The following is a 70,506-nucleotide window of genomic DNA, read 5'->3' on the forward strand; positions in this document are numbered from 1 at the left end:
CTCCTGCGCGCCTCCTACTAGGGCCGGCCGCACCCCCCCCCCTCTTGGATCCTTTATATACGGAGGCAAGGGGCACCCCTAGACACATAAGTCGATCCACGTGATCATATTCTTAGCCGTGTGCGGTGCCCCCTTCCACCATAGTCCTCGATAATATTGTAGCGGTGCTTAGGCGAAGCCCTGCGACAGTATTACATCAAGATCGTCACCACGCCGTCGTGCTGACGGAACTCTTCCCCGACACTTTGCTGGATCGGAGTCCGGGGATCGTCATCGAGCTGAACGTGTGCTAGAACTCGGAGGTGCCGTAGTTTCGGTGCTTGATCGGTCGGGTCGTGAAGACGTACGACTACATCAACCAAGTTAACGCTTCCATTGTCGATCTACAAGGGTACGTAGATCACACTCTCCCCCTCTCATTGCAATGTATCACCATGATCTTGCGTGTGCGTAGGAAATTTTTTGAAATTACTACGAAACCCAACAGTGGCATCCGAGCCTAGGTTATATATGTTGATGTTATATGCACGAGTAGAACACAAGTGAGTTGTGGGCGATATAAGTCATACTGCTTACCAGCATGTCATACTTTGGTTCGGCGGTATTGTTGGACGAAGCGGCCCGGACCGACATTACGCGTACGCTTACGCGAGACCGGTTCTCCCGACGTGCTTTGCACATAGGTGGCTTGCGGGTGACAGTTTCTCCAACTTTAGTTGAACCGAGTGTGGCTACGCCTGGTCCTTGCGAAGGTTAAAACAGCACCAACTTGACAAACTATCGTTGTGGTTTTGATGCGTAGGTAAGATTGGTTCTTGCTTAAGCCCGTAGCAGCCACGTAAAACTTACAACAACAAAGTAGAGGACGTCTAACTTGTTTTTGCAGGGCATGTTGTGATGTGATATGGTCAAGACATGATGCTAAATTTTATTGTATGAGATGATCATGTTTTGTAACCGAGTTATCGGCAACTGGCAGGAGCCATATGGTTGTCGCTTTATTGTATGCAATGCAATCGCGCTGTAATGCTTTACTTTATCACTAAGCGGTAGCGATAGTCGTGGAAGCATAAGATTGGCGAGACGACAACGATGCTACGATGGAGATCAAGGTGTCGCGCCGGTGACGATGGTGATCACGACGGTGCTTCGAAGATGGAGATCACAAGCACAAGATGATGATGGCCATATCATATCACTTATATTGATTGCATGTGATGTTTATCTTTTATGCATCTTATCTTGCTTTGATTGACAGTAGCATTATAAGATGATCTCTCAATAATTATCAAGAAGTGTTCTCCCTGAGTATGCACCGTTGCGAAAGTTCTTCGTGCTGAGGCACCACGTGATGATCGGGTGTGATAGGCTCTACGTTCAAATACAACGGGTGCAAAATAGTTGCACACGCGGAATGCTCAGGTTATACTTGACGAGCCAAGCATATACAGATATGGCCTCGAAACACGGAGACCGAAAGGTCGAGCGTGAATCATATAGTAGATATGATCAACATAGTGATGTTCACCAATGAAACTACTCCATCTCACGTGATGATCGGACATGGTTTAGTTGATTTGGATCACGTAATCACTTAGAGGATTAGAGGGATGTCTATCTAAGTGGGAGTTCTTTAAGTAAATTAATTGAACCTAAATTTATCATGAAACTTAGTACTTGATAGTATCTTGCTTGTTTTTGCTTGATTGTAGATAGATGGCTCGTGTTGTTGTTCCGTTGAATTTTAATGCGTTCCTTGAGAAAGCAAAGTTGAAAGATGATGGTAGCAATTACACGGACTGGGTCCGTAACTTAAGGATTATCCTCATTGCTGCACAGAAGAATTACGTCCTGGAAGCACCGCTAGGTGCCAGGCCTGCTGCTGGAGCAACACCAGATGTTATGAACATCTGGCAGAGCAAAGCTGATGACTACTCGATAGTTCAGTGTGCCATGCTTTACGGCTTAGAATCGGGACTTCAACGACGTTTTGAACGTCATGGAGCATATGAGATGTTCCAGGAGTTGAAGTTAATATTTCAAGCAAATGCCCGGATTGAGAGATATGAAGTCTCCAATAAGTTCTATAGCTGCAAGATGGAGGAGAACAGTTCTGTCAGTGAGCATATACTCAAAATGTCAGAGTATAATAATCACTTGATTCAATTGGGAGTTAATCTTCCAGATGATTGCGTCATTGACAGAATTCTCCAATCACTGTCACCAAGCTACAAGAGCTTCGTGATGAACTATAATATGCGAGGGATGAATAAGACTATTCCCGAGCTCTTCGGAATGCTGAAAGCTGCGGAGGTAGAAATCAAGAAGGAGCATCAAGTGTTGATGGTCAACAAGACCACTAGTTTCAAGAAAAAGGGCAAAGGGAAGAAGAAGAGGAACTTCAAAAAGAACAGCAAGCAAGTTGCTACTCAAGGGAAGAAACCCAAACTTGGACCTAAGCCTGAAACTGAGTGCTTCTACTACAAGCAGACTGGTCACTGGAAGTGGAACTACCCCAAGTATTTGGCGGATAAGAAGGATGGCAAGGTGAACAAAGGTATATGTGATATACATGTTATTGATGTGTACCTTACTAATGCTCGCAGTAGCACCTGGGTATTTGATACTGGTTCTGTTGCTAATATTTGCAACTCGAAACAGGGACTACAGATTAAGCGAAGATTGGCTAAGGACGAGGTGACGATGCGCGTGGGAAACGGTTCCAAAGTCGATGTGATCGCAGTCGGCACGCTACCTCTACATCTACCTTCGGGATTAATATTAGACCTAAATAATTGTTATTTGGTGCCAGCGTTAAGCATGAACATTATATCTGAATCTTGTTTGATGCGAGACGGTTATTCATTTAAATCTGAGAATAATGGTTGTTGTATTTATATGAGTAATATCTTTTATGGTCATGCACCCTTAAAGAGTGGTCTATTTTTATTGAATCTCGATAGTAGTGACACACATATTCATAGTGTTGAAGCCAAAAGATGCAGAGTTGATAATGATAGTGCAACTTATTTGTGGCACTGCCGTTTAGGTCATATCAGTGTAAAGCGCATGAAGAAACTCCATACTGATGGACTTTTGGAACCACTTGATTATGAATCACTGGGTACTTGCGAACCGTGCCTCATGGGCAAGATGACCAAAACACCGTTCTCCGGTACTATGGAGAGAGCAACAGATTTGTTGGAAATCATACATACAGATGTATGTGGTCCAATGAATATTGAGGCTCGTGGCAGATATCATTATTTTCTCACCTTCACAGATGACTTAAGCAGATATGGGTATATCTACTTAATGAAACACAAGTCTGAAACATTTGAAAAGTTCAAAGAATTTAAGAGTGAAGTAGAAAATCATCGTAACAAGAAAATAAAATTCCTACAATCTGATCGTGGAGGAGAATATTTGAGTTACGAGTTTGGTGTACATTTGAAAAATTGTGGAATAGTTTCGCAACTCACGCCACACGGAACACCACAGCGTAATGGTGTGTCCGAACGTCGTAATCGTACTTTACTAGATATGGTGCGATCTATGATGTCTCTTACTGATTTACCGCTATCGTTTTGGGGATACGCTCTAGAGACGGCCGCATTCACGTTAAATAGGGCACCATCAAAATCCGTTGAGACGACGCCTTATGAACTGTGGTTTGGCAAGAAACCAAAGTTGTCGTTTCTGAAAGTTTGGGGCTGCGATGCTTATGTGAAAAAGCTTCAACCTGATAAGCTCGAACCCAAATCGGAGAAATGTGTCTTCATAAGATATCCAAAGGAAACTATTGGATACACCTTCTATCACAGATCCGAAGGCAAGACTTTTGTTGCTAAATTCGGAAACTTTCTGGAGAAGGAGTTTCTCTCGAAAGAAGTGAGTGGGAGGAAAGTAGAACTTGACGAGGTAACTGTACCTGCTCCCTTATTGGAAAGTAGTGCATCACAGAAAACTGTTTCAGTGACACCTACACCAGTTAGTGAGGAAGCTAATGATGATGATCATGAAACTTCAGAACAAGATACTACTGAACCTCGTAGATCAACCAGAGTGAGATCCGCACCAGAGTGGTACGGTAATGCTGTTCTGGAAGTCATGCTACTAGATCATGATGAACCTACGAACTATGAAGAAGCGATGGTGAGCCCAGATTCCGCAAAATGGCTTGAAGCCATGAAATCTGAGATGGGATCCATGTATAAGAACAAAGTATGGACTTTGGTTGACTTACCCGATGATCGGCAAGCAATTGAGAATAAATGGATCTTCAAGAAGAAGACTGGCGCTGACGGTAATATTACTGTCTACAAAGCTCGACTTGTCGCAAAAGGTTTTCGGCAAGTTCAAGGGATTGACTACGATGAGACCTTCTCACCCGTAGCGATGCTTAAGTCTGTCCGAATCATGTTAGCAATTGCCGCATTTTATGATTATGAAATTTGGCAGATGGATGTCAAAACTGCATTCCTGAATGGATTTCTGGAAGAAGAGTTGTATATGATGCAACCAGAAGGTTTTGTCGATCCAAAGGGAGCTAACAAAGTGTGCAAGCTCCAGCGATCCATTTATGGACTGGTGCAAGCCTCTCGGAGTTGGAATAAACGCTTTGATAGTGTGATCAAAGCATTTGGTTTTATACAGACTTTTGGAGAAGCCTGTATTTACAAGAAAGTGAGTGGGAGCTCTGTAGCATTTCTGATATTATATGTGGATGACATATTACTAATTGGAAATGATATAGAATTTCTGGATAGCATAAAGGGATACTTGAATAAGAGTTTTTTAATGAAAGACCTCGGTGAAGCTGCTTACATATTAGGCATTAAGATCTATAGAGATAGATCAAGACGCTTAATTGGACTTTCACAAAGCACATACCTTGACAAAGTTTTGAAGAAGTTCAAATGGATCAAGCAAAGAAAGGGTTCTTGCCTGTGTTACAAGGTGTGAATTTGAGTAAGACTCAATGCCCGACCACTGCAGAAGATAGAGAGAAAATGAAAGATGTTCCCTATGCTTCAGCCATAGGCTCTATCATGTATGCAATGTTGTGTACCAGACCTGATGTGTGCCTTGCTATAAGTCTAGCAGGGAGGTACCAAAGTGATCCAGGAGTGGATCACTGGACAGCGGTCAAGAACATCCTGAAATACCTAAAAAGGACTAAGGATATGTTTCTCATATATGGAGGTGACAAAGAGCTCATCGTAAAAGGTTACGTTGATGCAAGCTTTGACACTGATCCGGACGATTCTAAATCGCAAACCGGATACGTGTTTACATTAAACGGTGGAGCTGTCAGTTGATGCAGTTCTAAACAAAGCGTTGTAGCGGGATCTACATGTGAAGCGGAGTACATAGCTGCTTCAGAAGCAGCAAATGAAGGAGTCTGGATGAAGGAGTTCATATCCGATCTAGGTGTCATACCTAGTGCATCGGGTCCAATGAAAATCTTTTTGTGACAATACTGGTGCAATTGCCTTGGCAAAGGAATCCAGATTTCACAAGAGAACCAAGCACATCAAAAGACGCTTCAATTCCATCCGGGATCTAGTCCAGGTGGGAGACATAGAGATTTGCAAGATACATACGGATCTGAATGTTGCAGACCCGTTGACTAAGCCTCTTCCACGAGCAAAACATGATCAGCACCAACGCTCCATGGGTGTTAGAATCATTACTGTATAATCTAGATTATTGACTCTAGTGCAAGTGGGAGACTGAAGGAAATATGCCCTAGAGGCAATAATAAAGTTATTATTTATTTTCTTATATCATGATAAATGTTTATTATTCATGCTAGAATTGTATTAACCGGAAACATAATACATGTGTGAATACATAGACAAATAGAGTGTCACTAGTATGCCTCTACTTGACTAGCTCGTTGATCAAAGATGGTTATGTTTCCTAACCATAGACATAAGTTGTCATTTCATTAAGGGGATCACATCATTAGGAGAATGATGTGATTGACTTGACCCATTTCGTTAGCTTAGCACTTGATCGTTTAGTTTGTTGCTATTGCTTTCTTCATGACTTATACATGTTCCTATGACTATGAGATTATGAAACTCCCGTTTACCGGAGGAACACTTTGTGTGCTACCAAACGTCACAACGTAACTGGGTGATTATAAAGGTGCTCTACAGGCGTCTCCGAAGGTACTTGTTGGGTTGGCGTATTTCGATATTAGGATTTGTCACTCCGATTGTCGGAGAGGTATCTCTGGGCCCACTCAGTAATGCACATCACTATAAGCCATGCAAGCATTGCAACTAATGAGTTAGTTGCGAGATGATGTATTATGGAATGAGTAAAGAGACTTGCCGGTAACAAGATTGAACTAGGTATTGAGATACCGACGATCGAATCTCAGGCAAGTAACATACCGATGACAAAGGGAACAACATATGTTGTTATGCGGTCTGATCGATAAAAGATCTTCGTAGAATATGTAGGAGCCAATATGAGCATCCAGGTTCCGCTATTGGTTATTGACCGGAGACGTGTCTCGGTCATGTCTACATTGTTCTCGAACCCGTAGGGTCCGCACGCTTAACGTTACGATGACAGTTTCATTATGAGTTTATATATTTTGATGTACCGAAGGTTGTTTGGAGTCCCGGATATGATCACGGACATGACGAGGAGTCTCGAAATGGTCGAGACATAAAGATTGATATATTGGACGGCTATATTCGAACACCGGAAGTGTTTCGGATGATTTCGGAGAAAACCGGAGTGCCGGAAGGGTTACCGGAACCCCCCGGGGGGTTAATGGGCCTCATGGGCCTAAAGTGGAGAAGAGGAGGGGCTGCCAGGGCAGGCCGCGCGCCCCCTCTACCCCTAGTCCGAATTGGACAAGGAGGGAGGGGCGGCGCCCCCCCCCCTTTTTCCTTCTCTCCTTCCCCCTCTCCTACTTGGACAAGGAAAGGGAGGGGAGTCCTACTCCCGGTAGGAGTAGGACAGTAGGACTCCTCCTGCGCGCCTCCTACTAGGGCCGGCCGCACCCCCCCCCCCCTTGGATCCTTTATATACGGAGGCAAGGGGCACCCCTAGACACACAAGTTGATCCACGTGATCATATTCTTAGCCGTGTGCGGTGCCCCCTTCCACCATAGTCCTCGATAATATTGTAGCGGTACTTAGGCGAAGCCCTGTGACAGTAGTACATCAAGATCGTCACCACGCCGTCGTGCTGACGGAACTCTTCCCCGACACTTTGCTGGATCGGAGTCCGGGGATCGTCATCGAGCTGAACATGTGCTAGAACTCGGAGGTGCCGTAGTTTCGGTGCTTGATCGGTCGGGCCGTGAAGACGTACGACTACATCAACTAAGTTAACGCTTCCGTTGTCGATCTACAAGGGTACGTAGATCACACTCTCCCCCTCTCGTTGCTATGCATCACCATGATCTTGCGTGTGCGTAGGAATTTTTTTGAAATTACTACGAAACTCAACACTGATTCTAAACCGTTAAGCATGGTGCACTAAACTATCAAGTAGTCATCATATTGAGCTAGCCAAACGTTCAGAACGTCTGCATCTGCTTCTGGAATAGGTCTGTCACCTACTAAGTATATAACCATGTAAGTATCATATCGGAATTACTAAAGTCCAAATCATATCAGCTACTAATTAGTTAATTATTAGTTCAACATATTGTCATACGATGTGTAGATGCTAGGGTCTCCGTACCATGGCAGCGAATTCCCTAGGTGGAGTCTTCCACCCTGAACCTGTTCCTGATAAGCCAGGTAAATCCGTGTCCTTCAGCCAGCTGCTGGATAGCATACTTGCCGCGCCATGAAAACCGGCTAGTCCGAGCTCTCAATCCAGGTAAAACCAATAGATCTGATAGCCATCGATGATATGTTAGTTAGTGTGCCAATGAATGAGTGTTCACTGATGTCGGGGCTCATCATAAAATGAAATGAACTGCAGTGCACTGCGCCTTTGTCCATTTCCAATTTGTTTTCTTTGTATCGAATTTTGTTGGAATTACCATTGCTACTTAATCATTTATATTTGTGTTGTAGGCGCAAGTGTGATGTGTGTGTGTACTTGTGTTCGTGTGAGTACTCTTTGGGCAAATCTACTGAACACTAGCTAGTTCCCGGCCCTCATGTTTTCCCCTCAAAAAAAGAAGTTCCCTCATGTTTTTGTTTTGAGAGAGCGTACTCGTGCTGTTTCAAGGTGTACATTCAGGCTACGGTCAACTTCGTTTTGTCAAATCATTTGGCACGTGGTAACGAACATATCTGAATACACAGAGTTTCCTTGGAATATGTCAAACAAAAGCCATGCGCACTTGGAATTTGTTGTCCAATTATTGCCGAAATCATAAAGGATTTTTCTGACATTTCATAGACGAAAATCATTGATGGCCATCTTGGGACCCAATCCGATAGAGTAATAGTGCGCGACGTAATCCCTAGCGAGTGTCTCCCTGTACAACGACGGGTTCTTCTCCGACAGCAGCTCCTTGATGGGGCCATATACCTTCTCCGAACTTGGATTGCTTGGGAAACATGCGATCGAGACCCTCGGTGCATCGTTCTTCGCAATGACTCTGTGCTCCACGCTCCTAAACCTGTCATTCGAGACCATCTAGCCAAGAGGAGAGACACGGGTATGCCTTTAGCATTTTTCGGTTGCGATTTTTAGCATGATTCAATTGTGAGGGTGTATATGTACCTGTAAGAGATCGCCCACATTGATGATGAACGCCGCCGGTGTTGGCGTGACGTCGACCCACCGGTTCTCGTGGAGGACCTGGAGCCCCCCGACGGCGTCCTGGAGCAGAACCGTGAGGAAGCCGGAGTCGGAGTGGCGGGTGGTGCCGATGGCTAGTGAGGGCTCGGGGCATGGAGGGTAGTAGTGGCAGAGTATCATCTGGCCATGGTTGCAACCCATGTCGGCTAGGTGGTTGGGGTGGAGGCCAAGTGCTTCGGACAGCAGGGCAAAGAGTGTGTCCCGTAGGTTCCTCACGTGCTCGGCGTAGTCAAACAACACGTCACTGCATGCATGTAAGTCAAAGTTGACTACTACGTGGACAATAGCCAGAGTACATCTGGGCATTGTCGAGCTAGCTAAAATTATTGGAGTGCAGGCTCAGTGGAACACGTACCGGCGGCAGGACTCCGGCATGTCGCCGGCGCCGGGAGGGTGGGGCTCGACGCGGAGGTACAGGGTGTCGCGCCAGTTGGCCACCTTGGACTCGTGCAGGTCGAAGTTGCAGTTGTACTTGACGGCCCTGGCCGGGTCGCGGGTGTAGAGCCGCGCCTTGTCGGTGCCCTCGCCGCCGGCGGACTCGTGGAACGCCCGGGCCGCATCCAACGCCGAGGAGCCGACCTCAGGAGGCACGCCGTGGCCCGTCACCTGGAAGAACCCCCACTCCGCCGCGGCTCGGCCCACGGCCGCCACCACGGCCGCGTGGTCGCCGCAGCCGAGGTCGATCACCGGGATGGCTGCAGGTTCTTGCCGGCCGCCGGTGGGCTCCTGCAGCGCTTCATGGACGTCGACGTCGTCAGGGACGCGAAAGATGCGGGGGACGCGGGTGACGCCGTTGGCAACGAGGCCGCGCACGCCGGCGAGGGTCTCGTCCAGCGCGCGGAGCTCGGCCGCGCGGTCGTAGGCGGCCGACATGGTTGGTGGCGACGGCCGCGGGTGCTCAGATGGTTGGTGGCGCGAGTGCGATCGGCTTGGCTGTCGGATTGTTCTTATCTGCCAGCTTAGCGGTGACCGGTGAGCGCGCTTCAGCCGCTAGTGCTGAAATTTTGCCGCGACAGCGACGGGGAGGAGAAGAAAGGCCCGCAGCCGGCGACGGATGGATGCCACGTACGTTGCCTCCGGCGGCTCCCGCGTCCAGTGTTTGGACGGTGTCTGCGACGGAAACCTCAGCGCGCACGTATGCATTCGGTTTGGTCTTCTACTAGGACTCGAATCATGCTCAGACAAATTAAGGTTTTTGTACATCAAAATAACAAATCAAGATTTATATATACTCAAATCAATTGTAAAAAGGAGAGTAGGCATGCAAAGGAAAGGACAGATCCACAAATAGATGTGGAATTTTGTGGAAAAAAAATACTACCCCATCCATTTTGTAATGTAGTGTGTATAGTTTTTTTTAAAAGTCAACTGGTGGTGTGCGTTTTTCATGAATCATTGATGGTCCACATTTTTCTGAATTTATTTCAGGCCTTCTCGTGGTGTGCGTTCAGTGGGAGGAGACGTTTCCGTCGACTACGAAGGCGTATGTGGTGATTTCGTCAATCTCAAGATGTTGTGTCGGCCAGTCTCTTGAAGATGCTCATAGGAGTAGTCTGGATGTGTGTATCCTCATAAAGGTGGGTGTACGTGTGTACCTTCATAGAGATGGGTGTAAGTGTGTATGTATGAGTCAATGAGTGTCTATGTTCATTTTCTTTTACATATATGTGTTTATACTTGTCCAATATATGGACGCCTTTTTTCATAATCCTTTAAACTATATGATATGATATTTCGGTAATGATTATATAGGACGCATCTCTGATCCCAGGATCAGATTTGCACCTCTAGGAAATGTGACACACCAGATTTGTATTTAAGTAACACTAAACAAGAATGGCATGCGAACAAAAACGTATTAGCACGACTTGTAGATATTTTTTCATGCTTTGCAATGGGTATAAATATTTTATTATATTAGCCATGATTTATCTATTTTTATTAATGTGATTGTTATAAATGTTTTTTATTAAATCCTTTTAGGATTTATTTGGTAATCATTTGTTTTCTATCAACTTATTTACTTTACCAAAGAAAACATAATTTTATTTGGTAAGTCAAAACGAAGAGAGACAAAGTGTTGTGATTGGTAGGAAAGAGAACTGTACGTATTTTTTTAAGTAGTAGAGATAAAGCTATTGCTTACAACCGCACTTCGTTGTGGGTAATCGAGAAACCCGACTCTACGAGCTCGGAGAAAGGCTGCATAGATGGCAACATCTACATTCCTTTTTGTCCGGCTTGGACCCTAGTTCAAGGACAATTGCTTCAATGGAGAGGGTTTAGAAGAGTAAAAAAATTGGGTGATGGTCGTCTTAGGGGCTGCACATTGGGATGGTCGCCAGCGAGATCCTTCATTGATCCGGCATCAAGCTCTCCTCTCCGCCGACACAGCTAGTTCGTAACCTCAATGACTTCCTAACCATTAAGCAAAAGTCAGGCCGGCTACGGTAATAGGGAGACAAGAGAGTCGCACCATCGCCTCGTTATGGGCGGCAGAAGAACATCTGACTCCCTCCACATATCTACACGTAATTTCCCGTTTCCTCATATAGGTGTGGTAAAAAATGTTGGATTTCGGGTAATGAACCCGATGGCCCCTTTTCAAGAGAAAAGAAAAGGGACACGGCGAACGCTCGCCGAGAGGGGACCGCCAGCGAAAGCCTAGCGTCTGTTACGAGCTCGCCACGCAGGAAAGGGAGAATTGCCAGCGAATGCAGTGTGATTCTTTTTACATGCCATCCATTTGATGTTCGCCGGGAGCCGCTTCCCCGTGAACGAACGTTCGCCCATTACCATTTCGAAGAGAGAGAAAAAAAAATCCCCCGTCTCCATCCATGCCGGGCTCGTCGACCACCTAGTACATTTCTTTCAAAAAAAAAAAAAGAACTCGTACTCCACTAGTGTACTGCGATCTTCGCGGAACCCGTCCGGAAGGGCAGCCGCAGCGAGGCGTCGGCAAACGCGACGTGGCACGCGCGCATCGCCGTCGCACCCCACACGGAATCGACCACCCACCCATCCATCCGTCCGTCCGTCCGTCGACGCAAAACAAGACAAAGACAAAACAAATCCATCCCGATCGGTCGACCGATCCACTCCTCTCCCCTCGGGCAGCCCAGTCGTCGTCGCGACCGAGGACCAGACACCAGAGGCGGGCGGGGAGCTCGAGGCGGAGGCACAGCAGCAGCGGCGGCGGCGGCGAGGAAGGGCAGGGCCAGCAGAGATGGGGTTCGTCTCCTTCGTCGGGAGGGTGCTCTTCGCCTCCGTCTTCCTCCTCTCCGCCTACCAAGAGTACGCACGCGCACACCATCCCCCTTCCTTCCCCTCCCCCTCCTCTCGCCCCGCCAGATCTCGCCCGTGTCCCCGTCCTGCCGCCTCCCGGGGACGGATTCGTCGGTGCCTGTGCTTGGGAGAATCGAGGGTTGGTTTGCGCGGACGCGGTGCCGCTGTGAGATCCGGCCGGGCGCCGCGTCGGTGGATCCGCCCGTCGCGGCAGATCTGGCCGGTGCAGGGTAGATGTCGACCCGCCGTGGTAAATCGTAGAGGCAGAGGCGCACGGGGAGCGCGCATGTTGCCTGCTTGCTGACCAGCGTTTCGGATCAGGCAGGCGGTCCATTCCATGCGGATAGCGTAGCGGTTGAAGCACCATGCTCCTGCGAGCGACGACCCCGTCTGCTCCAGATAATTCCAAGGCCAGCGCCTCGCCGTGAACCTCTTCCAGAATGCGCACTTCACCCGCGGCTCGCTCGTTATTACTAGCTTGCTAGCTTCACTCTGCTGGCGTTTTTGGTTCGATGCCGGATTTTCCATGCTGCTAGTACATCAAGTGTTGTGTCGCTCCTTGTGTTACCCGTGCTATGCTTCAGAGCTGGCCGTACAGACACCAATGGCGCATAGCTAGCAAGCTATAGCTTCACCCTGCTGGCCTTTTTTGGGGCTGTTGGTTCTCCTTCAACCTCATTTTATTGGTATATACCTGCAGAATTATTTCCATGTCAAGGGCCATGTTATTGTTTGAATTTCTGTTTTTATCTGGTAGTACATAAAGTGCTGTATTGGTTCTTATGCTAGTCCTGTTATGCTTCCGAGCTGGCTGTACAGCTCAAGTGTCACTCTCTAATTGCCGAATTTCTCCGTGCTTCCAATGTACATGCAGGTTCAGTGAGTTTGGAACGGATGGAGGACCAGCAGCAAAGTCTCTGAAGCCCAAGTTCAACCTGTTTGTCAAGCAGGTGTCCGCCGGCATTGGGATGGCGGTGCCACACATTGACGTATGGATATTTTCTGGTTGCTTGCCCCATTGTACATCATTGTTTCCTTTTTAAGGATCCATTCACCTAGTTCCTGTTTTTTTATGGCTTTTGTTCTGTTTGTTTGCAGATCAAGTCTGTCATTGCCTTCACCATGTTTCTTAAAGCCTTTGGTGGTCTCCTTTTCATCATCAGCAGCTCGTTCGGAGCGCTCGTACTGGTGTGTACCCTTCTTCTGCGTGCACTGTATCAAGAATTATCTTATGTTAAGGGATTATCAAGATGCATACTATTGTGGCTGACATTAAATGCATGTCTTCTCAAACTAATAAAAAGCAAGTACTGTTGCCATGCCATTTAGGTAGTTTTAAAAGTTTTAGTGTGTCCATTTCACTGGCTGTAAAATGCCAAATCTGGCATTGTTGCTGCTTCGATGTCTGATCTTCATACATGTTGCTTCTGCAATATCCTGTTGTAGCATCTGACAGTGGAATGCTTTAACACTAACCTTCCTGAAAGATTCCAGATATGGTGTCAGGTTATTCTTATTGTTTAACCACTTGATAGGCTCATGTCTGTTGAGTTTGTGCAACTGATTTGCTGTAGTCCAAAGTTATGTGTTTATGTTTATATTTATTGTTTGAATTTGTTATCTATATGTGACAATGCAACAGTTCTTTGAAACATCAGTCCATGATAACTGGGCATATCTGTTTATGCTTATATATATAAAGAAACCAAATATATATTCTGTCTTATTATACGGGACCAATTATATTTAATCCATGTTAAAATGATTGTGCATTTATTATGTTAGTTTTGCAGTTGCTCTTTCTCCCCTGATACTTTTCTTAACTTCTTTTTTGGAACATGGAAACACTGATGCGGCTCACTTGTGCAGCTTGTTTACTTGGCATTCATAACCCCTGTCGTGTACGACTTCTACAACTACGAGATGGAGTCCCAGCAATTTGTCAAGCTCTTCACCATGTTTTCACAGGTTTGTTACACAAAATCTCGCTCAGCGAAAAGCTTCACCTTCTTTGATCAGTTCCATCAGTAGCTGTCATCAGGTGTTCTAACTCAGATTCCTCTCTCTCTCTCTGCTCAGAACCTGGCCCTCTTTGGCGCGCTGCTCTTCTTCCTGGGAATGAAGAACTCCATCCCAAGGAGGCACTCCAAGAGAAGGGCCGCAAAGACTAAGACAACCTGAAGCCAGCAAGGGGATTGTGGTAGGAGGGGAAGCTATCAATATGGAAACTCGTCGTGTTTTACGCATACTTTTGGAGCAGTACATGTCCCGCTTTTTGCCCATAGGATTCGTGAGCTGGGGACCTGCAGAATTCGATATGTAGGAGTTTTAAGCCGTCTTGCCCAGTTCTGTTTTTCGCTTTTATCGTGGTCGGTTTTATGCCTTGGCACGGTAGTCCTGTGTTTTGCTACAGAAAACTGCTTGTCTCCATTCAGGATCAAAGGATACATTCTTGACTGCCGTTGATTTTTCGAGCGTGTCCTCTTCGATCCAGCAATGCAGACATGTTTTTGTTTTTGCCTGGAAAATGCAGATATGTTTTGTGTTCTAATAATTTCTTATTAGTCCTATAGATGCATTCATCAAGTCAAATTTAGTGTTTTTTGTACGTGGTTGATCCATTCCACAGGATTTTGGTTTGTGTTTGGAGTTTGGACCCAAAATTTTCGTGTGAATGTTGAGGGAATTCCATGGGAATACGGGATATACCTCGTAGTATTATCTTTAGTACTACTCCTACCCACACTACAACACCAAGTCGAAAATATGACTTGAACTCGTACATAATATTCGACACAAACTCAACAGGAGCGTGCCACCGTCAATGTTCTGGCGAAGGTGAAATTAGCAACACATCTTTTCAGCTTGGTCAATCCATATAATTATGGGTGATGTTTAGACCCCCATTTTTCATGTGAACGTTGATGGAATAACAAAACAAGATTTGCATTCTAAAACCTAGTTTTGCAGTTGGATGGACATTTTGTGCTCAAACTTATTTTATGAAACTAGATGTTGAATTAGAGATAAGGGTTAAACAAATGGTAAAATAAATACTAGTCGATCAAATAAGCTGGGTTATCATAACCTACCACAATACCAAACGCAACTCAGGCAAGGCCTACGCATGCCGTTATTCTTCATACAAACATACTTCTATGCCTGTGGCATGACAAAACCACTTGTAGATTGTAGAGCAATTTTTTCGGCCCATAAGCAAACAAAGCATCCCACGCGAAGAGAGCAACACACCAAGCACCTAACACATTTGCCGTGGCGACTCCAAGATGGCGACGCTATACTTACAAACTACTCATATTTTACAAGGCCTCCTATGATTCCAAACAAATTCAAATAGCCGAGAAAATCGGGTCGAAATTGGATTCAAACCGAGTGTCCACCCCCAAAGCAAGTAGGAGAGCGAAGGGAAATCACGCTCGATAACGTGGTCCGTTCGATGTCGATCGGACGGCCGACGCTGCCTCCTCCCGCCCCCTAACCCGCGGGGAGCACAACCAACCCCCCCTGCCCCGCTCCGCCCTGCTCCGCCGCGAAGAGCCGCCGCCGCCTTCAACTCCGGCGCCACCTTCCGCCGCGGCCGCCGTTTCGGCCTCCAGACTCCGCCGAAGACCAGATGGTGAGCTCCGCCACCCCTCCCCCCTCCTCTCCGGGTCGCGCGAATCCGGCGAGCCCGATTCGCGCCGCGAGCTAAACCCCTCCGGAGAAACCCTAGCGAGCTCTCACGCTTTTGTTCGCAGGATTACCTCAAGACGGTGGTGCCGTCGCAGCTCCTGGCCGAGCGCGGCTCCAACCTCGTCGTCATCAACCCAGGTGCGCCCGCCCCGCTGGAGGGAAATCCCTCAATCCCCCGGCTTAATCGCTCGCTCGTCTTCTAGATGCGCATTTTCCTTCGCCTGTTTGTTCTGAAGATTCACGCCTGTTGGAATCCAAATTGGGTGTAAAAAGCAACGTGTGTAGTGTAGTTCGAGCTAGTTGCGAGCTACTAGTGAAACGCATAATGTGAATCAGAAGGTTGATTTTGTACGATATTACTACCGCTGAGGTTCTAGAACTGATGAATATGTGTGAAGCAGGATTCTTGTCTTCTTATACGGTGGTAATTTTTGCCTTGAGACATGGTCGTTGCCACCTGACTGAGGACCCTTCCTTTTTGCAGGCTCTATGAATGTGCGCATGGGGTTCGCTAGTCAGGACGTGCCGTTCAATATACCGCACTGCATTGCCCGGCACAAGAACGATGCGCCGAAGCTGTCGGTGCGAGACCAGGTGATGCAAATGCAGGGGTGGTTCTCCTTTACTGTACTTGCATTAGAATATCATCGATGTAATCTCCAGTGTATGACTGTCGTTTTGGTCTGCAGAGGCTCAACTGTCGTGCTGGGTCAACGCACAATGCAGAGCGGGAGAGGGCGTATGATATTGTAAAAATCTACTTCTTGCCGTTACTTTGGATCATGTGTGTGGCTCGAACTAATCAGGCCTGACTCTTCCAGATCGCTTCAATGCTCAAAATCCCATTTTTGGGTGAAGTATCTCCTTCAGAGAACCAGCCATTACCTCCTAAGGTACTGTATACAGTCTATATAACCTTTTGCCACCCAGCTTAAGCTTTTCTTCATATTATATTTGGAAAAGTATCACCTCGGATGTAGGTCTCGTCTCCTTGAAGTTCCATAGTGATGTCCAACTAGTCTTGAGTATGGGCAATTCATTTATCTTTTCCTACACATTGATTACTTATCAATGGTTATTCTTATGCTTCTCGAGGAGTTATTTGGTCTGTCTATCAGGTTGCATGCTATACTTAGAGCAATTTACCGATGAAACAGTGGCCATATGCTACATCTCACTAAATTAGTTGTTTTATTTTTAGGTTGCCGAAATTATTTGATCTGCACTAGGTTGCATTATGATAATATTCTGATAATGATCCAGTTCACTACGGGACATACAGAGAGTGGGAGGAAGGAAACTTTTCGGACTTGTTTGCTCTATAGCTTAAACTTTATCTTTAATCCTAGTAAGCTGAAGCCAGGGACAACATAATAGAACATAGCTCGAGCTTATTTGATAAGCTTTGGGCATTGAGGCTTATAAGCCGAGTTTACCTAGGGTTCAGGGCTTAAACTATTACCTAGTTGGTTGTCCTTATAATTTTATTAGTTCAACATACTACATTATATGGTAAACCTAACCTCTTGCACTGGTCCTCCATCCATGAAAATACGGGAGATTTTTTTCAAACATTTATACATATTCTTAAAGGAAATGTTAAAGTATGCGCCATGCATTTACATGTGAATATTCTAAATTTGTAGTAATATGAACTCATTAGTTTATCCACCCTCTTCCAAATTTATAGAATTACGTTTGAATTACCTATTGCCAAGTTCGGAAATTGTTGCCATTTCTTGCAATCTTACAAATCCATATTTCAACAACTATGCCTGTTTGATGTGTGCAATATAGATGCACTCCCTCCGTCCCAAAATTCTTGTCTTAGATTTGTCTAGATACGGATGCACCAAAATTATATGATTTGGCATCAATTTCCTTTTGTTTAGAAAGGTCAAATCATGGTCTCTTTTTTGCTGATTTGGTTATATTGACCACTTCAGATGGGACGTCTTGATGGTCTTTCTTCACAGCAAAACAAAGATGATAGTATACTCACATGGACAGATGTGATGGACAAAAGCATCAAGGCATCCACGTCAATTGGTACTTTCCGATCTTTTGGTTCTTTAACTGAAGTACCTTTTTATTTCCCCCCTTTTTCATTTTTGGAATCTTCTGTTGTTAATAAAAGGTTACAGTGTACTTATGTTTTGGAGACATTTTTGATTTTTTTAAGAAGGAAACTGTAATTCTTTTTGGTGTGACTTACATGTAACACCTGTCCTCAGTTAGTGTTGGCCTATGTCACTCATGTGCATGGTTGTGGTTGATTTTGTACCACATCAGATTTTTCATGCGTTTGGACTGTATATGTATACAAAAAAGGAACGAGTCTAAATCCACATTAACCTATTTTTTGCGAATCAAGGAGAAAAGCCTAAGTGAGTTTATATGTTTGTCTGTGCCTATGTGGTGTTGGCACTTTGTTCTACACCTTGGATGTTACATTCTGACACAATGATTTTGTGTGTGTGCTGGAGCTAGCTAGCTCTGAAGCCTAGAGGACTAAAATTCTTATGTCAGCTTAGCTATTGCTTTGGTACTAGATCCACTTATTTTTTGTCCCATCTCTTCTTACATACGGCATGTACCCATGAGAACAACATCTCATCAATCACTATGTTTTGTCTAGCTGCTTCAGATTGTTCGGTGGGGCGTCACGCAATTTTAGTGGAATTGTTGGAGTTATATCAATTTTCTGACTTTTTGTCACTATAATCAGAGTTACTTAGTTATGCTCAGTTCTTTGGGTTTGTGAAATATTAACAGTAGGTTCAAAGAGCAGTTCTGCAGCATATATTTCAGAGCATTTTATAATATCAAAGTATTGACGACCCCTCAAATTGGCCAGAAAGGTCAGTAAACAGTGACGCCGATGAAGATCCTTCACAAAGCACATCTGATGATGGTAACAAGTCCAACTCCGAAGAAAGCAAGTATAAGGAAATGATATTTGGAGAGGATGCTTTGAAAATCCCTCCTTCTGCACCATACTGTTTGGGTCGCCCGATCAGGAGAGGCCATTTTAATATTTCTCAGAATTATTCGTTACATCAGGTATGCCTGTAGATTCTGTATGATCCTTATCTTAAAAGAAGCAGTTAGTTATAGTAAATGCCGCTCTTGGTATGTACTACTATTAAACAACTTTGCCCTTCAAATGGGAAGTAAAGTTTGAGTTCATTGGCTGAGACTTTCCATTGTTACACTGTCAGTTTTATAAATATCTAGTAGGGGTGTATTGTTTTGGCTCCACTTTAATCAGTATGGGGAATGATATTTCTTGCAGCATTATCTATCAAGGGCAAAAATGTTTTGAATCAAATTTATGCCAGGATTTTGGTCAACCCAGTTGCAAATATTTACTGAAATTTATGGAAAACAGTAGGCGAGAGGTCTACTGAAATGTACTGAACAAGGCTTTAACCCAATCTCTTCCATCTGAAACAATTAGTAGGAACATGTAGAAATTCTGCCTATTTCTTTGCGCGCAAATGTTTCATCAGCCAATCCTAAACAGATCTTCATGAAAAAGCTCCGGTGCAGCCTGCATAGACTAAAGGCACCATATTTACACGAAAGGGTTTACCTAATTTTGCAGCTACTTCACTGGTAAAACATAAAATTGAGCAGTTTATTCTGCCGGTAAGGCAGTTATTAAGTTTTAAATATAAAGTCTTGTGATCTAATATTTTAGAGTATCTATATTAGCTTAATGCAATTGAACCATGAAGTCCTTATGCTAACAACTGTGGAGCTTGGGTTCAAAGCTAAGAACTAAAATTGTTCCATATTGCCTGTTATTCTTTGCCTTTATAGTCTATTTTATTTTACTGCATTTGTTTGCTGCCAGTGATGAACTGTAAAGAAAGACTAAGAATTAGGTCATGAGGTGAAACCCTGGCCTACATATTAGGAAATTTACATTAAAAACACAGCTGGATTATTTTTTCTTGGTTGAAATTGATGGTATCTGGCGCAGAAAGTGTTGGGAAAGAGACGATGCACATGATAACCCTGTGTTTCTAACTGGTTACCAAACCATATTATTTTTCCTTATATATAGCATCATAATGGTAGATGATTTGGAAAAGCAAATATTGGCCGTTGCAGGTTTTAGAAGATTTGCGCACTATTTGGAACTGGATGCTGACAGAGAAGTTGCATATCAACCCAAAGGACAGACATCTATATTCTGCAATTCTTGTTCTTGGGGAAACATTTGACAACCGAGGTATTTTTCTTTTCATGTAATACTACCTGTGATGTGGAGGTATGTTTGTCATGTAGTGCTGCTCATATGCGCCACCGCAAGGCTGAGTATCCTTTAGGGCTGGTGACATGATCCTCAGGTGGAGCAGGATAACCTTAGTAATAATTAGGTAGTTAGTTGTTAAGTTTGTTCGCTTGCCTTATCCTTGAAATTTGCTCAAGCTTTCCTCATCTCTGAAACCTATATATATATATATATATATATATATAGTCAACACTGTAGTTATCCCACATGTACAACAGCAATGAATACCTTTCACTATTATTTTCCTTAAATTACACGGCACTAAACAACAGTTGCAGGAAGAAAAATGCAGAGATATCTTGTGTATGTGAAGATCACGATTTCCAGCATTGGACTAGGTGTCAATGCCATGTTTTCTTGCAATACTGATGTTTATGTGTAATTAATTTTTTCGGAACTCCTAACAACTCAAATCTGTTCATTCAACATGTATTTCTATGCTGGGCAGAACACACTTCCTTAGCAATGAGAGAAATCTACACCGTTAGTTCTTCAATAGATTCTTTCATGACATCCATGATCCATTACTCCGTTAGTGTAATAGCCTTGAATTGAGGATTCATATAGGAAATCTTGAGTACATACTGTTTGCTTTATGTTTTTTCAACACCTTCTACAGTTCCAGTGCAATGTGCATGTTCTACTGCATAAGGAAGATTTTCTTAATTTTTTTAAATTGTGATTTTCTTAATATATATCAGAAATGAAAGAAATGCTGTCCATTGTACTTTGCGATTTGGGGTTTAGCACGGCAGTGGTACATCAGGTTCGTCCCCAATCGTCCATTTCGCATTTACTTTCTATTACGTTTTGAATGCAAGATTTGTTTCTCCATTTGCAATTGCTAAGCAAAGTAATTGGACCGTTCATCCCAGAATGGTTAACAGCTTGGTACCTTAAATCAGGTACTCATGAAACCTTTCATGCTATTGGGTCAATATTAATATTTTGCACCTAAAGGCTGGATTTTAACTTTCATGTTTTAAATCTGGTGTGCTGTACACTTGGAGTTAGCCCATTTCTGGAGTTGTTTTCGTGCTAGTTGCCTGTTTCTAATTTTAGCTTATCTCTACTAATATAGTACTATAGTACTATGACAGTTAAGTTTAATGTAATATTACTAACGAGAAACTAGAACTTGATACCTTCATTTTGGGTAATATTATCCACTTTCCAGACTATAGACTTTTTTTTGTCTAGAATACCTTTCCAGACTATAGACTTGTAGAGACATAACCAAGCTCTTGTATTTGGTGATTCACAAATTGAAACGTGAAGAAAATTGAGCTTCCTTATTTACTCTGCTTATGTTAATATTTAATTAGGAAGCTCTAGCTGCGGCATTTGGGAATGGTTTGTCGACAGCTTGTGTGGTCAACATTGGTGCTCAAGTTACACAAGTAGTTTGTGTTGAGGTAATAACCATAGTACTTCTATATTTCTTTCAAACCACTAAGAAATTTAGATATCATCACATTAATGTATAATCTGCCCTGAATGTTTGCAGGATGGAGTAGCTTTGCCCCACACAGCTTTGGCACTTCCATATGGTGGAGATGTATGTTCTCAACTGTTCTCTTTAACGTAGACAAGATATTTCCGTTACTCGAGCGATCTGTTGTTCATGGTCATTATATCTGTATAATTTTGTTACATGGTAGAAATCTGTGATTCTATTTTTCAAGTTATTATCTACTATCGTGCACCCAGTCCCTTTTTTCTGTCAGAGAAACGAATTTTTGTTGGGTTTCGTCTTATGTGACTGTTGCGTACGGCTTTGTGTCATGCCACCTTTTTTCCCAATCGGAAAATATGCATATTTTAGCTCTTTCATCCTGTTTTTAGTATAATATCATCTTACAAATACGAGCAACAATCTATTCCTCCTGAGTAGTTTCTCAGTTGAGATTTGGCTGTACTTTGGTTTCGAAAAATTATGCCACTGTCATTGCAAAGAGCAACATCTAGCAATATGCCATTGCAAAGGCAGGGGAAGTATCATGACAACCAGAACTCACTGGCAGTGGCACTTGGCCCAAGTCGTTAGGGGTGGGGGGGCTTGGATCCTTAAGTGGCAATGAAAGGGAGGGAAGGCCCGAAGAGTACATGAGTGTGGGTGCGTGTCACGGGTAGATCTGGCCTTAAAATGAAAATTGGCTGAATCATTACATTGACAGTATTTCCGATGATTTTTGGGCCTTTCTGATGACACTGATTTGCCAAAGACAACTTTAATGGAATATTTCTGTAAATATCAGTCATTGTGATGTCACCTTAGTTATAACATGATTGTTGGATGGTATTATTGTCAGTTATCAAGTGCTCTTTTACGGAGGATCTCCCTCAAGGCTACATGCTAGATAGTCTGATGATCATATTCCCACTTTACTTTGTATAACTGCATGACTTGTTTTTATGGCTTTTGAACGTCAATTGCTTGTGCCCTATATTATTATTTTCATTATGTTTCCTTTTGTTACATCCTCTGCCATTTTTCTTTTCTTTTGTAGGACATATCCAGATGCCTACTTTGGGTTCAACAACGTCATCGCACATGGCCAAACTTTAAAACCGATCCCATGAAGAAGCCTATAGATATGCTAATGCTCAACAAGATAAAAGAGGGATATAGCCAGATAAGGGTAAGTGGCTTGTTCTAACTTCTAAGCTTTACTAAATCTTGAAAGCTCGTATCTGTAAAGGATTTGATTGTTGGACAGTCTGCTTGTGTTTCAGTTTGAATATTTTCCTGTTGGAAAGTAAGATTTGTGTCTAACGCGCAAAGTTCATTATAGTATTGTTGTATATTGATTAATTTCATCTGAAAGTGTATATAAAGAGGATAAACCACAATAACATATGCATCTGCCTTCACACAATTCATATATACAGAATTTCTCCAGTGCATGGGACTAGAGCAGTCCTAGAATTAATGCATTCATAACCTGAAACCTTTTCTCTAAATCTCTCTGTTTGTGAGCTCTGTCCTATCTCGTCAAAGCATAGTAAATTAGTAACCGACCTTGTGGAAACATTCATACATGGGACATAGGAAGATGAATAATCTAATGCGCTGATGACATAGGGCATATCTCCTGTTTCGATTGTATGTGTAAGTCACTGAATCCTCTAGGAAGACAAAGAGATCTGGTTTGGAGCTATCCTATTTGCCTATGTGCTGCTCGTAGTGCATTTGTTTTTGGTGTTGCTACGCTTACATTTTCAGATCCTTCCCTTGTTCTCCTCTTAGTCATGAAATACAATCATCTATCAACGCAGACATGAGTTCGTTGTAAACTTGAACTTCATATATTGACATATTATATATTAGCACGGTTTGTGTGCAAATTGTTGATCAAAATGGACAAAACTAGTATATGTAGAAACCAGAAAGAACTGCAGTCTTTCAGTGGATGCTTGAACCCATAACATGCAACCTCCTCCTCTGAACTTTGATTTTCTTAATTCTTAAACTGAAATGATATTCTATTCTTAATGCTTCCCTTGAACTTATTCTAGTATTTTTTTTCCACAGAGCGGAAGTTATGATGCTGTTTCTGTTGTTCATTCATATGAGCATGAAAAGTCTGTTGGGCATCAGAAGACAAGGCTGTCAGCTCTCAGCGTAATTTTTTTAAACCACTTATTCTCTTCTCCTTTTGTCTGTTTTTTTTGCTGAGGGTTTGTTTTGAAAACGTGCACAATGTTTTGGTATTTATTTCTTCTTAGCAAAAAGAAAGCCATGCAGGCACTCTTGCTCCCTCCTTCGCTCCTTCACTCTCTATTTGTAAAATCTGTGGTGATGGTTGAGTTGTAGTTGGAGAGTAATTATATTTATACTTAAAATGTTTCCTACTAGATCATATATCTACAAATTCAAATTTGTTGTGATAAAATAGGTTCCTCCTATGGGGCTTCTTTATCCTCGGCTTCTCATTCCAGAAGAGTTCCCTCCACCTCCCCGACCTTGGTGAGACTTTGTTCTCTACTTTGGTGATTGTGCCCTTTGATACGATGATTTCTTCAGACAAGATATGTGTATGTTTGCAGGTTCCAAGATTGTGATGACATGCTGGAAGATACATGGCAAACAAACGACGGTCTTTCTGGAAATGGTGGGCTTGGTGCATGGGACAGTTATCAAATGCTTCCCACTAGAGTAAAGAAGTTCGATAATATCGGCCTCGTAGAAGCCATTGTCAGCAGTGTTCTTTCAACAGGTAGTCTCTTTCTTAGTACTGTATCTCGCTTCCCTGAGAGAATCTTTTCTAACAACTTCCTACAACAGGACGTGTTGACCTCCAAAGGAAGCTATTCTGTAGTATTCAGCTGGTAAAGTATCAGTGTTGTTTTTTCATATCAGTATTGCTCTGATGCAAGAAGCAATAGTTGAGAGGAATGCTCTTTGCAGGTTGGTGGTGCAGCTTCAACAACAGGTCTTGCACCAGTTCTCGAACAAAGGTTAATTGTTACCTTCTTCTGGCGTTATTTAAGGAAGACTACTGGAATAATTGCGCTAACGAATAGAAATATTCCACCCTATGTAGCTACAAGTGTACCAAGCAACTATTCTGAACCTTTTTATGTTTACTAGTTATTATTAATAAGTGTTTGTTGAAAGATTGTTTGTAAAAATGAATAGCACAGAGCTGCTACAATAAAAATTGCTGATGTGGCCCCTGTGTTTTGGGGAGAAAATACTAATGACACTTGACTTTTTTTTAACATAATATCTTGGAAATCAACAATAAATTTATTGATCAATTTTGTTTTCTTTTTTATCAGGGTTCTTAATACTATTCCATCAAATCAACCCGTTGAGAAGGTTGAGGTATGTCTTCTTGCAAGGATATGCATCTGTATCTTTTTATAAATTAGAATGCACACTCCATTTCTTGAAATTAACATACCTTGATTGATTGTGTGAAGTATATATGTCAGTTTTACATTATACCGTAATTTAGATTCGTGATTTATTTGTCTTGGCTTAACCTCTCACTTTAAATTCATAGGTATTACAGTCAAGGAGGAATCCATTGTTTATCCCATGGAAAGGTGGAGTGGTAAGTAGTATCTATTTTGAATTTGGCTATCATTTGTTGAAGGTGGTGTGTCTTGCTCATTCCTTTATATCTGTCCTTTCTTGTGCTCCAATATTTTGGGTCCCTAAATCCTACTTTACGCTCGGACAGATTTTGGGCGTCCTTGATACTACCCGTGATGCTTGGATCCATAGAGAAGATTGGATTAAAAATGGCATTCACGTTGGGAGTGGCAGAAAATATAAGGATTCCTATTTTCTTCAGTCGCAGCTGATGTGTTACTACAATTCATAACAGGTACTCTTTCTTATTGCCTGCTCAGTTTCTCCAAAATGTATTGTTGCATCTTCATATAGTATCAGTGTGTTAATATGGATATCAGGGTATGTATATTGGATGGTCTGGCATTTTTTCTGTAAGATGCACACTTAAGAATAAGTTATTGTATAATTGAAGGTCCGGTCCTAAGAGTCTGAATATCAAATGAGCGTTGAAACACGAGAAATGAACCGATCTGCTTTCTTTTTTCTTCAAATTTTTTTAGCTTTTAGTTGAAATGGTTATCGTGCAAGCTATCTATCTATCTACTGCCAACTCATATGATGCAGAATTTGCATTTTTACTTGTCCTGATCTTTGTTATGGTAACAAGCTATCCAAGACTCTGCATTGCCCGACGAGTCTGAATATCAAATTAGTGTTGAAACACGAGATATGAACTCATATACTTTAGCAACTCGAGGCCTTCAGAGATTTAGGGGTTACGTCATACTTTGCAAGCTATTTACTGCCAAATCATAATCATAAGATGCAGAATTTGCATTTTATTTTGTAGGTGGTCTGCGTAAGGTGTCAACTATCTTGGGTCGCAATTCCCGGTGTAATCTCGGATACTTGAGCTAGGCGGAACTTCATCCTTGGCTCGGTTGTCAAGGATCCTTCCATTCAGAACTAGAAATGGCTAGTAAAATACATGGAGAAGAGATTCAGAGATTTATGGGTACTATGTAGACACATTCTCTAATTTCATGGTGATTTACTATCACCTGTAACGTGTAAATTAGTAAAATCCAAAGCCTGTACCGGTGCATGGTGCCATTGACGCTCAGGTCAGCATAGCTCTCTCCTAAGAGGCCCCTCTGACTCCCGTGCATGGTGCAACACCCGCTTCTCGACGTGGTCTTTCCCCGACGGTGCGGCAACGCGAACTTGCCCCGCGGCTGTACCGGTGCCACCATCGCTTGAGACGGAGACTGGAGGAATCCTTGATCGGTGAGATGGCGACGGTAGCGCTGATGAGCACCAGCTGCAGCCTCGGCGAGGTGGGGAGATGGGGGCTCGGAGGCGGGCCTTCCGGCGAGACTCTGGCCGGCAGGGAGCTCGAAAAGGATGGGTGTGAACAGCTGGGCACCGCCGGGTACAGGAGTTCATGGCCGCGAAACTGCGTGAGCTGTAGAGGAGAGGCGGGGAGCCATTTTATAGGGGGATAGAATGGCGGGGCGGTGGAGCGGTGGTGCGTTCATGGACTGCAGTGCCATAGGCGACGGATTGAGCGGTGGACGACGGGGATCTTCGGGCGAGAGTTATCGTGGGCCAGCACGATGGCCACACAAATGAACGGCGACGTGACTGCAGCAGGGAAAAAAAACGGGTGCGAGCCCACACATGCACGCAACTAGCTACCGAAGGAACCCTACGCAGCTAGGTCAACGGACCAGCATGGCCCACATGCATGAAAATCGCTAGACGTAGACACCGAATCGCCAACCACCTTATCAAATTTTTCACTGAAAGCCTGCAGTCACCAGGTAAATGTACACCGTGGGAGCAGGGCCGGCCCTGTGTTTCGGGAGGCCCTAGGCGAACTCGACGACATGTGCCCTTTAAGTCCTAAGACCATATTTATACGTATGTGTTTACGTGATACATATATATAACTCCATTTGCATAATACTAAAAGTAAACTTTCAACCACACATCTTTAGTTTGAAATTTGACTACAATAGTTGTTGGACAATGCAAAATAAAACAAACATGACATGATTACCTCAAATAGGAAACAAATTTATTTGCTTCTCTGTATACTTTCACAATCTTCATTGACCTTAACATCTGAATTTTCATGCTCGGGATTAGTTCTTTGCCTATGTTCTTCACTGACATCAACAATACTTGAAGATGTAAAATACTTTGTCAAAGGACCCTTCAGTGGTTGAATTTTCAGATGTATTTCTTTATTTTTTCTCCTTTTTCAGCACCCGACAAGTGCTTCTTAGGCAACATGGCATGCTAATATCCTAATATTATGAAGCAAAGAGTAGACAACGAATTGGAAATTTATAGATCGGATGATCAGAACCCTAGACATGTACACAGAATGACAAAAAATTAGGATGGTTGAATACATACTATGAAAGATTGAATTAGAAAATTATACATCAAAAAATAGATACTTCATGGGATGAATAGTTTAATATACGTACTAAAGAAACTACTGAAATTAGGGATGGACGAATGGATCAGGAACATCCGAACATGGATATTGGGTACGGACCTGCGTTCGCATACATATGTATTGCCGTATTGCTAGAAGACCGAGTTGTCGGATTGCTGCATGCCGTGGAGGCAACGAGCGGCTGAGGCACCGAGCGAGGAACGACAAAGCGACGGGCAGATGAGACGACGAAGAAGAACCGACGAGCGACGAATGGAAAAAGTCAGATTTTTTTATTTTTGAGAAGAAAGGAAAAGCCAGACATTCTGATTGATTTGTTTCACATGTACGCGTGCATCAAGCGGCTGTGACTTGCGTGTGCGACGCCTTGCTACGCATTACCAGGCGATCCAATGGGCCGAGCCCATCTTGTTTTCTTTCTCTCATAATTTTTCCCTTGTCTATTTTTTTCTGAGCTATACTATATGTGTACTACATCATGGGCCCCCCTTCGGCCTGGGCCCTGGGCCGTCGCCCCTCTGCCCATGCCCCAGGGCCGGCCCTGCGTGGGAGCCCAATTTAATACACGTGTCTGCACTCTATACGCCCGCATGTTGCAATCAACCAAGTGGTCAAACGTGAAAGCTTAAACCCAGATACAGAGGCTTGGGTATTGACACGATCCTTCTGGAGAGAGCGAGAGAATAGGCGGCCATGCATCCAATGATTACGTGAAACAGCAAGCACATGCACATGCACGTGGCCTTTTCAAAAACATCCCACGCTATAACATGCATGCAGCCTGCGGCCCGACAAACCGAAAAGTTTGACCAAGAACAAATCGCAAGAAGATTGCTAGACCCATCCCAAAGCGTACCTGTGCAGGACTCATCCCCCCACCCCCACCCGGCTTGCCTGCTCCCTCCTCATGCTCCCATCCGTGCTCCCACTTCATTCTACGGTTGTCTTTTTTTTTTCCTTCTAATCTAATCATCTTCCTCCCTGATTTTAAGGGGGTGAGGCCGGGCCTTATTTTGTTCCAATTAAATCAAGCCACGTATACGGGAATACGGATGAGCACACACGCGGGGAGCAGGCAAGTCTCGTCCGCTGTCCCCCCCTCAACCCAATTGGCGTGTCAGCCTTCGATTGGCCCGATTTTTACTGATTGAAAAAAGTCAAACAAGTAGAAAAAAAATCCTAGCTAGGTTTAGTCCTATAACACACAGAGACGCCACGTCATCATATGTATGCATGTGGAATTTTTTTTGGATTTCCAATTTTTAAACTGTTTTATCTCTTGAATGAAAAATCCGATTGAAGATCTGTTTTCATCATTAAACCCATCGCGACGAGATCTTTGAAATTAGATCTCATATCAATATGTTTCGACGACTTTTAAAAGTTGCCATGTCTATTGCACATGAATTGTCATGGTGTTTACACTGAAGTTTCCATGATATGTTTCAGCCATTTTCTTCTACATTTAAAAGTAAATTTTTGACATATTATAAAATGAGGAATAAAAAACTAGACTTGTCATGAACCATAAGCTAAAATTTCCATGATACATGCACTTAAAATTGCCATGGTTCATACAAAAAATAATTTTCATGGTCAAAGTACTGAAATTGCCATGGTCAAAAAATACTAAAATTTCCATGCTCTATAAACTAAAATTGCCACATGGCAACTTTAGTGTAACACTACGGCAAATACAGTGTAAACATCATGGCAACTTTTGGCCAATTTTTTTCATCGAAACATATCAACATGAGATCTAGTTTTGAAGATCTCGTCGAGACGGATCTAATGTTGAAAATGGATTTTTAATTGGATTTTTAATTAGGAGATAAAATATTTTTAAGCCAAAAACCAAAAAAAATTCGTTGATGTCATCTGTATTGATGTGGCAAAATGAATGGTACTAGAGGCGTTTGGGTCATGTTGCTTCATGCCACACGTGTGTGCGTTAACATTTGCATTCTTTTAAGGAAGTTTTTGTAATGGTTAGTTTTCTTTAATATAGGACTCGATTATTCTGAACATCCGATTTTTAGGCATGAAAAATCAGATGCTTTTCATGGCAAATTAGGTCAACCGAGGATGACATGTTCAGTTGTCGAGGATAGCAAACCCACTCCAGTTTATTTTTTTATCAGGAAATTCTCGTCCTTACAAACTAAATTTGCCATCATCATGCCGATATCAATTCCTATGGAAACGCTTGATTTTCCATGCCTAAAAATCCAACATCAGATTTTTAGAATTCCTGTTAATATATGATCTTCAGCCTTTTCGCAAAACCAAAAAAAAAGAAAAAGAAAAATGCTCTCAGGGAAACACACACAGACGGGATCGATCTATTGCCACGCGCACATATCGTGCCTGTTATTTGCTATGTATTTTCCCACGGTATATCACAGGGTTTTGTACATGTATATATATTTTTTTCTTTTAACATAGTACAATGGAAGTCGCTCACATACATAAGCATACAGTCACTCCTATGAACACAAGCACACCACTGAGAGACTGATCCGGCAGCAGCCAACTAGATAAGTAGGGTCAGGACTCGTATACAACTTAGACATGTACCATGATGGAACTCAACAGAAGACGTGCTTAATTAGTGCGCCGGCAGCAACTTAGACATCTGCCAAGGACAGAAGTAGGTACCTCCTAAATGACATCCTGGAATATGACCTTTGCGATGTGGCTATCAACTGTTTCATGTGAGCAATGAGCCGAATAATAGAAGCTTTTCACCACGTTGAGAAATGTCCTCCTGGTCTCTATGTTGATGCCATGGCAACCCTGATGAACATGCCAAGATAGTTCTTGCATCTCCAAGTTCACTTGCCGGTGTAAGTCCTCTGTGTTTTCCATATTTACCCCATTCTGTTTTTCCACATCGAACATTTTTTGGTTATAATTAGTCAAATCACATGCAACTCAAACGGAGGTACATGCATTTATGAATCCAGGATATACAATGCACCTACACACACACCTGAGCAAGAACTATTGTGGCAAGCTTGCGGCAGATGGAAGAGGTGAGCTGCTCCAGCTGGGAATAATCCCAAAGGTTGAGGTTTTGCTCGGCCGTAACATGCCTTCCTGAGCAGATCTCGACTGTGCGAACCAACAACAGTGCTGTATCCCCTTCAATGGATCCACGGCTCTCCTTTGCCGTCCATGCCATGAGCCACTGCTTCCACTGCAGGTTCCAAAGAAAATACTCAGTTTCGTATCTCGTAAAGAAAAAATCAGCATTATATATATGCACATTCATATATAAGTGTAGTTGTTCAATGAACTTTACAGCTTCATGAAGAGCACCAGAAGCGTCGTCAAACGAGACAAGGTCAATAAGGTCTTCAAGATTCTCTGTTGAGCCTTTTGGTCCCCTGCAATGCGTGCACGCACATGTTACATTGACCATCACTGAGGCTAGACTCTGGAGAGGGAAAAAACTGTGAAGCCGCATGCATTGCATACCCAGTGTGTCGAAAGTGAGAGGTCACCGCCCCGGCAAGCACTGCCATGCGAGCCCATCCTAGACGCTCTGCTGCTCGGCCAGGTTCGAAGATGTTTGCTGAAGCTAGGAAGTAAGCCGTGAGCGCACTCTTTGGAGTGCCACCATACCTCTGTAGATGGTTCCTGAAATACCACCTGCATGCACTCTCAAGTAAGAATCTTTAAACTGCCCCGACGTCTTATATTTAGGAATGGAGGTAGTAGTTGTCATTTGCCCCTAGAAAAGATCGCTTTTATTAAATCTTAATATAACATCAATAGGATGCAAAGCAAATGAGTCAATACCCGGCCTCTGCATGACAAGGATTCATACAACCTAATCTAGTTGTCTTATGGAGAAGTGAATTAACTGAACCTGATGCTAGACTGGTAGAGAAGATTGACCGTGACTTACTTTCTGAGGCCATTCCACTCAAGTCGGGAGAGTCTTTGATATTCTTTGAAATCAGCTTTTGCCATTTTAAGGTACAGGTCATTGCTCACAAGTTTCATTCTGAAAAGTCAAGTGTCAGAACCAAATATATGACTTCCATAACTGGAATTAAGACTTGGTGCTAGCTGAATACCATTATTACACACTACATAGGATGGTTGTTACCTGTAGAGGACCTTGCCTATCCAAACATCGGTGCTGCCTCCATACTGATCCAGATACATCCTTGTTTCAATTCGAGGCAAACTTGCTTGCCAGGGGAAGTTCAGTGTGTACTCAACCTATTTTTTACACGTACAAGGCACCATAGAATTACTCATTACTCCGTGTCTGTTGTCAACCAAGGAAATTAAGTTCTAGCTGGACTTCATTCCCTCATATATAATTAACTTGAATGTGTTGCGACATACCTCACCCGGCAGGTCCTTGGCGATGATCCACTTGTCGTACAGTTTGTTGGAGGCTTGTCTCTCTTGGAGGAATGACTGGCAATAGTTCCCAGCCCGTGCTAGGACGTCGTCGTCACCGGGGAACATAAAGTGAGATGCACGATAAGTGTTGTGCATTGGGGTGACAGATGAGTGGTTGGTCTCCATGGGGAAGCATACAAACTTGCCGTCCTTCTCAAAGTGCTTAAACACGGCTGCATTGTGGATGCACATTAGTCAAACTTGATCTAGCATGACCGAGCAGTTATGCATGCCAAAGCACTAATACCTCAAAACAAACAAAGATGCACTTCTCAAATTTTGAATCTTGTTTCATTCATAAATTTGACTGACAAAATATTAGTTACATACATGGAGTGACATCATAGCCATGCTGACGGAGGAGACGGAAACCCATGGCTGTGTCATCAATATCCGTGGTTGGGCAGTGCGCGTTATGAGCCAGTCCCTTTCGAGTCCAGCGCCTGTTCAAATTGTATATATACACACACAACTCCGCTCAAAATAGTACTCTATTGGTCTTGAAGAAAAACACTATTACTACCCCGTTTCAAAAAATATATATAACTAGTATTTAGATGTATTAGACATTAACATTTATTCATATAAACATGAGTTTGGTTAGTTTTGTGCTAACATATAGGTATGAATAATAGCAATCATGAATGTGAGAGACCATGTAAAATTCTAACTTAAGTTCAGGCAATGAGTTTCCAAACATGTACTCCCTTGGTTAAAAGTAAAATCTGATTTATGATTTGGAAGTCTCCAGCATGCCGCTAACTGCTATTTTGATATGCAATATATTGCTGAACAAAATTTATATATGAGCATGTATTTTATGATAAATCTGTGGATACTTTGATGGCTTTACCAAAAAAATAGTCGTGTATACGCTGACTGCAGTTAAGTTAGGAACTCTTGAGTGGAATTATTTCCGAACATCATGTGTTTGCAATACGATGGAAGTAGTTTATGCTACCTGTAAATATAATCCATGCACTGCTCGATTTCACTTGTGAAGTGCCTTGATATCCCCAGACGCATCAGCCGATCGACCACCCATAACTGCTCAAAAATATCCATCGCGTGGGTACATGGTACTGAAAAAAGGGAAATTCTTAGTATACATATTGGGCATTGCAAGGGATTCCTACCCAAGAAAAGTTTGAATTTGTGCTGGTTGTACAACAAGTATAGTGATTTTGAATTACCTCCCCCATCGAACTTATTGACGAGCCTCTCCAGAAACGCAAGGCATTCCTTGTCACCAGTCTGACTGAGGGCAGCAGCTGTGGAAGCAGGCGAGGAGTGGAAGGAGCCGTCCGGACACCGCAACTTGAGGAGCTTTTCCCAGTCCAACTGCAAGTCTGCCATTCCCTCCAAGCTGAAAAGTAGGGTGGTTGGTGTGGCATGTAGTAGTTCGAGAGGGATCCTATAGTTTGAGACTCAGATTAATTATTTCCTAATAATACATACTATTCAACTCAATGTCCAAATCCAGGTTAGATGCAGGTATGCATACTTTGAGAGCTTTAGATTTCTCTTGGTATATATCTCCTCCAAAACGGGGTGATTATAAGGGATGTCCAAATTCAGGTCCTTGGCCCTGTCTAGGAGTGCTGGGAAGTTAATCTCGAAGCCAGATGGCATCCAGTCCTGTTCGTCTTCTACCAACCTGCTCATATTTTCTTGGATAAATGACACACCTACAACAGAAAGAGTCCTCTACACATTAGATAAATGATATTTTTGTGGGAATAAACAAGTTAATTCTTAGTCAAAACAAAGAATCCAGCGATCGATATACCTCTATCACACAAGTTGGCGTTGTCAATTTTCCAGGATTTCAGTGCCACCACACATGCCAGGGTGCTGATCATCCGATCTTGGACCATAAAGAAAGCAGGGTCACCCCATGAACCATCCGGTAGTTGATTTTGAACAATCCAGTCGATGCATGAGGGGAATTGCGGTCCATCGCCTCCCTCAAGGTTCTTGACAAGGGCGACCAACGCCGTGTCATAGGCAGACATATTCGTCGTCGTTTCACCATCACCCAATAACTCCATCGTCGTTCTTATGGCATCGATCATCTGTTGCATCTCGCTGGGTTCATCCTGTAGGAACATTGATATTTTGTTTTGATCAGTGTTCAGTATAGTAGTATATGTTTGTAAGCTTGTGCATAGTAGCCAATTAATCTGCTCAATGAGTTAATTTATATGCAATGTATGCTCACCATGTGTCGTCTGTTGTCATCAACATCCAATTCACCCACTTCTACCTCCGGATATGATGGGGATTTGCTAGCTAGCACCAACCCTAAATATCAGGCATGGCAAGTGGAAAAAATACATGTAAGTCATATGAAATTAGTACCCATTTAAAATTATAACCTGAAGCACCTTATCACCAATTCAGAATCGAATCGAGTCCTGCTTCGGTACCCCCCCCCCCCCCCCCCGCCCCCCTTAAAACTTTGAAAAGGGTATTATTGTCCGTCCACCTTAATCCAATAATTAATCCCCTCAATTACTCAGCAATTAATCAGGGCTTAGGGCCTACTCCATCCATCCGGGTCAGCGTTGTCCGTGATCAGAGTACGTCATTTTAGACTTCACATAATTATTGCTTAAGATTTCAAAAAATATATTCTTAATGCCCATTGCGCCCTTAATAATGAAGGAGTACGAAGTGATCTTAACCATTGATGTGTTTAGGGGGGGTGCCGAAATAGAAGTGTTCACATTTAGATGCAGTACGGATTTTTTCTGGCCGACCTTTTTTTCGATAAAGGATGGATTTTATTTACTTAAAATGAAGCATCAAGGAGATACAAACACAATGAGTGCACACCCGGCCTCTGCATAGCTAAGATGCACATAATCAACAGCAACACACACATAAACACGTCGGCAAATAGCAAAGTCATATAAGGCCAAAGATATGCCTAAGCGTGGAAAAAGAAAAAAGAAACCCCAAAACAGAGGACATTGATCTGCAAGGTACAATAATGACAGTATCCACACCAATTGACACCACAAAGACGACCGGAAAGGTTCTTCAGTAGCAACGCATTCATTTAGTCAACAACACTGAAGTGCCGCCGTCGCCGGATCCAACCATCAAAGGTTAGATTCTAAATGTTCACCTTGAAAAATAAGTCCATGCAACATATCCGAGCAATGCCTTTAATAAGATAACGATGTAGAAGCATCACCGTTGCTAGGTAAACCCAACTTGGCTTTCCGGCCGGCCTAAACCTCTAGATCAACATCATTCCAAGCCTTAGGTGCACAAGAGACAAGATGCATAGAAGAAGTTCTATTTATTTTAAGAGGCGACAAAAGCTTCCATGAAAACATTTTTTTGTGGGAAGGTGAGCCAGGAACACTGATTAAGTAGACCATGCATGCATTCTGGTCAGGAGATTACCACATTGTCGACGCCGAGAGTTTAGGTGCAGGGAATGTCGTCGCCATGGCTCGGTTGTCGGCTGGCCGAGCACCGGAACATGCCGGACTGCAGTGGTAAACGTAAGCATTCTCCGTCTTCTCTGTGTGTGTGTGTGTCTGTCTATCGCGGATGTTGGCTCGGTGATGAGCTGCTGCTTGCCGCCATCATCAAGTATTTGTAGAGGAGCGCTCGAGGTGAAGATTCCACGTGTTTGCTGATTTATACTATTATTATAGCCTCCGGTATTGAAATTTTCAAAGCAAAAGAAATTCTACGCATGTGGAGAAAAGTCATTCCACACATTTTTGAACAGGCCATTAGTAATACGTCCCGCACGTGGATTAATTCCAAGACGGCGGCGCGCCACTAGTACTAATACGTCCCGCACGTGGATTCATTCACTGTAGTACACGCGACTGCAGTAGTACGTCCATACAATGTCTTTGTGCCACTGTGTTAATATAAGAACATAGTTACGCAGATCCCTGGACCTGGTAGACTTCCACGCCCAAGGTAAGAGCAGCAAGTCACACGGCACTTGAAAGTCCAAGTTATCATCATTCAATGTAAGTACAAGTCTAGTATACGGTGCGAGGCGGTAGTAAGCGAGACGTCTTGTTTTCTCTTTCTGAGCTGGAACAAACTGTTGAGCAAATGGTATGCATATTCCATGCACGTACTTCCTCGGTCTCAAAATAAGTGCCTTAACTCTATACTGTATAAATTTAGTATAGAGTTGAGGCATTTATTTTAAGACGTAGAAAAACACATCCTTATACTCCTTTCTTTTCGGTTTATAAGGTTTATCTCAAAATTTTAGTTTATTTTATTTTATAAGGCTTAATTTGATTGTTCTACATCATAAGTTTAGATTCCAAGGTGCATTAAATAATTGCATGCAAGTATTAAAAGAAAATTGACCAATGCATGTACTTTATGTATGCATGCATTACGATTAATACATCGGTAAACATAATTTTTTAAGGAAAACAAGAGCATTAATTGAGTGCTTTTTCAAATTAAAAAAAGTATTTCACCACTCACCATCTACCTTGGCTGGTGTGATTTTTGAATTGAGCCCTATAAACTGAAAAGGGAAGAGTATTACTTGTAGTCGTCCGCTTGTTCCTTGATAGCAAGTGCTATAGAGTGTAAAGTTACTCCCCGCAATTAAGAAGTTCTTGTGACAAACTAATGATAGCAAGTGCTATAGACGCGATTGTCTGAACTTCTGGATGGATGGGTTCAAGTTAACTGATAAGTGGTATAATCGACTTCAACTCAAGAGGCGTTTGTCAAAGCACGTGCTGCTAGGGACTGCACGTGCCATTCGCATTCCTGACTGCAAAGTTAGCTACGGACTGCCAATGGCGAATGGCGAATGGCGAATCTAGGGACTGCGTACATGTGCTGCTAGGGTTCAAATCAAGCGTTTCCACATGAACCCATCCACTTGCGTTTGGAAAATCTAGGAGCACATGTAGCTGTTTTCTTTGCCGATTTATTTCGCATTCCTGACTGCAAAGTTCAGGGTCGTCAGGTAACAAATTTTCTAATTTGGCCCGCGTGGAACGATGGCCATGATTAAATGGCATCCACGACGACCGAGAGAGCCGCTTACCCATTCCATTATTAAACTAAAGTAATTGTTCTCTCGCAGACCCGACTAATTGAGTTGGAATGCAGGGATTGCCGAACTAATCTTGAATGAGGTTGATTTTTCCCAACTCGCTTATTCTCACCTTCTTAATTCAAAAGAGAAACATGCCGCTTTGAAGCACCACAGGAGCAGCTTACCTTGGAGCGGCTTGCCACCTGTTATAAGGTTCAATTTTTGTAAATGGTAATGTATTGCAGTATTTAACAGCTACCATAAGCTATTGCGGACCTTTTTTACATGCATGGAAAGTGACAGACAGAGACGCTGGTCCAACAATCCGGAAACGCTCCTTCACGAGCGAGCGTTGGAACGAGCGATTCCTCTTTCCTCGCGGGCCCACACATCTTTCCATATCAGCCCACATACGTGCGTACAGCGCTGGACCCTCCCTCCTTTTCTCTCCCAGTGAAACATAATCTCACCGCCCCCTGATTTCAACTGGTGGGGCCTGGGGTGGATTCCGGATTTACCTCAAACATAATTTCCAGATTTGCTAAAAATGGTAAGTGTAGCCTGTCTGAAACCGCTCGCTGCCAGAAAAACAAAGGACCGTCAGTCTTCCAAATAACTTGACCAGAAAAAACCAGAAGTCGAAAACACAGAAGAATACAAGTGTCACCAAGAGTTGAAAAAACAGAAGTCAAAAACACATGACTGGGAAAACCAGAAGTCAAAAACACACAATTCGCTCCTAGACTTTCCAAACGCCAAAGCTGACAATGATGAAGTTGTATCCACGTGACTTTTCTGAACTTGTACACGTCGGCTTCAGATTAGCTAACTAGTTGTTGCGTTCCCTTTCTTGAAAAGGAGGTTAATCCTCGGCCTAACCTTGACAGCTCCTCCGACACGCTGGATGCTAGCTGTAGTGGGGTCCACAGATGGAGCAAGTGGAGATGGGTAGATAACCACCAATATAATATGGGAAATATTTCTGTATCTACCCATCGAATTCTGCATCGCTATCCGCTCTCCCCGCGCTGCACCAATAGCCACTCGCCGCGCCGCCCTCCACTCCGGGGACGGCGTACACCCTCCGTGCGCATGGCTTCCTAAGTCTCCCTCTCTCGGGCTCGTTCTTGTCGGAGCCCTCCTTCCCCGTTCCTCCACCGTCACGGCCGCAGCTGTGGTCCATCATCGTCCCGCAGGTTCTCGGAACAGTGTTCGGACCCATCGTTCAGGGCAAAGGTGGTGAGGCCGGTCCGTCCCATGCTCCGGCGCCTGTGCCCACGCCGTGGCAAACCAAGAACAGCCGGCGCAACAGGGCCGCCCGTCCGCGCTCCCCTCCGCGCCAGCCGCTCCAACGCCAGAGGATGCGCAACCTGCCCGCCGTTCGGCCCCGGCCGGACTCGCGCCTCCCCGCCGTGCTCTTCGGTTGCTGCTACAATTGTGGCAGCGACGATGGCCACATCTCAGCGGAGTGCAAGAGCCCCATGCGTTGCATCAGGTGCGGCGGCATCAACCACATCTCGAGGGGGTTTACGAGGCCGCGCAGCTCGTCTTCAGTGTCCCAGCCCCTGCGCCCACCGCCGGCGCGCGCCATGCTCCCTCAGTGACTGGCACGGCCCTGCCGCCGCCGCCTAGACGCCCCCCACCTGGAGCTGTGCGCCTTTCCCCCAACCCCGCGGCGCGCGTGCCACTTCCGCCGCCCGGTTCTGATGCTCTGCCAGCTTCGCCGCCTGGGCCGCCGTCGCCCAGGAACAGCTCGCACAGAGCGACGAAGCCCGCGGTGTGCAGGATGGAGCCTGGCGCCAGATTGTGCAGTTGGAGTCCATAATACTCGAGGAGACCTGTGAGGAAAGGGTGGATATGGAATCCTACGCCTCTCAGAAGAAAAGAAACGAAGCACCCCCGCTCCTCTTTAGAAGGATTGGGGAAATTTTCCGCCAGGGCTTCGCCATGAAGGGAAGTTAACCCAGCCCGAACGGAGACTAGATCTGCGGGAGGAAGATATCCCTGCCTCTCAAGTTCGAGTGTGACACAGAGCAGCTTTCCCAGTCGCCTTTTTAAGGGCCGTAGGGGCGTGAGGAGGAGCTAGGAGTGCTGGCCATGTTTGGATGATTTCCTGTGGCGAGTTTTAAGGATTTCCGCGTGGTGTGGAATGGCATCTGAGATCCAATCCCCTTAAATAGACTCCATCCTTGCATGGACGAGGGGTTACTTATAAAAAATACCTGAATCGTTCGCATTCGTCTGACACGTGGAAGCCGTAGTGGCGGCGGCAAAAGACATGATATTTAATACGGAGCCGAACTATCGTCAGTCCGAATTATAATGGAGAATCCGCCTTACAAAGCCGAAGACATAAAAACCGGATACTACATCGTCATTGAAGGCAAATTCGGGGGCTACTGAGGGATTCCTGGATCAAGGGGTCCTCGGATGGTCAGGATATGTGACATGGGCCGGACTGATGGGCCGTGAAGATACAAGATAGAAGGCCTTCCCCCTTGTTCGTATGGGACACTCCTTTGCGTGGATGGCAAGATTGACATTCGGATATGAAGATTCCTTTCTCTATAAACCGACTCTATAACCCTAGGTCCCTTCGGTGTCTATATAAACCGGAGGGTTTAGTCCGTAGAGGCAATCAGAATTCAGACATCTAGGGTTTAGCCATTACGATCTCAAGGTAGATCAACTCTTGTAACCCTTATACTTATCAAAGTCAATCAAGCAGGAAGTAGGGTATTACCTCCATCAAAAGGGCCTAAACCTGGGTAAACATCGTGTCCCTTGTCTCATATTAACTTCGATCCTCAGACGCACAGTTCGGGACCCCTACCCGAGATCGGCCGGTTTTGACACCGACACGCGCGACAACCTTAGTATGGTGTGTGGGGGAGTGTGTGCGAACTCGATGTGGCATGGGGGTGCGCGGGTGGTTGCCCGGTAGAGGAAGAAGAAGTGTGGGGGAAAGTAGATGATGAATCGGCCGCGAGGCGAGCAACCCAAATTTGGGCTTTCGCTGGCTCGTAGCACTCGCGATAAAATATTAGTTTCATTGGAAACAAAAATACGTCATTTTTACCAAACCACGAGGACCAACATATAGCAGTTGCCCCAACATAATCTCAAGTATCAAATTATTTACCGGACAACTAGTAGTCAAATACTCCATCTGATCATAAGTATAAGATGTTCTAAATCTTTTCTGAATCGGATGTGTATAGACACGTTTAATTGTGGTTGTTCTCTCATCTCAGTCTATAAATAGCCCAAACGTTTGAACTGACCAGCACTCTTCATATCCAACCTAAATCTAGGGCGGATATGGAGACGCCCGGACGCACCCGCCATGCCGGATACGGCCCGTGCTGGCCCACCCGGTCCCATATAAAATGGACTCTATCGTCACTCTAGCTGGAATCCAAGCCGCATTCCACTTCACTCTCTCGCTTCCAGTCCACTCCCTCCGTCCACAAGCTCCCGTCCGGTGATCTACTAGCCTCTCTGACACGACGGGCAGCGGATCCGAGTCCTACACCTCCAAATCTGTTAATCTCGAGCTCATCTCGCACAACCCTAGGGAGGAGACGACCGTCCGCCTTGCACTCCGCCGCTCCCGTGAGGAGGCCACCTGACGACAGCGCTTGGAACCCTTCCGTCAGGAATCCATTGCATCGTCGTTGCGGTTTGCCTGGCGTCCGAACAAGCTGCGGATGTGCAACCGCTTTCTTTGCACACTGAGGCGAAGGTGAACGCATAGTCGTCAGCCGACACAAATATGGAGCGGCATGCTCATCGTTCGAGACAATGGACGCGGGAGGCGGTGGCATTCCTCGCAGCGGTAGACGTTGGTGAGTCAGAGTCACATTCTCCGACGCCTCGTGTGGTGCATGGCCAGCCCGGGCGCCACAACCACGTCATGGTGGACGTCGCCGGCTCCTCCCAAGGTGGATCCATCATCGACCCCATGTCCATCAGCAGTGTGAAGGTTCCGGACTCCGACGAGGAAGAGTAGGGCATCATGGAAGACGATGTTTCCCTGAGTCCCGTGAGTCGGTCTGTGTCCCATGTCCTACTGAACCTCGTTGGCGACCGGACTAACACTCTGAAGGTTACAGCCGGCCACCGGACATGGGCACGGCGAAGTTGGACAAGCTCCACTTAGAATAGTTTTTACGTTGCATGTAATAATACAGATTTGGTGATTTGGAAATGGTGTTTGTTGTTGTGGAATCAATTTTGTGTGTGTTGTCCGGTCACTATCCGCGGAGGCGTCCGGGCATGTCCGCGGGCGTTTGAGGGGCATATTTTGGTACTTCTGGTTGTAGATGAGCATCTACAGCTGCACCTAGCTAATCCGACCCATCAAACGTCCGCGGACGAGTCCGGTGCATCCGTGAACAGTGACCGCAGCATCTTAAACATCCATTCACTAAAATTAAGGTACTCTTATGGAAGTTTTCTTTAACCCAAAGAGCTGCTCAAACACACTAAGAATTCACTGCATATTGGTGGCTTTAGCCAAGACATGGTCCACAAAGAAAATTGTGTCATGAGCATCTTGTAGAATAGACAGCTCGTCATGTACTAAATGAGGAATGAGGTTCTACGGGTAATGACCATCCTATGAGTTTACATGTGATATTAGGCCAATTCTAAATGCAGCTTCTTTAGAATTTATGGTAGCCAAATATTTATCACACCTTTGGTTCCGACACTTCACATTTCAGAATGCATCTTGTGAGCAACATACTGTACCTTAAAATGGCTAAGGCTGATTTCAGAGAATATCAAAGACTTTCCTGACTTGAGTGGAACGGCCTCAGAAAGTAAGTCACAGACATTCTAGCGATGCCTCTATCCTCAAAATAAACTAGCTAATAAATTGACAACTAGATTCTTGCTTGAGACTTGAGAGTATGTGCAGGTCGTATTTCAGGAACCATCTTTTTTGACGGGGAAATATTTGGAGCTTTTATTCAACAATCGAAGCCCCTAGGAGGCTAGTTACAATGATGCCAGGGGCAGAGTCAAACCAACATTCTGTTACATCCAGTGTGCTTGCATGTCTAGCACATAGGTGAGCAGGGTAGTTGGCTGTTCTCGAAATATATTGAATACAGAAAGACTTAAAACTAGAAGAATGCTCCAAAATTTCGGACAGGATGGGCGCCACAACAGTCCTATCATCATGACGCGAGTTCCAGAGATTAACGACCTCCAGGCAGTCGGATTCTATCACGACTTTCTCATAACCCCTGAGCTTAGCAAATATGACACCGTCTCGGATTGCTAGGGTTTCAGAGATAAGGGGGTCGGTAATCCCCTGATAAGGTTTACACTATGCAGCTCTGAAAGTGGAATGGGATCGAGCAACTCCTCCCACCCCTCCTCTTCGAGCTTCCAATGCAACACTGCCATCAGTGTTTATCTTGACCTCCCCCTCCTCAGGTGGCCTCCATCCATGGCCCAGAAGCAGCCGGGCCTGAGCCTTTGGTAGATCAAGCAAAGCTAAAGTATCTCTGGTCATTTTCATGGACTGTATTGGGTCGAGGCCACCTTTATCATGAGTTATATTATTTCTAGACGTCCAAATAGCCCACATGATCGTCACCAGTTTGGCTCGATCGGACTCGGAGGACTTGGGATCACAAATGATATCCTTTGACCATGTTAGAGGGTGTAGGTCAGGTCGGTTTACCCCAAGCCAAACCGGAGCTTGAGTCCAAAACCCTCTCACGTGGGAACAATTCAACAATGCATGCATCATGTCTTCATCTTCATGCTGACAAATTTTGCACTGGCTCACTGTTGCTATATGTCGATATTTGAGTGTGGATTCTACTGGCAGAATACCTCGTAAAACCCTCCACCAAAATACTCTCACTTTTGGCAGAACCTTCAGTTTCCATAATGTGGTCCATAACTGTTTCTCTGTCGTTGATGTTTCGACTACCGTCCCTTCCTCTAGAGCCAAATGCTCGTTCTGAGTCACGAGAGCGCGGTAAGCTGACTTGACAGTGTATGAACCAGATCTCTCCAAAGCCCATGCCAAAATATCATCACCACCGCCAATCCTTAGGGGGATGTTCAGAATGGCGTCTGCATCTGATGGTATGAAGTTCTCTCTGATTACCTGATCTTTCCAGAGCCAAGTTTCAGGGTCGATAAGATCAGACACTTGCTGTAGCTGCGCATTACCAATCTGAGCAACCGGAGTCATAGTTCTGGTATCAGGGATCCATTTGTCCTCCTAGATAGAAACGGTCATGCCGCTTCCAATGCGCTTAAGCAAGCCCGATTTCAACGCTTCCCTGCCTGCGATTATAGCCCTCCACACAGCAGAAGAAAACTTAGGTGCAGTAGCTTGCATGAAATCACAGGAGTGGAAATATCTTCCTTTCAAGACCCGCGAACACAGAGAGTTGGGATTCGTCATCAAGCGCCACCCATGCTTGCCGAGTAGTGCTAAATTAAAGAGTTGAAAGTCTTTGAATCCCATCCCTCCTTTAACTTTTGGTGCAGCCAAAGAATCCCAAGATAACCAATGTAAAGACCGGCGATCAAGGTTATTGCTCCACCAGTATTTGGCCATAAGCGAGGCCAACGTCTTACACACTTTTTTCGTTAGCTGGAAGCAAGACATACTGTATGTGGGAATTGATTGGGCGATTGCTTTAATCCTGACTTCCCTTCCAGCGCATGAAATAAGTCTCTCTACTCCACCTTGGAGTTTTGACCGAATCCTCTCCCCGATGTGGTCAAAAGTTCCTCCAGTAATTCGACCGACAGCCGTTGGAAGGCCAAGGTAGCGTTCACCAAAAGCTTTCACTGAAATCTGCAGTGTTTGCTTTAGTAAAAACCTTGTAGGATCAGGAGTGTTTGGGCTAAAAAATATTGCACTTTTTTCTTTATTCACTGCTTGACCAGAACACTCCTCATAGATGCGAAGAATCTCATTCAACCGATGAGCACTCTGCACCTTAGCTTGCAGGAAGATCATGCTATCGTCCGCAAAAAGTAAATGATTGGTCCAAGTGTTGGGAAACGCAGTAATTTCAAAAAATTTCCTACGCACACGCAAGATCATGGTGATGCATAGCAACGAGAGGGGAGAGTGTTGTCTACGTACCCACGCAGACCGACTGCGGAAGCGTTGACGCAACGTAGAGGAAGTACTCATACGTCTTCCCGATCCGACCGATCCAAGCACCGTTACTCCGGCACCTCCGAGTTCTTAGCACACGTACAGCTCGATGACGATCCCCGGGCTCCGATCCAGCAAAGCGTCGGGAAGGAGTTCCGTCAGCACGACGGCGTGGTGACGATCTTGATGTTCTACCGTCGCAGGGCTTCGCCTAAGCACTGCTACAATATAATCGAGGTGGAATATGGTGGCAGGGGGCACCGCACACGGCTAAGGAACGATCTCAATGATCAACTTGTGTGTCTAGGGGTGTCCCCTGCCTCCGTATATAAAGGAGCCAAGGGGAGGGGGCCGGCCGGCCACGGAGGGCGCGCCAAGGGAGTCCTACTCCCTCTGGGAGTAGGATTCCCCCCCTCCCAATCCTAGTTGGAGTAGGATTCGCTGAGGGGGAAAGAGAGAGAGGGGGGCCGGCCACCTCTCCTTGTCCTAATAGGACTAGGGGAGGGGGGAGGCGCACGGCCCATCTTGGGCTGCCCCTTCTCCTTTCCACTAAAGCTCATTAAGGCCCATACAGCTCCCGGGGGGTTCCGGTAACCTCCCGGTACTCCGGTAAAATACCGATTTCACCCGGAACACTTCCGATATCCAAACATAGGCTTTCAATATATCAATCTTTATGTCTCGACCATTTCGAGACTCCTCGTCATGTCCGTGATCACATCCGGGACTCCGAACTAACTTCGGTACATCAAAATGCATAAACTCATAATAACTGTCATCGTAACGTTAAGCGTGCGGACCCTACGGTTCGAGAACAATGTAGACATGACCGAGACACGTCTCCGGTCAATAACCAATAGCGGGACCTGGATGCCCATATTGGCTCCTACATGTTCTACGAAGATCTTTATCGGTCAGACCGCATAACAACATACGTTGTTCCCTTTGTCATCGGTATGTTACTTGCCCGAGATTCGATCATCGGTATCCAATACCTAGTTCAATCTCGTTACCGGCAAGTCTCTTACTCGTTCCGTAATACATCATCTCGCAACTAACTCATTGGCTGCAATGCTTGCAAGGCTTATGTGATGTGCATTACCGAGAGGGCCCAGAGATACCTCTCTGACAATCGGAGTGACAAATCCTAATCTCGAAATACGCCAACCCAACATCTACCTTTGGAGACACCTGTAGAGCTCCTTTATAATCACCCAGTTACGTTGCGACGTTTGGTAGCACACAAAGTGTTCCTCCGGTAAACGGGAGTTGCATAATCTCATAGTCATAGGAACATGTATAAGTCATGAAGAAAGCAATAGCAACATACTAAACGATCGGGTGCTAAGCTAATGAAATGGGTCATGTCAATCAGATCATTCAACTAATGATGTGACCTCGTTAATCAAATAACAACACCTTGTTCATGGTTAGGAAACATAACCATCTTTGATTAACGAGCTAGTCAAGTAGAGGCATACTAGTGACACTAAGTTTGTCTATGTATTCACACATGTATTATGTTTCCGGTTAATACAATTCTAGCATGAATAATAAACATTTATCATGAAATAAGGAAATAAATAATAACTTTATTATTGCCTCTAGGGCATATTTCCTTCACCAAGGACATCGATAGCTAACCCGTATGCCTCTGTCGATATAAGCCCCTCCATAGAAATTCAGCAGTGAAGTGAGGCCCTCGGCACAAAGCAAAAACAAGTAAGGTGATACGGGGTCACCCTGACGGAACCCCCTGGAGGGAGAGAAGAAAGGGAGAAGCTCGCCATTTACTCGAACAGCAAACCGCACTGAAGTTACGCACTTCATAATGAGACGAACAAATTCCAATCCAAACCCCATCTTTAGCATAATCGCTTCGAGGTAGTGCCACTCGACGTGATCATAGGCTTTCATCATATCTAACTTAATAGCACACGCAGCATTTCCTCCCTTCTTCCTTCGCTTCATGGCATGCACGCTTTCATACGCGATTAAGACATTGTCTGTTATCAGGCGACCCGGGACGAATGCGCTCTGCTCCGGTCCAACAATATCATCCAAAAAACTCTCTCAGCCATCTGCAGAGGTATGGTGGGACTCCACAGAGCGCTCTTACGGCTTACTTTTTAGCTTCACCAAATATCTTCGAACCAGGCCGAGCAGCAGAGCGTCTTGGTGCTTGCTGAGGCAGTTACAACTCACTTCCGACACATTGGGTATGTATGCAGCCTCATAGTTTTCCCTCTCTGGAATCTGGTTTAGTGATCATTGATGCAAAATGTGTGTGCAATTCATTGAAGAGCTCCATGCTATTCAACAGAGAATCTTGAAGATGTTATCGACCTTGTTTCGTTTGACGATGTTTCCGGCGGTCTTCGTAAAGCTGTAAAATTCAAGAAACCACTACACTTTGATATCGTTGTTGATATGGTATGGAACTTTTACCAGATATGAAATGGCGGAACCTATATTTTCTTTGGTAACTACAGTGGAAGCAGTGGCTCATGGCATGGAATGGAAAGGAGGGCCATGGATCCGTTGATGGAGATACAGCTCTGTTGTTCGTTCGCACAATCGAGATTTGTTCAGGAAGGAATGTTTCAGGCGAACAGAAACTGAACCTTTGGGATTATTCCCAGCTCGAGCAGCTCACCTCTTTCATTTGCCACAAGCTTGCCACAATTGGTCTTGCTCAGGTGCGTGTGTACGTGCATTGCATTCATATATCCATGTACCTCCGTTTGAGTTGGATGTGATTTGTCAAACTATAACCAAAGAATGTTCAACTGGGAAAAACAGAATGGGGCACGTATGGAGAACACAGAGGACTTACACCGGCAAGTGGATTCGGAGATGCAACAACTATCTTGGCGTGTTCATCAGGGTTGCCATGGCCTTAACAGAGAGACCAGACACACATTTCTCAATGTGGTGAAAAGCTTCTACTACTCGGTTCATTGCTCATCTGAAACAGTTGATAGCCACATCGCAAAGGTCATATTTCAGGATGTCATTTAGGAACAACCCTCTTCGGTCCTTATTAGAATTATTAAGCACGTTTTGTGCTGGGTTCCATCATGTTACATGTCCAAGCCTTTTTTTCGAACCTGCAAGGACTGCACGTGAATATTTAGATAGAATGGAAACAAGGTTCCAAACGACATGATACATGTCTAAGTTGTACAGAAGTTGGCTGTTATAAAAATACATGTACAATCCCCTGTAACCTACCACGGGAAAACACAAAGCAAATAACATGCACGTTATGTGCGTGTGGCAATAGGTCGATCTAGTCAGGATGAGTTCCCTGCTTGCATGTTTCTTTATTCTTTTTCTTTTTCCCCCTTCTGTAGCACTACTGCAGAAATGTTTACACACGTCTTAAATGATGTCGCATCAATTTCAATCCATGCCATTGCTTTTTTTTTGAAATACTGGTGGCATGGGCATATTTTTTATGCCACCACTATGTCATTGTCGGTGGCGTGTGAGTAGGCAATTACGCCACAACTGTGTGGGCCCAACAGCCTGCCCAGTTGCGAAATTATTTGTAGCATGTCAGAGACTCGACACGCCACTGGTTATGTACTAGTTGTGGCTTGGGCTATGGACAGCTAGTGGTCTATTTTGGTCCTTGTTTTGGGTTCGTGTTTTCATGCCCGAATATTTGCGATGCGGGCTGCGAATATTTGTTGTGTCTCCTTCCCCTTCCACTTTGCCCCATTTTATCAGGCTGGCCGCGCCCAATTTGTTGTGTTGTTATAATGGATATACTGATTGATACATAGTCCAAGATGATATGCTTAGTGTGGATCCTACATTTATATAGTAAGTTATAGGAATGTTGTGGAATGGCCTTGCCTGGTCACCGGCCGCGGCCAATATATATTGTAGGAATGATAAATTTTAGGCTGAGTAATCTGTAGATTGATATGCTCAGTGTGGATTGGTAATTTTGTAAATTTAGTTCTAGACTAGGTAATCACCCGTGCATTGAAACGGGAAAAATAGGTATAGCTCAAACGACGTGTGTAAGCTTAACTCCGAGTTACCCTCTCTGTTCCTTTATATAAGGTGTATTATTTTCGGCACGGTGACCAAGGCATTGAATGACAAGTTGAAAATAAGAAATTTGTGAAAACAAATAACCAACTCTCATTCATATGGTAGAGAAAATGTCCATCACCACATGTTGCTTGTTTGCAAACATGCTAGGTTCAACAACAGTCATTTTCTCTTCTTTGACATTACAATATCCCTCTTTTCTTTCATCGGCCATAATTTTTATGTTACAATTACATGCGACTCATAAAAATATTCTTCAGGCTACATTGATCAAGTGGCGCTTCTACTTTTTGATACATAAAGATGATGTGTAATAATCACAAAGATAACATTCAGTCAATCTTCTGCAGACCATTGAGAAGTTTGTGTGAACTGGATACATATAACGATAGTTTGTTCTCTTGATGGTTGCATGGTATCTGTATATTTTCTGTCTCGGTTCTCTTAATTTTCATCACATGCAAAATTTCCCGTTGATGAAGAGAAATCAAAATATTTCCCATTCAAATAGAAGAAAATAACCTAACTTCATGATAAAGTTGAGTTTTGTAAAATAGGCAAGTTCACTTGCAGCTGAATGGTAGGCCATTACCAAAGTTGGTATATGTAACTAGTTACGGTAATATAATCCAGTGAAATCAGGGGATGATATACAATCCAACAAAATAATTTACAATCAGGTTATGTTAATGTGGAGTAAAGGTCAAGATCACAAAATAAATATGGCATATGACGTTTATTGTATAGAAAAAACTACTACTAACTGAAGTGATTAGAAAATGCCATAGTATTGTGCAAGGAATATGAATAAACAGCAAGAAGTGTGATGTGCTATGGAATATTTGAATGACCCAACTGTACTACTCCATATATCTTGCTAGTCTTTGGTTAGGGAGAGCTCAGGTAGTAGTATTATTAAAAGTACACAATTGCATCATGCACGATAGCTCCACATCGGGGCATTTCCAGTACAAGATCCTCGTAACTATACAATGGAAAAAGTAAATCAAATATGGCAATCAAGCAGACAAGAAAATTAACTGAAAATTATAAACAGAAAAGCATTTATAAATCGTGAAAGGATTTAACAGACCAAGCCTCCCAGCAACGTGTATTACCTCTGTCGCGCCGCTCGCTGCCGCATCCTTCTAGCTAGCAGTTGACGCTCAGTCGATCGTTTGCCTGGGAGTCTTGTGGTCTAGCCAACCTCTATCCTCCCAGAAAACTGAGCGATGTCTTCTTTCTGCTTCCCATCTCCTACTGACTCGGTGATAAAAAAAGGCTTGGTTGTGGTTCTACGCCGGGATGGAGTAGGGCCCGAGTCTAAGTCCGGCCGTCCAATCATGAACTGGTGGAAGACGCTCGTGGGGAGGGTTCGGCGGTGATGCTCAGGGAAACTACATCAGGAAAAGGTCTCGGCAGCGGCAGTCAACATAGGTGTGCAGAGGTGACGTGGGTCTGGGCCTCAAGTGTCGTCCATTGTTGGTGCAGACTTGAGGCGAGTACTCGACATCGCCGCGATCTTCCTTGGACGGTGCTCTACCCTTTTCTCCTCGAGGAGGATGGTGGCCTCGAGCCACAATGCGAGTGGGATTCAAGCAGTGGTGCATGTAGGGTCTTGCGTTCCCATGTAGCATCTTCTCATCATCATGGGATAAATTAGAGGAAATCAAGAAAGGAATGAAGAGAATTTATGGGTAAAAAAATAAATAGACAGAAAAGGCACGAAATTGATTACCATATGATACGATTTATTTGTGTTACCAAAGAATGACGTGAATTGATTGTGTTATATATGTGTTACTAAAGAGAAGAGAAGAGAAGATAAGGAAGAGAAGAATACGGTCTGTGATTGACGTAATTGGTCGTGTTATACATGTGTTACCGAATAAGACATTGATTACCATACCATATGATAATTGATTGGTGTTACCAAAGATTGATCCTGGTATGTCCAGCCAGATGAAAACTGATTCTAAATAGAAAACCAGAAAGGAGAGGAAAATTGGTGTGGGATATTGTACGGGGAGGGAGGACGAAGAGTGCGACAACATATGACGGGAGAGGGAACCTTACATGTTTTTAGGTAGTAGAGAATGCATGATATATAGTAGTGTGCATGTCAAGTGCTTGGTGCCCCCAATTGCTAGTAATTTAGTTCTTAAATGCATTGTGAATGTGTGTATGTGGCTATGTGATAGGCCTCTCCTTTTGAGAGAAAAAGACATTCTATTAGATGAAAATCAATTTGAGAGTATAATATGGAAACAAGAATCCATATTCTTGTGGTATGAAATTATATTATGTGTTTATGTTGTATGAATTTGTAAATACGAATGTGTAGTCTATTTGCCTTGATCAATATTTAGACACTGTACTTTCTTCTCTAATAGGATATGGCATGCCAAAATTTGCAGCTGGCCTTACAAGTGGCTCATTGTTCAGTGTCTATCTTGTGGAGGGTTTCTTAGTTCAGTGGTAACGAACTATTCGTTTTCATACACTATTAACCATTTTTTTCTTTTTTTTTTCTAGTGACTTTACAAGTAATGTAATGTGTGCGTGTTTCTCGTTGTTGCACTAATTGTCCCATGCAACGTATGGTTGCGATTCAATTAACTTACATGAGAGTGTCCTCTTCGAGGGTATTAGGGACCCCTATATACATTATTGAGTTAGAAAAAGGACCAACAATGACCCGCATGGGATGAGAAGGATGGGACCGTTTCATTACCCACAATGGTCCACATGGCACAACACCATCAATATATCTTGTTACTGGTGGCGTGGAGGCCCACATGCCATCGCTATTTCTTTTATCAGTGGGGCCATATTGTTGGTGTGGGGATGACACGCCATCAAGACTGTTTTTGGCATGCCACCACTAGCGAGGTCAAAGGACATATATTAAATGAAATGAACCCTTACAAAGAACTTCATTATAAGAATAAGAAATTACAGGCAAGTTCACCAACAAATCAACATTGTGTTCCTTTCCATACACCTACGACGCGTGATGATTAAATGTAATATTTTTTTTCTTAGCCTCACTAAGTACGAGAGCTATGACTTGCTTACTACAAGATGTATGCTCTGCTCGCCTGTGCTCGATTGTGCACTCACTTTCATGAGCCGATCAAATAGAGTGGTTTTGGAAATTTCTACAGAACCATTTATTTGATTTTTTACTTTTCAGTTTTTTATGTTTTTAAATTACTAGTTTTCTTGCATTTATGTTTCATGTCTCTATTGGTTTTATCAGTTTTATTTTTGATTTCTTTACTTCCTCCTTTTTATTTTTTTCATTATTTATCATTTTTAATACGTAATGATTTTTTTAATATATGTTAAACATACTTCTTATAGAAGTTCAATATTTTCAGATACACTTCCAATATTTACTGCATAAACATTAAAACTTTTTAAAATAGTTGTTGAATATTTTGCAAAATGCCCATTTGAAAAAAATATACAAAGGGAACATCTTGCAATACATGTTTGAACTTCAAAGATGTCATTTGTTTTTTTAAATTAAAATGAGCAAATATTTTTAGTATATTTTAAAAAAAATGGCACTGACATTTTTGGTATACTGTGGACATTTTTCAAAAACTGTGTAGACAATATTTATAGTTCATGAATATTTTATGAAAATGTGACTAATAAAATTTAAAATACATACAAGGCGAACAACTTCTGTGTACCGTTTGAGCATTTTCCAGATACACATTAGTCAAATGCACATTTAACATTTTTAAATACATTATGAAGAAATTTAAACACACATGTAACTTTTTTTAAAACGTAACAAACATGCTTTTAATTGTGTGAATAGTTTTAAATTTTTATCAACATTTTTAAAATCTCACAAGCATTTTTTAATGGTACAAAACATTTTCTAAACCATGCAAACAGTTTTTGAAATTCCATAAGGATTTTTAGAAATGTAAACAACATAATTATAAAAAGTCTTAACAACTTTTGAAATGTCATGAACATTTGTTTGGTTGATATGATTTTCTTTAAAAAATTATACAAGCAAAATGCTATATTTTAACTACATTTACCAAAAGAAAAAAGTGTTATTAGGCCTCAGCCACTGAATCCCACATAATATACGATACGGAAAATGGAGGAAAATCAGATGCAAACTAATCAACGGAAAACCGTATATGACAATGACCCTCATTGTGTCTTCTCGGGAGCATGCACATGCTATTCCCCAGCTTGAGAAATAAGCCGGCACACTTTACCACAGCGATATTGCCGGTTTTGGAAACTTCTTGAATGTTTTCTTAACTCTTACATTTTTTACTGGTTTTTTCGTTTTGTCTTTTCGTTTTTCTTTTTTTCATTTTCTGTTTCTGTTTCCCTTTTCATTTCTTTTCCTTTTTCTTTTCATTTCTTTTTATCTTTTTCCTTTTATATATTCCAGAAGTGTAAATGTTTTTGCAAAATATTCGTCCTTTTAAAAAATGTTTAGAATTTCACAAAAAAATATGTTCCAATTTTTTCATAATTTCGAAAAATATTTAGGGAATTTCAACTCATGTTTTTCAAAAATTGTTCAGAGTACCAAAAAATGTTCGCATTTTCTAATTTCTCTCACAGACTCAGAACTTATTCCTATTTTTGCGAAAAACAAAAGGAATTCTAAAAAATGTTCTTCATCCAGAACTTTTTTAAGTAACACAATTTTATATTTCTATTGGTGTTTCAAAAACTTTAAAATTGTCTATTTTTTCAAAAAAAATTCAAGAAATTGTTTTATGTTCAAACATTTTTTTTCTATTTTTCGAAAATTATTTGTAATTATGAAAAACAATCACATTTAGAAAAATGTTTGAAATATCAAATAGTAGTTGCCTTTTCAAAAAATATTCGGCATTTTACCTTTTTTCAATGTCTTAAATAAATATTCAAAAAATTCAAATGATTTTGGAAACCCAACACGTGTTGTTAAACAGTTCGCTCTGCCATGAATCACCTGCAGATGTTAGTTTTGGTGGCTAGCATCCTGACATCAAGAATAGCATGTCATGATTTTTATGTCACGGTACAGAACACAATTTGCTTTGGTCGAGTGGGCCCGCCCAGTTGCATGACATAAACGCAAGTTGCATCATATAGGAGCTCCCCTAATAAACTGCACGAGATTAAAAAAATGTTAGCGGGCCGGCCAGTGCCTGAACGAAGGTAGGTGAGTCAAACATTGGTGCTCCTAATTGGCGCTTATGGCACCAGCTCAGGAAGCTGCCGCTCACGCCGCCGCTCCTGTGGGCCGACTCAACAACATGCTGGTAGCTCCCGCAAACATGCAGTCACTCGCTAGCTGAGTCTCATAAAATACATATTTTCTTGCTCGTACAATGGATGAATAGTTGACTTTTGAAAAAATACATTTTTAAAAAAAATATATACAAATAAAACACACACAAAAAAATCCATGAGTTCGAAAATGTTCATCGATTTTGAAATAAGTTCACAAATTTGAGAAGAAGTTCATACATTTTGGAAAAAATCATTGAATTTGAAAAAACATTCAACAATTTAAAAAAACACAAAATTTTGAAAAATTAATATCAATTTTGACTAAAGTTCAGAAATTTGCAAAAGGTTAATTGAATTTGGAAAAAATTCTTGTATTTTGAAAAAAAAATCTCAAATTGAAAGAAAATTCATTGATTTTGAAAAAAGTTCATGCATTTAAAAAAACGAAATAAGAAAATAAATTGAATAAGAAAAAATGGGTCCGGCCTTGTAGTTTGTTTCTCTTTCTTATTTGAAGTTTTGTTTGTGTTTCATTAGAAAAAGAGGTTGTCATTCTTACTGGTCCTTTGTTTCTTGCTTGTTTGTGCCGGTCCTTGTCAAGCAGTTCCTTACCAAAGGGGATTTTGATGTTCTCACTGAAACAGATGACATGATTTGATGATTTCTAGGACTAGTAAGCATTAGCACAATCTTGATTACCCAGTTGAGAAATCTTATATTTTAATTGCGATATATAGGTAATGTAGGCCGCAAGAGTTGTCTTTTAGCTTTTGCAAATTCTTCTGTCAGTAGCTAATGCTGTTTAGAAATTTTGATTTTCCATTCTGTTGTAGCTCTCTTCATTTTTGTCACTGGTTTACATTTGTTTTATATACTTCTCATTCTGTTCATAACAATTTTCATGTTTCTTCCTTTTTATAGAGCTATTTTGATGTTGTGTCAAGAATTTTGGCTAATTGACGGCTCAAATGATTGCAAGCATATGATATTGTCAGCTCGAGTGATTGCAGGCATATCAACTACAGGAAAATGTATAGTCATAGAAGATTCTTGCTTTCCTTTTTTTGTTTTGGTTAAATTGCAGTCAAGCTACTTACATACGACTCTTATCAGGGCATCCGAGAATTCTCAAATGGGGTTTGGTTCTGTTGTAGCCTGCTACTGTAGGTGTAGGTAAAACCTTTTAGCTCTGTTGAATAGATAAGAACAGCGTGTTACCTATTTATGCTTTTAGTATGGCTTGATAGACCGAGGCCCTGTTGTGGAACTGGAACCTGATATTATTGTTTTTTATGTTGGAACAAATGATGTTTTGATCTGTGTGCAATTGCATTGCTTATTTCTCAACAGGTGGAGATCGAATTTATTAATTATATTGACATGCCCCTGTGCTTTCTGTTATTTTAGTTGCCTAATTATTGTTATCTACTCTCTTTCGATCCAAAGTAAGTGTAGTGGTTTGAACTACAATCATGACACTTATTTTAGATCGGAGGGAGTCAATTTTTCTTCTTCTACAACATAGCATGTGCAGTACTATACTCCTTATTATGATAAGGCACTATGCAAGACTTCAGAAGATTAAAATTTCCAAATTCTACTGTCGAGTTGTATGGTCTATATATCTTATACAAATACGTTTTTTTCAAACTCAGATTTCTCATATTTTCAACTAGAAAAAAAATGCTTCCTTAACTGGTCTATACATGTTATACTAATATGATTGTTTTTTCAAACTCAGGTTTCTCAGCATGATAAACATATTTTCAATGTAGCATGATTTAACACATAGGCTTCTACTACCAATATCGAATATGTTCTTGAAAATTAAAACTATTTTCATCGACAACATGGCTTTAGCGGGTCTCTGCGCGGGTGGCGATCTGCAGAGTTGAGCTTGAGCAATTTTGAAAAATGTTCATGGATTTTGAAAAAAAATCACAAACTTAAAAAAAGTTCACAAATTTGAGAATAAGTTCATCAATTTTGGAAAAAAATTCATTGAATTTTAAAAACATTCAATAATTTTGAAAAAATGCACAAAAATTTAAAAAATTAATATCAATTTTTACTAAAGTTCCAAAATTTGGAAAAAGTTAATCGAATTTGGAAAAAATTCATGTATGTTGAAAAAAACTCTCAAATTGAAAGAAAATTCATTGATTTTGGGAAAAATCATGCATTTCAAAAAAGGAAAAAGAAAAGAAAAATAATAAGAAAGAAAACAAGTAAAACTAGTCCAGAACAAAACAAAAGTGAAACAAAAAAGAAAAAGGAAAATATGAAAGAAAAGAAACAGAAAAGGAGAGAAAAAAATCAAAACAAACAATTGATCCAGAAAAAATTCAAAAAGAAAAGAGAAAATCCCGGCTGGAGAATGTATAAAAGTATGAAAAGGAAATACATAATCATGATGTGTGTTTGTCTGGTCGGTTTTTGCGGGTTACAATTAAGGTGGAGGTCGCGAGTTTGAATCTCTCTCATACAACATCTTTTTTTGCGTATTAAACAAGAAAAAAAGTGAAATTGGATTGGCCCAGCGCGGGAGGAGGGGTGTGCACCGGTTTGCCAAATGGCCTATAACCGGCCCTTGAAGCGCTAAATATGAAATGCCGTTGGACATAAAGCTCGTGCAAGAGTTATAGCTCAAGAGCTCCTATTGGAAGCTCTATGCGGCAAACTGTCCTTGTTTCGCACAACGCGCGCTTTGATTGGTCGGCCCAGTGGGGACTCGACCATGCTCCCTAGCGACTCAATTGACACTGCAGTGACTCGGTCAAGTACTGTAGCACCACGACCAGATACTGTAGTGAACGGTTTTTTGGTATTAGGTTGATTTTTTATTTTGTTTTGAAAAGACGGACGAAACATACTATAATTCTATTCACAAATTTAAAAACTAGATATTATAATACAGAGTTGAGACTGAGAATTTGTAGCTGTTTCAGTGGGGAAACATGCAAGAGTCATTTTCTAGATAAAAATGCTCGATTTGAAGACTGAGAACTTTGTAGGTTCGATTGATTGCTAAAATAAATTTGCTGGGCATACCAGCTTACAATGCAGAATAAAGTTTTTGACAAAAGTATCGTTGTATCACAAAAAAGAATTGTCCCACGGGTAGGGGTGTTTTCTAATGCGTAATGACAATAAAAATGCGGACGTGCCATTATACAGTCGTATACAAATAAATAAAATAGACAAGAATACATAGGGAAACATTTCTTTATTAACTCTCTTGGGAATTACAAAATGCGGTTAACCAGATGATTACAAATATGGGCCATGAACAAGTGCATCTTACTAACATCCAACGATTGTGAAGATTCTGATTCCTGGAGTCCCGTAAGACCATCCAGTTAATTATGTCTGCTGGTAAATCCTGTAGAACACCTCTGATTAAGCTGCGCTGATGGTCGTCATCTTAAACCTGAAATGTTCTCATGTGTTGAGAAAAAAGTGGCATGTAATGATATCCCAAAGCCTCGCCGTCCTTTGGTATGAGACATCTGGCCTTGTTGGCACCGGGTTCATAGTAAAGCCTCAAAAAAGTGTTCGGCCTCATCGATTCGTGAACAAAATGGGTTCGGCCCCGTCGGCCAGGACAAAAAGGGTTCCGGTCTCGACGGTCGCGGGAAAGGGAAACGAGCATCTAGCCTCGTCGGTCAACGAGAAGTATGTCTAGCCTCATCGGCCTAGACAGATATGGATAATTCTGTCCTCGTCGGTCACGGAAAAGGAAAACGATCTCCTGACCTCGTCGGCCAAGGAGAAGTATGTTTAGCCTCGTCAGGCACAGGAAAGCAGGTCTAGCCTTGACGGTTAGGACATGAATGATTTCCGGCCTTGTCGGTCATGGAAATTATAGTGAAGTCTGTGAATTGAGAAAAAGTTCGGTCTCATCGGTCACGAACAAATAAAGTCCAGCCTCAATGGTCAATACTAGTCTTTGGCTTTGCCGGTTGCGGAGTATAGCAAGAGACTTCATAGTGCTCATCTCCGGCCATGGTTCGACCATAGATAAATGAATTATGACAATGGTGGGATTTTTGCCTCTATATCTATACCAATATAAAAAAACTCAAAGAGGCAGATCCAATTAATCTCGGCCATCAAATTATGTCAATCTAATGACCTAGACTACTTCAATGTCGAGCGCTCAACACGTTTAGCGTGCAGTTAATTTTATGCAAAATATAGTGATAATCACATAATAACACGCAAAATATCCTATGTAATATCCACATGCACTTAATATAATTCCAAATTAACGTGCATTGCACGTACACATTGACTAGTCACAAATGCTCTTTTAGATGATTGTTGCCTCTAGGCTTGAGAACACGTTATGCCTTGCATTGAGTCATTTGCTTGACTCTTAACTTTTATAGGCTTCCCACCATGTCACGCTTCATAAAGCGTTGAGGCCATAATTCATTGAGAATCAGCCTATCAAAATTTGCTAAGTTGGGCGCTAGCTTTTGCCTCGACCGTGTCACATATTGCCTTGTGTGAGCTTTCAGGAATGTATCCTTTCATACGAAAACCATCAGAATTTTATAGAGTATCCCATGATGAGCTCTCTTTTCCGCAGGAAAGTTAGGTTAAACTCTTCACGGACGGCACACGATGAATCGCGGATCCGGACTGTCTGCCCCTGCAGCTTCTGCGATTTTAGGGAATTTTTACGGAGTCTTCCCTTGGTCACATGGGATGAAAATTTTGCACAAGCTGGATACATGCGTCATTTGCACCTGTAAAAAATTTGGACTTCAATACTCATTGTGATCTGCCCGTGGCAAATTTCTTCATGGCCTGCTGTAGTTCCTGTAATTATGCACGGAATTTCTTCCGCGAGCAAATTGCTGCTCTACCGGTAATTCCTGGAGTGCGCGGCTCTACCGATTCGTACATATGCTCATGTATATCTTCTTCACCATGCAAAACCTGTTCACCATTTTTTTTGTGAGACCTATTCGCCGTTTGTATTGTTGGAAGACCACTACACCACGCTCCCCAACTGGCTAACCTCACTAAAAAAAATGTCAACTACTGACCTTATGTCAGTGACCCTGAAAGAATTGGTCATAGATCTATGACCATTTCAGACCAATTGGTTAAAAGCTGTTCGGGGGCTCCAAACTCTAAACTATAACGACCATTTTGGTCAGAAATGTCGTAATTTCCTTACACGAAATGGTCATAAAGCAGATAGCACTGGTCTGCTGCCTTATTTGTAGCTGATCATGACCAATATAGATGATCATAACCTTGTAAATTATGATGGGTTGCTATGACTAGGCGGCACCTCATCAGTTTTGCCTATGTGTCATGTTCATGTGGCAGTTTTTGCCCTAGGTTGTGAAGCAACCTATATTTCTGTCATTCCCAAAATTCTCAAAAAAAATCTCATAAATTCTTTGGGTCATATCTTCGTCAAATATGTAAAAAACCTTCCTTGCCTAGTTCAAAAATAATTCAAAAATATTCATTTTCCTATTCTATTCAGAACAACAGTTTATGAAGGAAGTACCACTTTGGCATGTCCAAATAATATCCATTTTCTACAGTGCTTTTCTATGCCCAAATAACCATCCTCCACCAAATGCTAGCTCAATCCATTCATTATTTTGAGCCGAGCTTCAACATTCGTATTTATGTCCAGTGTGGTAGTTTGCAAAGCAAGCACCACCTAGGCTCCTCCTTTTGAGCTAAAAATTTGTGAAGACGGTCTTCTTAGTAACTGATCATTCTCAGCCAAAACTCACGCCCATTATCCATGTACATTTTCCGTACCGCTAATCAAACACTTGACTGCTAATTCATGTTTGAGCATCGATCGGTCTCCTCGTGAGAATCTTATGTTGTAATTTTCTTCCTAGCACCAACCTGGGGAGTGCCCAACCCACTAGACATGCCTAGGCTGCCCAGAACACAAGGCAACGCCACAGTCACGCGGTGACCACGCGGCGGGCATGCGAGTTTATGTGCTCGAGAGTTGGGGGCCTCGGCCACCGCCTAAACCTTGACGTATCGCCACCAAACCATGTATTTATAATTAAATAGGTACTTATGTAACAATAAATAATTTTTGGAAAAAATAAATAGTAAACTATGAGGCAGCTGCAGTTTAAATTTGACCCGCTTCCTACTGAATCGGCGGGAATTTGTCTTTTTCACCAAAGGTGGATCAAAACTTTTGACACCCAACCATTTTGTCAATTATGCATTAAATATGGCCCAGTATTTTAGAAAATTGATTTGGTACAATTTTGCAACAAATTATGCTAGGTCCTTCACAAAAAAAACTAATTTCGGGCACTCGAAAAATGGAAAATGAATTTTCCGTGCATAGAAAATGAAAACTTCCTTAGGCAACATTGTTTGCCATTCCAAGATGCACCCTTTTGCACAATATAAGATCATTTGAACAAACTATGCCATGAATGTGGCCATAAGATTGATCATTTGGCTTGAAAGCCATGAATCTTCACGCATGACTGCTCATTTATGAAAACACTTTTTAAAAATAATTTCCTTATTACAAATTTATTATTTTTCCTGGAAACTTAGTCACATATAATGACACAATGCGAAGGTTTTCCAATTTTTTGATTTTTTTTTGAATTTTTTATGCCCGTTTCAAAATGCGGTCAAAACGACGGGCTTGACCGTTCCTAGCTAGTGGTTGAATCTTAGAAAACTTTTGATGCTTCTCTGATTAAATAGGTACTTATGTAACTATAAATGATTTTTGGAAAAAATAAAAAGCAAACTATGAGGCAGCTGCAGTTTAAATTTGACCCGCTTCCAATTGAATCGGCGGAAATTTGTCTTTTTCACCAGAGGTGGATCAAAACTTTTAACACCCAACTATTTGGTCAATTGTGCATTAAATATGGCCTAGTATTTTATAAAATTGATTTGTTCCAATTTTGCAAGAATTATTTGGTAGGTCCTTCACAAAAAAACTCATTTCGGGCACTCGGAAAATGGAAAATGAATTTTCCGTGCACAGAAAATGAAAACTCCCTTAGGAAACATTGTTTGCCATTCCAAGATGCATCCTTTTGCACAATATGAGATCATTTGAACAAACTATGCCATGAATGTGGCCATAAGATTGATCATTTGGCTTGAAAGCCATGAATCTTCACGCATGACTTCTCATTTATGAGAACACTTTTTAAAAATAATTTCCTTATTACAAGTTTATTATTTTTCCTGGAAACTTGGTCACATATAATGACACAATGCGAAGGTTTTCCAATTTTTTGATTTTTTTTGAATTTTTTATGCCCGTTTCAAAATGCGCTCAAAACAGCGGGCTTGACCGTTCCTAGCTAGTGGTTAATCTCGGAAAACTTTTGATGTTTCTCTGATTATATAGATACTTATGTACCTAGAAATGATTTTTGGAAAAAATAAAGAGCAAACTATGAGGCAGCTGCAGTTCAAATTTGACCCGCTTCCAACTGAATCGGCGGAAATTTGTCTTTTTCACCAGAGGTGGATCAAATCTTTTTACACCCAACCATTTGGTCAATTGTGCATTAAATATGGCCTAGTATTTTATAAAATTGATTTGTTCCAATTTTGCAAGAATTATTTGGTAGGTCCTTCACAAAAAAACTCATTTCGGGCACTCGGAAAATGGAAAATGAATTTTCCGTGCACAGAAAATGAAAACTCCCTTAGAAAACATTGTTTGCCATTCCAAGATGCATCCTTTTGCACAATATGAGATCATTTGAACAAACTATGCCATGAATATGACCATAAGATTGATCATTTGGCTTGAAAGCCATGAATCTTCACGCATGACAGTTCATTTCTGAGAACACTTTTTAAAAATAATTGCCGTATTAAAAGTTTATTATTTTTCCTGGAAACTTGGTCACATATAATGACACAATGCGAAGGTTTTCCAATTTTTTGATTTTTTGAATTTTTTATGCCCGTTTCAAAATGCGGTCAAAACGGCGGGCTTGACCGTTCCTAGCTAGTGGTTGAATCTTGGAAAACTTTTGATGTTTCTCTAATTAAATAGATACTTATGTACCTAGAAATGATTTTTGAAAAAAATAAAGAGCAAACTATGAGACAGTTGCAGTTCAAATTTGACCCGCTTCTAGCTGAATCGACGGAAATTTGTCTTTTTCACCAGAGGTGGATCAAAACTTTTTACACCCAACCATTTGGTCAATTGTGCATTAAATATGGCCTAATATTTTAGAAAATTGATTTGGTCCAATTTTGCAAGAATTATTTGGTAGGTCCTTCACAAAAAAACTCATTTCGGGCACTCGAAAAATGGAAAATAAATTTTTCGTGAACAGTAAATGAAAACTCCCTTAGGCAACATTGTTTGCCATTCCAAGATGCACCCTTTTGAACAATATGAGATCATTTGAACAAACTGTGCCATGAATGTGGCCATAAGATTGATCATTTGGCTTGAAAGCCATGAATCTTCACGCATGATAGCTCATTTCTGAGAAACACTTTTTAAAAATAATTGCCGTATGACAAGTTTATTAACTTTCTTGGAAACTTGGTCACATATAATGACACAATGCGAAGGTTTTCCAATTTTTTGATTCTTTTTGATTTTTTTATGCCCGTTTCAGAATGCGGTCAAAACGGCGGGCTTGACCGTTCCTAGCTAGTGGTTGAATCTTGGAAAACTTTTGATGTTTCTCTGATTAAATAGATAATTATGTATCTAGAAATGATTTTTGGAAAAAATAAAGAGCAAACTACAAGGTAGCTAGAGTTCAAATTTGATCCGCTTCCAACTGAATCGTCAGAAATTTGTCTTTTTCACGAGAGGTGGATAAAAGCTTTTGACGCCCAACCATTTGCTCAATTGTGCATTAAATATGACCTAATATTTTAGAAAAATGATTTGGTCCAATTTTGCAACAAATATTTGGTAGGCCCTTCACAATTAAACCCATTTTGGGCACTCAAAAAATGGAAAATTGAGTTTTCGTCTAAAGAAAATGAAAACTTTTTTAGGCAACATTGTTTGGCATTTGAAGATGCACTCTTGTGCACAATATGAGATCAATATTTGATTTTTTCATGTGAAAAAGTAGAAGAAAAACAAAAAAAAACACAATTATATGTGCTCTATTCTCATTGGTGGAATTCATTGTCACACGGATCGATGACATGGCGCCCATCCATCCATCCATCTCTCCATACAACATCCATCCATCCATTTATGTACAGAGAAAAAAAAGAAAATGAAAAAGAAAACCCCACCCGCATCCACCTACCCAAACCCTACCCAGATCCCATCGATCCCCTCCTCCCATCGCACCCCTCCTCCCCCCATCTCCTCGCCGCCGCCATCGACGGTGCTCCCCTCGATCCCTCCCACCGCCGTCTCCCTCAGATCGAGCTCCCCATCCCCTCTCCCTCCCACCTCTCGACACCCGCACTCCCTCCCGTCTCCCACCCGCACTCTCTATCTTCCTCGCTCGATTCCCTCCTCGTCTCTCCCTCGCCTCGCCGCCGCCCCCACCCACCGCCACCGGCGACTTCGCTCCCCCGCTCCGCCCTATCCCCCACCATCGCCGCGAAACCCTTCACCCTTCCCCTCTCCCTCCCAGATCGAGCAGCACGTCAGGCGGCCTCTAGATCCGCCCCGACGCTACCAGATCCAATCTCGCACCGTCGACACGCGATAGGGTGCTCGAGGTCGTCTGCTCCCGCCCCCCAATCGCTCGCGCGCCAGGAGAGGAAGAGAGGGCGGCTACTTGTTCGTTCCTTTCTCTCGGGCGACGACGCGGCCGTGCGGGTTCTTCCGCGCGAGGAGAGAGTTCGCTGCGGCTCGGATGCTCTGACGCCATGGAGCTCGTCAACAAGGTCTCCTCTCTCTCTCACACACACACTCTCTCTCTGTGTGGTTTGACCCGATTTGTTTTGGGGCTCCTGCTGCTCTGTTCGTGACGCTCGTGCTTCTCTCTCTCTGCTGCAGGACACCATCTCCCTCTCCGTGTTGCTCTGTCCAAACCCAATCCAATCCGGTTCATCCTCGCCGGCGAGGGGATGGAGGGGCCGCCGCGGCTGACGGCGGGGGCGGTGAGGGAGATATGGGAGCTGCCGGACGGGCCGGGGACCATCCAGCCGGTGCTGCAGGTGGCGGACCTGCGCGCCGTTACCACCAAGAACCCCGTCGGCCACCAGTCGGAGCGCTACCGCATGCTGCTCTCCGACGGCGTCACTCCCAGCAGTCCATGCTCTCCACCAACCACAACCACCTCGTCAAGACCGGCGCCCTCCGCCAAGGCGCCATCGTCCACCTCCAGGACATCACCTGCAACACCATCCAGAACCGCAGGTCCGTCGTCCGCCCCTCCTCCCCCGTCGACGCTCTGGTCCGAGAAAGATTGGATCTTGGCCCGCTTGCTTCAGTTCGATTCTTGCTCATCCAAGTGTGATCTCGCGGTAGATTCTTGGGTTTCAGAGTGGATTGTTTGCCCACGACGGGAGTTTCAGAGTTGTTTGTCTCATTTAGTGATTTCAATTCTACACTGTCCGCCGTAATGATCCCTGAGACCACATTCACAACTCACATCAATGTATGTTTACATTAATAAACTGAGCTTAATCTAAAGCGTCAAACATTGCACTGGCCTTGAAGTTCAGCTTCGGTTGACTGTATTTTTCAATTAGCAGAACATATATGCCATTGTTTATTCAGTTTTGAGTCTTCATTCAGCCCCATCAGAATAAGTTATCTTTCTGTTGTCTGCATATTGATGAAGAAAATGAGGGGAATGTTTGATTCCGTGTTATTTAGATGAATATTTTTAACTTTTCATGTTTGATGGTGTGCCGAGAATTAGCCTGCCTGCAACCTCACTCTTATGTGGACTGTAATAAAAAGTTTGGTTTCCTATTCCACCGTGACTTGACATGCTGTTGTCTTTTTGCGAGTGTAATCTGATCCAGTGAAATGCACTTTGCTTTTCATGTCTTAATTAACAAGTACCAGCGCCAAGAAAGCCACAGGCTCCTAGTATGTGATACAGAACATTTTTAAGAACTACCCTTGCTGTGTTATGATTTTATCAACCCATGCGTGTCACGTTTTTAAATTTTGCTTGCTTACATCGTTGAGAACCTTTCATGAACTTGAGCACCTTTCATGAACTTGAGCACCTTTCTTTTTCCTCAGTACAGCCACATGTTTTTTCTTTATCTCTCAAACTGCAGCTTACATGGTTGTGCTTTCTTAGCTGTTAGCTTTCTTAGTTCTTAAAACTGTAACTGATACCACGAGTGTGAACCTTTGTGCGCAGATAATTTACAGGAAGGAGCTCTTGAGCCCGAGGACCGACGCCGAGAATCGTTACCTGAAGAAGGTACGCAACATTCTGATTCTCCTCCGATTCTAAAAGTTTCTATTGCTGTCTGTTCTTTCACTAGTGTAGACCCTTGCTTTCGTTGCTAATAATACACGCATGCTCCACAACTAATCTTCTACTTGATCGCTAGCACGGTCGCGATGATTGATAAACCACCAAACAAAAGGAAAATTGGACATTTGCTAGAATTACGGTGTGAAGGATGCTCTGCTGCTCCAATGTGTCTTTTCTGTCAAAGCTTTCTTGTCAAATGTATGTGTTCAGAGTTGAATCAAAGTTTAAATAAGGCAAAGTTGCTAGCATTGCACCAGTACGCCCTTCCTAACATATGTATTTGTGCTGTTCCTCACGCCTCTCTATTTGCTATGATTTTTTGGTGCTCTGCAGAAGAACTCAACTCACTGGATGCAGGGAAGGAGATGGAGGGTGACACACAGCCATGGAGAGGAGCAGCAGCAGCTCAAGGTCCTTTCTCCTCCATGCCACCTCTGCCCCTCTCTCATTTTGATTTGCTATGTTGGGTTCCAAGATTAGAAATATTTTTTGTTTCCATCTTTATCCATGTGCTATCGTTATCTCTGAGAAAATGTTATGTTTTTGCTGATTAGTGGCGGTACATCTTTGCTTTACTATTCCTAGCAGCTGCAGTTCATCTACCATAAACATGTTGTGTACATTCTGAACCCCCAAACATGACACAAGTGATATGTATATGCATCAGGGAATCGTCAACTTGTACAGTTTGTTTACTAGAATGTAACTTGTACAATTTTTACTTGAATATGTTCAGTTATGAAGTCGGGTAGTTGTTTTTTCTCATCAGTTCTAAACTGCAGTACTTTACTGAATTAATGTATCTTCTCTCTGTTTGTGAATTTCATGTATGTTTCAGAATTACAATTTCTGTTTCATATGAAATAGTAATTATGTATGTGATTTGAAAATGTGTGCAATGGAAACATGACTCATGCCACCCACTTATCAAAATAATTTGAGCACATTTGAAATGTCTGACGTGTGGGACCAGTGTATGATATTATGATATTTGGGACAAATGTAAAACAGTGGAAAATAAAATGGCAAAAAATAAATGATCATACGTTGTAAAAGGCCGCATCTAGAAATAAAAAGGCCGAATTGCTGGGCTAGCCCATGTAGCTAGCAAAAATTAATAGGAAAAATAAATATTAAAAAGGCCGAATTAATGGGCTCGACCCATATAAACACCAAATTGGACCGGGCTGATTCTTGTGCCACATCAGATTGCCACGTCGGATGCCTACATGGCCCGGGGAGGCTGCTAGTGACCAAAACAAAACAATAGGCATATTTTGATCGTAAACATCTATGACCTTCTCACAGAGAAGGTCGTTAATTTCAGTTTACGACCGCCAGCTTTTGCCATCTATTTTTGGTCACAAAAAGGTTACAAATGGAAAATAATGACTATTCAGTGACCAATAGTCAAGGTCACAAATTGACATATTTCTTTTAGTGCCTCACGACCGCGTCACCAGGAGCCCCAACGGGCATGCTCTACATGCATGCTTATCCCTGCATGCTAGGAGGATTACCGGCCATGCGGTTGTACTCTCACACGATCTCCCTGCTTCCCCTCATTGTATCTGTATATAAATGTACACTTGAGTCATGAATAAAGCAGGATGTGTGATTGCATAACTTAGCTTGGTATCAGACGACGAGCACCTCCGGTCCTCTTCCTTCTCCCGTTTCCGCCATGTGCCGCCTTCTCCGCCGCACTTGCTCGGCGGACTTCGACGCGCCGGCACCCGCTCCCTTCGCCGCGGTGCCCCTTGCCACCGCCGCGCCTGCCGCTCCGGTCGCGCACCCCGCGGCCACCCTTGCTCCGGTCGCCATGGTCCCCGCTCCGCGCCGCGCACCCCTCGCGTCCGACCGGGGCAAGACGCCCGTCCCCGAGGATGTCGCGGCCACTTCCTCGTCCGCTGCTGCACCCCGCGCGGATGCTCCCCCGCCCACCATGGGCATTCTTCGGACCGCCGACAGCACTCCCGCTTCGCGTCTCGCGCTCGGCGGCACCAGTGGGGCCCTCGTCCCCCATCGCGGGGGCGCCGGCTCCGACGCGGGATCTTCTTCCGTCGCTGGTCTCCCGCCCTCCATCGCGCACTACTTCACCTCCAAGCTCTAGCTCGAGTCCGGGAACTACTCCCGGTGGCGCCAACTGTTTTACGTCATCGCCTGCAAGTACGAGGTTCAGCACCACCTCGACATCGCCATCGAGCCACTCGGCCAGAGCGCCGTGTGGAGGAACGACGATCTTACCATCATGCTCTGGATGCACGGTGTGGTCGACGAGGACCTCCTTGACGCCGTCACCACCTCGGACAGCTCCGCCCACGACATTTGATCGCAGCTCCACCTCCTCTTCATGGACAACCAGCCTGGGCACGCCGTCATCCTCAGCACGGAGTTCCGCAACCTCTTCCAAGGCGACCTCTCCGTCGCCGAATACAATAGGTGTCTCAAGTCCCTCGCGGACGCCCTAGAGGACGTCGGCGAGCGCGTCACTGACCAGTCCCTCACGCTTCAACTCATCTGCGGGCTCAATCGTAAGTTCCACGTCATCGCTACTCCGTTGCCGATGCAATCGTCGTTCCCAACCTCTGTGCAGGTGCGCTCAAGACTGCTCATGGAGGCGATCTCAGCAAATGAGCGGGCGCGCCTGGATGGCCGGCCTGAAGCCACAGCCACCGCCTTCACCATCCGGCAAAACTCGGGCGACTCCTCCACCGATCGTACTCCTGATCGCGCCTCCACCGACCGGGGCAAAGGGCCGGCCGCCCCCTCTACTGGCGATCGTGACAGAGGCGGGCGCGGGCGCGGCCGCGGCCACGGTGCCCAGTCCCCTAGGGGTGCCTCGTCCGGACGCGGGGCTGCCACCTCTGGCCACGGCCCGCCCTCGCCGCTCCCCACTGGCTATTTCACCCCTTATAGGGCGCTCCTTTCAGGCCTTCCACAACCTCGTGTACCGTGGGTCGCGCCGAACGCTGCGGGCGTCCTAGGTCAGCGCCTGCCACCACCTCACCAGGCCTACCCGGTGGCCGCCGCGGCCTCCTCCAGCAGGCCGACATGGGAACAATACAACCAACTGTACGCGGCGCTCCAGATCCTCTCTGTGCAGCAGCAGCAGGCTGGCGGCACGCCGGACTGGTTCCTCGACACGGGCGCTACGTCGCACGTTGCTGGTAAGACCAGCTCTCTCACCTCGTATGGTTCCCCTTCTCTGCGTCATTCCTCAGGCATCCTCCTCGGGGACTACTACCTCTTCAGCACTGCATTGGTTTTTCCTCGAAGAGGAAGGGATGATGCAACAAAGTAGCGTAAGTATTTCCCTCAGTTTTGAGAACCAAGGTATCAATCCAGTAGGAGGCTACGCGCGAGTCCCTCGTACCTGCACAAAACAAATAAATCCTCGCAACCAACGCGATAAGGGGTTGTCAATCCCTACACGGCCACTTACGAGAGTGAGATCTGATAGATATGATAAGATAATATTTTTGGTATTTTTATGATAAGGATGCGAAGTAAAATAAAAGCAAAGTAAAAAGCAAAGGAAATAACTAAGTATTGGAAGATTAATATGATGAAGATAGATCCGGGGCCATAGGTTTCACTAGTGGCTTCTCTCAAGAGCATAAGTATTCTACGGTGGGTGAATGAATTACTGTTGAGCAATTGACAGAATTGAGCATAGTTATGAGAATATCTAGGTATGATCATGTATATAGGCATCACGTCCAAGCCAAGTAGACCGACTCCTGCCTGCATCTACTACTATTACTCCACTCATCGACCACTATCAAGCATGCATCCAGAGTATTAAGTTAATTAAAACAGAGTAACACCTTAAGCAAGATGACATGATGTAGAGGGATAAACACATGCAATATGATGAGTTATCCTCGATGGCAACAATACAATACGTGCCTTGCTTCCCCTACTGTCACTGGGAAAGGACACCGCAAGATTGAACCCAAAGCTAAGCGCTTCTCCCATTGCAAGAAAGATCAATCTAGTAGGCCAAACCAAACTAATAATTCAAACAGACTTGCAAAGATAACCAATGATACATAAAAGAATTCAGAGAATATTCAGATAATGTTCATAGATAGACTTGATCATAAACTCACAATTCACCGGTCTCAACAAACACACCGCAAAAAGAAGATTACATCGGATAGTTCTCCACAAGAGAGGGGGAGAACATTGTATTGAGATCCAAAAAGAGAGAAGAAGCCAACTAGCTAATAACTATGGACCCGTAGGTCTGAGGTGAACTACTCACACTTCATCGGAGGGGCTATGGTGATGATGTAGAAGCCCTCCGTGATCGATGCCCCCTCCGGCGGAGCTCCGGAACAGGCCCCAAGATGGGATCTCGTGGATACAAAAAGTTGCAGTGGTGGAATTAGGGTTTTGGCTCTGTGTCTGGTCGTTTGGGGGTACGTAGGTATATATAGGAGGAAGGAGTACGTCGATGGAGCAACTAGGGGCCCACGAGGGTGGAGGGCACGCCTGGGGGTGGGTAGGCGTGCCCCCCTACCTCGTGGTCTCCTCCTTTATGTCTTGACGTAGGGTCCAAGTCACCTGGATCATGTTCGGTGAGAAAATCACGTTCCTGAAGGTTTCATTTCGTTTGGACTCCGTTTGATATTCCTTTTCTTCGAAACCCTAAAATAGGAAAAAAAACAGCAATTCTGGGCCGGGCCTCCGGTTAATAGGTTAGTCCCAAAAATAACATAAAAGTGGATAATAAAGCCCAATAATGTCCAAAACAGTAGATAATATAGCATGGAGCAATCTAAAATTATAGATACGTTGGAGACGTATCAAGCATCCCCAAGCTTAATTCCTGTTCGTCCTCGAGTAGGTAAATGATAAAAATTGAATTTTTGATGCAGAGTGCTACTTGGCATAATTTTAATGTAATTCTTCTTAATTGTGGTATGAATATTCAGATCCGAAAGTTTCAAGATAAAAGTTCATATTGACATAAAAATAATAATACTTCAAGCATACTAACTAAGCAATTATGTCCTCTCAAAATAACATGGCCAAAGAAAGTTCATCCCTACAAAATCATATAGTTTAGTCATGCTCCATTTTCGTCACACAAGAATGCTCTCATCATGCACAACCCCGATGACAAGCCAAGAAATTGTTTCATACTTTGGTAATCTCAAACCTATAAACTTTCACGCAATATATGAGCGCGAGCCATGGATATATCACTATGGGTGGAATAGAATATGATGATGGGGGTTATGTGGAGAAGACAAAAAAGGAGAATGTCTCACATCAATGAGGCTAATCAATGGGCTATGGAGATGCCCATCGATTGTTGTTAATGCAAGGAGTAGGGATTTCCATGCAACGGATGCACTAGAGCTATAAATGTATGAAAGCTCAACAAAAGAAACTAAGTGGGTGTGCATCCAACTTGCTTGCTCACGAAGACCCAGGGCACTTGAGGAGGCCCATTGTTGGAATATACAAGCCAAGTTCTATAATAAAAAATTCCCACTGGTATATGAAAGTGACAAAACAAAAGACTCTATCA

General features: G+C 43.2%; 5 protein-coding genes and 1 pseudogene across 6 annotated transcripts; 4 read left to right on the forward strand and 2 right to left on the reverse strand.

The window, feature by feature from the left end:
* Positions 1-8,239: 8,239 nt before the first annotated feature.
* LOC125535118 (1-aminocyclopropane-1-carboxylate oxidase homolog 1) lies at positions 8,240-9,814 on the reverse strand. The gene is made up of 3 exons (XM_048698171.2): positions 9,150-9,814; positions 8,717-9,038; positions 8,240-8,629 (listed from the first exon to the last, which is right to left on the reverse strand). Exons 1-3 carry the CDS (start codon positions 9,665-9,667, stop codon positions 8,384-8,386), a joined length of 1,086 nt encoding a protein of 361 aa, XP_048554128.1. The 5' UTR covers positions 9,668-9,814; the 3' UTR covers positions 8,240-8,383.
* Positions 9,815-11,813: 1,999 nt separating this feature from the next.
* Positions 11,814-14,550, forward strand: LOC147982948 (uncharacterized). The gene is made up of 5 exons (XM_087542756.1): positions 11,814-12,088; positions 12,954-13,068; positions 13,178-13,267; positions 13,949-14,047; positions 14,159-14,550. The coding sequence occupies exons 1-5, from the start codon at positions 12,021-12,023 to the stop codon at positions 14,258-14,260; spliced, it is 474 nt and encodes a 157-aa protein (XP_087398882.1). The 5' UTR covers positions 11,814-12,020; the 3' UTR covers positions 14,261-14,550.
* A 975-nt stretch (positions 14,551-15,525) lies between these two features.
* Positions 15,526-26,224, forward strand: ARP9 (actin-related protein 9). The gene is made up of 21 exons (XM_048698167.2): positions 15,526-15,716; positions 15,838-15,910; positions 16,257-16,366; positions 16,462-16,521; positions 16,594-16,665; positions 17,719-17,821; positions 18,630-18,835; positions 19,892-20,012; positions 20,777-20,841; positions 21,401-21,490; positions 21,583-21,633; positions 22,586-22,717; positions 23,611-23,700; positions 23,975-24,045; positions 24,126-24,295; positions 24,364-24,407; positions 24,487-24,536; positions 24,861-24,906; positions 25,088-25,138; positions 25,268-25,414; positions 25,952-26,224. The coding sequence occupies exons 1-20, from the start codon at positions 15,714-15,716 to the stop codon at positions 25,409-25,411; spliced, it is 1,752 nt and encodes a 583-aa protein (XP_048554124.1). The 5' UTR covers positions 15,526-15,713; the 3' UTR covers positions 25,412-25,414; positions 25,952-26,224.
* Positions 26,225-29,914: 3,690 nt separating this feature from the next.
* LOC125535114 (syn-copalyl diphosphate synthase) lies at positions 29,915-35,608 on the reverse strand. Its single transcript, XM_048698166.2, has 14 exons — positions 35,411-35,608; positions 34,215-34,297; positions 33,783-34,092; positions 33,498-33,681; positions 33,187-33,407; positions 32,955-33,075; positions 32,324-32,436; positions 31,934-32,166; positions 31,689-31,804; positions 31,485-31,583; positions 31,052-31,225; positions 30,876-30,960; positions 30,564-30,770; positions 29,915-30,451 (listed from the first exon to the last, which is right to left on the reverse strand). The coding sequence occupies exons 1-14, from the start codon at positions 35,517-35,519 to the stop codon at positions 30,233-30,235; spliced, it is 2,274 nt and encodes a 757-aa protein (XP_048554123.1). The 5' UTR covers positions 35,520-35,608; the 3' UTR covers positions 29,915-30,232.
* Positions 35,609-62,846: 27,238 nt separating this feature from the next.
* LOC147982949 (uncharacterized) lies at positions 62,847-65,721 on the forward strand. Of its 2 annotated transcripts, XR_015615540.1 has the most exons (5): positions 62,850-63,402; positions 63,515-63,877; positions 64,842-64,904; positions 65,038-65,159; positions 65,295-65,721. XR_015615540.1 is itself a non-coding variant. In XM_087542757.1 (4 exons), the coding sequence occupies exons 2-4, from the start codon at positions 63,586-63,588 to the stop codon at positions 65,513-65,515; spliced, it is 576 nt and encodes a 191-aa protein (XP_087398883.1). In that variant the 5' UTR covers positions 62,847-63,402; positions 63,515-63,585; the 3' UTR covers positions 65,516-65,721. The 2 variants fall into 2 exon arrangements, 1 of the variants encoding a protein (XP_087398883.1); XM_087542757.1 differs by lacking the exon at positions 65,038-65,159 and having other exon boundaries at positions 62,847-63,402.
* A 924-nt stretch (positions 65,722-66,645) lies between these two features.
* On the forward strand, positions 66,646-68,448 carry LOC147982950 (uncharacterized; annotated as a pseudogene).
* The last annotated feature ends 2,058 nt before the right edge of the window (positions 68,449-70,506 follow it).

The sequence above is a fragment of the Triticum urartu genome, chromosome 2A, assembly GCF_056163025.1.
Source record: "Triticum urartu cultivar PI428250 chromosome 2A, HENAU_Tu73, whole genome shotgun sequence".
Lineage (NCBI taxonomy): Eukaryota > Viridiplantae > Streptophyta > Magnoliopsida > Poales > Poaceae > Triticum > Triticum urartu.

Bases quoted from the DNA above. Each gene is read 5' to 3' on its own strand.
- ARP9 (XM_048698167.2), top strand. The intron at 16,666-17,718 runs GTACTGTATACA...TGACCACTTCAG, and splicing joins ACCAGCCATTACCTCCTAAG to ATGGGACGTCTTGATGGTCT. The intron at 24,907-25,087 runs GTATGTCTTCTT...TTAAATTCATAG, and splicing joins AACCCGTTGAGAAGGTTGAG to GTATTACAGTCAAGGAGGAA.
- LOC147982949 (XM_087542757.1), top strand. From the start codon at position 63,586: ATGGAGGGGCCGCCGCGGCTGACGGCGGGGGCGGTGAGGGAGATATGG. The intron at 63,878-64,841 runs GTCCGTCGTCCG...CTTTGTGCGCAG, and splicing joins AACACCATCCAGAACCGCAG to ATAATTTACAGGAAGGAGCT. The intron at 64,905-65,294 runs GTACGCAACATT...GGTGCTCTGCAG, and splicing joins AGAATCGTTACCTGAAGAAG to AAGAACTCAACTCACTGGAT.
- LOC125535118 (XM_048698171.2), bottom strand. From the start codon at position 9,667: ATGTCGGCCGCCTACGACCGCGCGGCCGAGCTCCGCGCGCTGGACGAG. The intron at 9,039-9,149 runs GTACGTGTTCCA...ACATGCATGCAG, and splicing joins ATGCCGGAGTCCTGCCGCCG to TGACGTGTTGTTTGACTACG. The intron at 8,630-8,716 runs GTACATATACAC...CCTCTTGGCTAG, and splicing joins ATGTGGGCGATCTCTTACAG to ATGGTCTCGAATGACAGGTT.
- LOC125535114 (XM_048698166.2), bottom strand. From the start codon at position 35,519: ATGCTTACGTTTACCACTGCAGTCCGGCATGTTCCGGTGCTCGGCCAG. The intron at 32,437-32,954 runs GTAGCATAAACT...CAATTTGAACAG, and splicing joins TGCATGGATTATATTTACAG to GCGCTGGACTCGAAAGGGAC. The intron at 30,961-31,051 runs GTATGCAATGCA...CACGCATTGCAG, and splicing joins TCTCACTTTCGACACACTGG to GGGACCAAAAGGCTCAACAG.
- LOC147982948 (XM_087542756.1), top strand. From the start codon at position 12,021: ATGGGGTTCGTCTCCTTCGTCGGGAGGGTGCTCTTCGCCTCCGTCTTC. The intron at 13,069-13,177 runs GTATGGATATTT...GTTTGTTTGCAG, and splicing joins TGGCGGTGCCACACATTGAC to ATCAAGTCTGTCATTGCCTT. The intron at 13,268-13,948 runs GTGTGTACCCTT...TCACTTGTGCAG, and splicing joins CGTTCGGAGCGCTCGTACTG to CTTGTTTACTTGGCATTCAT.